Source organism: Monodon monoceros, unplaced genomic scaffold (genome assembly GCF_005190385.1).
Source record: "Monodon monoceros isolate NGI ecotype Baffin Bay Population unplaced genomic scaffold, NGI_Narwhal_1 Super_Scaffold_3, whole genome shotgun sequence".
NCBI classification, from domain to species: domain Eukaryota; kingdom Metazoa; phylum Chordata; class Mammalia; order Artiodactyla; family Monodontidae; genus Monodon; species Monodon monoceros.
The window spans coordinates 81,495,928-81,568,016 of NW_021703780.1; the positions used below are offsets into that span (position 1 = coordinate 81,495,928).

General features: G+C 40.1%; 2 protein-coding genes across 3 annotated transcripts; one reads left to right on the forward strand and one right to left on the reverse strand.

Moving 5' to 3' along the window:
- The first annotated feature begins 1,216 nt into the window (after positions 1 to 1,216).
- Positions 1,217 to 22,927, forward strand: ARL6IP5 (ADP ribosylation factor like GTPase 6 interacting protein 5). 2 transcript variants are annotated; one of them, XM_029243060.1, is made up of 4 exons: positions 1,217 to 1,696; positions 11,800 to 11,877; positions 19,128 to 19,345; positions 21,329 to 22,927. In XM_029243060.1, exons 1-4 carry the CDS (start codon positions 1,521 to 1,523, stop codon positions 21,499 to 21,501), a joined length of 645 nt encoding a protein of 214 aa, XP_029098893.1. In that variant the 5' UTR covers positions 1,217 to 1,520; the 3' UTR covers positions 21,502 to 22,927. The 2 variants fall into 2 exon arrangements, with proteins under 2 accessions (XP_029098893.1, XP_029098894.1); XM_029243061.1 differs by lacking the exon at positions 11,800 to 11,877 and having other exon boundaries at positions 1,295 to 1,696.
- A 2,061-nt stretch (positions 22,928 to 24,988) lies between these two features.
- LMOD3 (leiomodin 3) lies at positions 24,989 to 37,994 on the reverse strand. The gene is made up of 4 exons (XM_029243696.1): positions 37,865 to 37,994; positions 37,086 to 37,403; positions 33,298 to 34,668; positions 24,989 to 25,369 (listed from the first exon to the last, which is right to left on the reverse strand). Exons 2-4 carry the CDS (start codon positions 37,377 to 37,379, stop codon positions 25,343 to 25,345), a joined length of 1,692 nt encoding a protein of 563 aa, XP_029099529.1. The 5' UTR covers positions 37,380 to 37,403; positions 37,865 to 37,994; the 3' UTR covers positions 24,989 to 25,342.
- Between the last annotated feature and the right edge of the window lie 34,095 nt (positions 37,995 to 72,089).

The following is a 72,089-nucleotide window of genomic DNA, read 5'->3' on the forward strand; positions in this document are numbered from 1 at the left end:
GTAGTCTGAGGAAAGTGAATTCAGTTTTTAAAAACAGCACCAGTTGAAGGTTTAGAGACTTCGTTATCTTACATGCTAGCATCTTAGAAATCTGCCTACCACACAATTAACCAAAATACTTTATTCTTATGCATCTTGATAAAAGGAGGTTTACTTTATCAACCAGCCCCTTAACTGAAAAAAAGATGACTCTTCAGAACCCCTAGAAGGAAATTTACAACTAATACATCTCTTGGCAGTTCTTTGGGCTGGGATACAAAGCTATCACGTAGATATTAAAATACTGTGCTCCCTTACAGATGTTCACAGATATTAGGATAAAACTAAGAAAGCAGGACTTCCCTGGTGGTGCAATGGTTAAGAATCTGCCTGCCATTGCAGGGGACACGGGTTCAATCCCTGGTCTGGGAGGATCCCACATGCCGCAGAGCAACTAAGCCCGTGCGCCACAACTACTGAGCCTGCGCTCTAGAGCCAGCTAGCCACAACTACTGAGCCCGCGGGCCACAACTACTGAAGCCCGCCCGACTAGAAACCGTGCTCTGCAACGAGACAAGCCACCACAATGAGAAGCCCGTGCACCGCATGGAAAAGTAGCCCCAGCTTGCTGCAACTGGAGAAAGCCCGTGTGCAGCAATGAAGACGGAATGCAGCCAAAAAAAAAAAGAAAGAAAGAAAAAAACTTAGAAAGCTTTTTCTGGAGTCGAATCCACGTTTCTGCCCAGAAAATACTGGGTGCAGAACAATTAGTTCACTGCAGACCATTGTTTAGTTTCAAACGTAAACAACATGCTCAGCTCAGGGCTGAAGTGACCAGAGTGCTCACTTCATCAGACCAGCACAGTAGTTGTATAATTTTGCCCCCACAGAACAGAGATAGAGAACAAAGAGGAAAAGTGAAAGAACAAACCAGACCTTCCGTTCTACACGTCCTTCTTTCCCATTTTGCCAGTCTCATTTCACTCATAGTGACTCATGGTGAAACAGAGAAATATGTGAATTGCATTCGGATGTGCAAAGGTTAGTAACTACTTAATTTTCAAAACCAGCTCATCCTCCAGAAACACTATAGTTGCCTTCCACTCCATTTCACTTAGATTGTCTTCTGAACAGCTGCAAAAATTGTCCTTAAAGTCCAGACGACATTCGTAGATTAGACCCTCAAAAGGGGAATTTTAAAGCACGCTGTGTTCGGACTGCCCGGGAAGGCATTGCCACTTCTCTTCAGACAGGGGATTTCCGCCGATTTCTTTCTGTTATTTCACCTCTGTTTTGCACTCTGCTCCTTGCTCTGTTGCGGGCCCCCAGTTTTCCTGTAACCAACCACTTAGAACCAATCAAGAAGTAAAGAAGAGAAGAAACGCCCGCCCGCTCCCAATTTCTTTTGTTTCCCTGCCCGCCAACCGCAGAGCCGACCGAGCCAGAGCCGCTGTCATCTTTAACCCGGTTCAGCTGATCGGTTGCCGCCGCCGCCGCCGCCAGATTCCAGAAGCAAAGAACAAGAAGCTGGGAAGCGAGACATGGACGTGAATATCGCTCCGCTCCGCGCCTGGGACGATTTCTTCCCAGGCTCTGACCGCTTCGCCCGGCCGGACTTCAGGGACATTTCCAAATGGAACAACCGCGTGGTGAGCAACCTGCTCTATTATCAGACCAACTACCTGGTGGTGGCTGCCATGATGATTTCCGTCGTGGGGTAAGTGGGGTCCCCCTCCCGGGTACTGATCGGGGTCAGCACCGAGTGGGATCTTGGTGCAAGATCCCGGGATGCGTAAACGCTCTCCAAGACCAGCTCCTGTCCTGACAACTGCAAGCGGCCAAACCAGTGGAAACTTGTTCGCAGGGCGAGGCCGCAGCAATCTGGGGGCCCTTTTTTTTTTTTTCCGCGCCTCGGGCTGAAGAGTGATGGGAGGTCCTGGGGTGAGGAAATGTTGCCAACCTCAGGCAAGAAAAAAATGACTTCTTTCCCGCTGTACCCCAATTACGCTTTTGCTGGGGGTGATATTTGTAGCGCCCCAGTCTCTTAAAAATAAGGAGAAAGAGGAAAGTGGCGTAACCTTATGCTGGGGCTGGCTGGGGCGGACGCCGCCCTGGAAGGCTTGGGGCGCCAGGGTGTGGATCCGGACTCTGCCTTCTGGGGTGTTAGTGTAGAAGGGGCATCAGAGAGGCGACTCTCTTTATAGGTTTCTCTGCCTAATGCCTGCCACATTGTACGGGAAAGCTGAGCTTGGGAGCAAAAGGGTGGGTGTAGCCTGGTGGCGCATCTCCCAGTGTGGGGTGAAGTCTGCCATGACTTTAGAAACGGTGTCCTTTTGCTCTTTTTTCTTCCAGTAGTTGCCAGGCATGGTCACTTTATCTTCACACCCGATCTTAAAATTGTGTCCTCTGTTATATGCGATTTCACACAACACCTGTTCTTCTAGAAACCACTTTTTCTGGTAGTTCACCCTTTAAGAAATGCTTCACTCACTTTTGCAAGATGGGGTGGTGATATTCTAGATCTTGCTGATCCCATGCACCTTTAAAGAAAAAAGCACCCTCAGACTTTATAAAGAAACCCACTTGCCATTAAAGAAGTGTCTGGCATTTCTATTTGAAAGCAAACACAGAGGGAAAAAGCAAGCTGGCCTGGGAGAAAGGAAAAATCTAAACTTGTAAAGTGTGGGAAAGGGCAAATAAGATGGTTTCTGTAGTTGGTTTGCTGTTCTTTGGCATATTTATTGAGTCACTTCTCTGTGCCAAGCTTGGGCACACCAAGATCAATCACACATGAATCCTGACCAAAGGGCACGTGACAGTTGTTGAGAAGATGTAGGACCAAATACCCAGCACAGGGGGGAGAGGGAGAGTTCACAGTTTCTGGGTGTGGTTCAGAATATTTGCCCCCATGCAGAAGTGGACTCTCATTTGTGTGACTGAATAGACAATTACACAGATCCTCATGATGTGTTGCTTAAGGAATTTCCAACTCAGAATGGCTTGGTGTGTGGACAGCATGGGCTCTGAACCGACTCCGAATTATACAGCAGCCAAGTTAAAATTAGTTGGAGTCGGACAGGCCTGGAGCAGCTGCCTTCTGAACCTTCCCCTAGCTTTATGCTTAAGGCTTATTTCTCCGAACAATAAAAAAATTTCTTTAAAACAAAATCTCTGGTAAATAGGATTGCCTCTGTTGTTTTGCTTTTTCTTTTCTCTTTCTTTGTAAAGGCATCTTACCTGGTCGTCTAGCTATGGGGTCTTTTTTTTTTTTTTTGAGGTACACTCCCCCAAATCTAGATATAGGGCAAGATTTGACACAGACCAATCAAATGTACAGAAAAAAAAACACACAAAAAACCTTGCTTTTCAAAAAGATGTACTGCCCAGATCAGACACAAGCTCCAGCAGCCTTGCTACCTTGATGGAATTCATTTTTCACTATGAATGCCCTGACTAAATATAGCTCCTTCATTGTGGTGTCTTAGCCTACTAACTCAGGCAGTTTGGGGTGTTGGCCCTTCCTATTTCCCTTTTCAAATAGGAGATGGGGATTGGCAGTCACATTTTTGAAAGTGAAAGTGAAAAGTAGCCATTTCATTTTTTTAAAATGTCTTTATTGGAGTATAATTGCTTTACAATGGTGTGTTACTTTCTGCTGTATAACAAAGTGAATCAGCTATACGTATACATATATCCCCATATCCCCTCCCTCTTGCGTCTCCCTCTCACCCTCCCTATCCCACCCGCCATTTCATTTTTTAATTAACCTTATCTTTAAAAACTTACAAAAGATACAGGCTAGTAAGTTGTTCTGAAAATTGTGTGCCAAGTGTGGGATTCCCTTTGTACCCCAGTAAAACCTGGTGTGACATCTTCAACTGTTTCCTATGCATCTACAAATGCACAGCCTGTAGTTCTTTCCAGATTGCACTTTTCTTCCTTTATAATTTAATAATAATAAAAGCTAACATTTATTGAGTGCTCTGTGTGCCAGGTACTTTGGTAAGTAATTTAGCAAATTCCCTCATACAGCCCGATGAGATGAGACATTATTATTGCATTATTATTGTTGTTATTATTAGACCTGAGGCTCTGAAAGTTTAAACGACCTGCTCAAAGTCACAACCCCAGACTCTTAACTACTATGCCATCTTCCTATGAGTCATGAGGTTTGGAATTGTAGTATCTTAAAGCTGGAAGAAACTAAATGTCTTCAGGGTCAGGGAGGCTTAGTCGATGCCCGAACGTTTCTCATTCTAAACAGAACTCTCCTCTTTTGGTGATATCAGTAGATGGGAGGGTCAGAGCAGAGCTGGAGGCTGTTTGACTGGATTCTCTACTGGCATCTGATGGTTTCTCATGATATGTTGGTAGAGTGTGTGTGAAAATGTGGCCTGGGTGTTTCCAGGGGAAAGGACTGTGTTGGAAGTGTCTTCTTCAATGGTGCCATCCCCTGCTGGACAGAAGGGACCGCCAGGTCATTGTTGGAGGGCTCTAGCCTCAAGTCCAAAGACTTCTGAGAAGTGGATATTATCTAGCTCCAAAACACCCGGAAGGGCTGCCCAGACCAAGATGGAGATTAAGAGGGATTAGGATAGAGACAGATCTGTGCCTGAAGGCCTGATCAGTCAGGGCCTGGTAATCCATGGTTAGAAGTTTGGTCTTCATCCTAAAAGCATGGTTTCCCAGGCATATGACTTCCACTCAGGAGATCTATTCTACCTCTTAGATTAAGTCTAAGTCTCTTAGCTAATAGTCCTTGTAGGAGACGGTTGCCATATCTTCCGGCTCTTCACAGAGTAGAAAGTAGTGGTTAAGAATTTCAGCACCAGAGCCTGGTTAAGTAAATTTTGAATCCCAACTACCAGTCACTAGCCATGTGACCTTGGGTAGGTCACTTGAACCACCCTTTGCCTCAGGTTCCTCATCTGTAAAATGAGACTAATGATAGTACCTGCATTGTAGGGCTTTTCTGAGGATTATCTGAGTTAATATAGGCAAGTTTCTTAGAACAGTGTCCGGCTCCTACTTTTTGCTTCACGAAATTTATTTTGGAGTTTTCATTATTATTTGTATCATTGTTGGTGTTATCATTGACTTAAGGAGAAACACAGATAGCATCTGTATCCCAGCAGCTCCATCCACCCAAACACCAGTCCCCAACTTATTCAATTCCTCCTGCTTCTACAGGATTTTGCCCCTCACTCCCTACACCTGTGCCCACATCTTGTCTGGTATTTACCCCACAGGCTTTTAATTTGTCTCTTCATTTGTCTTCACTTCATTTGTCTTTCCCAGCACCACTTATTGAAGAGGCTGTCTTTAATCCATTGTATATTCTTGCCTCTTTTATCAAAAATAAGGTGACCATATGTGCGTGGGTTTATCTCTGGGCTTTCTGTCCTGTTCCATTGATCTATATTTCTGTTTTTTTGCCAGTACCATACTGTCTTGATTCCTGAAGTCAGTATAGTCTGAAGTAGTATAGTAATATAGTCTGAGGTCAGGGAGCCTGATTCCTCCAGCTTTTCTTTCTCAAGATTGCTTTGGTTATTTGGGGTCTTTTGTGTTTCCATACAAATTGTGAAATTTTTTGTTCTCATTCTGTGAAAAATGCCATTGGTAGTTTGATAGGGATGCCCTTGAATCTGTAGATTGCTTTGGGTAGTATAGTCATTTTCACGATACTGATTCTTCCAATCCAAGAACATGGTAGATCTCTCCATCTGTTGGTATCATCTTTAATTCCTTTCATCAGTGTCTTACAGTTTTCTGCATACAGGTCTTTTGTCTCCTTAGGTAGGTTTATTCCTAGGTATTTTATTCTTTTTGTTGCAATGGTAAATGGGAGTGTTTCCTTGATTTCTCTTTCAGATTTTTCATCTCTAGTGTATAGGAATGCAAGAGATTTTTGTGCATTCATTTTGTATCCTGCTACTTTACCAAATTCATTGATTAGCTCTAGTAGTTTTCTGGTAGCATCTTTAGGAGTTTCTATGTATAGTATCATGTCATCAGCAAACAGTGACAGCTTTACTTCTTCTTTTCCAATTTGGATTCCTTTTATTTCTTTTTCTTCTGTGATTGTTGTGGCTACAACTCCCAAAACTATGTTGAATAATAGTGGTGAGAGTGGACAACCTTGGAGCTCGTCTCTGGAGCGCCCATACGTTTTGGGTCGTCGTGTTTTCATTGTCATTTGTTTCTAGATATTTTTGGATTTCCTCTTTGATTTCTTCACTGATCTTTGGTTATTTAGTACTGTATTGTTTAGCCTCCATGTGTTTGTATTTTTTACAGATTTTTTTCCTGTAATTGATATCTAGTCTCATAGTGCTGTGGTCGGAAAAGATACTTGATATGATTTCAATTTTCTTAAATTTACCAAGCCTTGATTTGTGACCCAAGATATGATCTATCCTGGAGAATGTTCCATGAACACTTGAGAAGAAAGTGTATTCTGTTGTTTCTGGATGGAATGTCATATAAATATCAATTAAGTCCATCTTGTTTAATGTATCATTTAAAGCTTATGTTTCCTTATTTATTTTCATTTTGGATGATCTGTCCATTGGTGAAAGTGGGGTGTTAAAGTCCCCTACTATGATTGTGTTACTGTCGATTTCTCCTTTTATGGCTGTTAGCATTTGCCTTATATATCGAGGTGCTCCTATGTTGGGTGCATAAATATTTACTATTGTTATATCATCTTCTTGGATTGATCCTGTGATCATTATGTAGTGTCCTTCTTTGTCTCTTGTAATAGTCTTTATTTTAAAGTCTATTGTGTCTGATATGAGAATTGCTACTCCAGCTTTCTTTTGATTTCCATTTGCGTGGAATATATTTTTCCATCCCCTCACTTTCAGTGTATGTGTCCCTAGGTCTGAAGTGGGTCTGTTGTAGACAGCATATATACGGGTCTTGTTTTTGTATCCATTCAGCCAGTCTATGTCTTTTGGTTGGAGCACTTAATCCATTTACATTTAAGGTAATTATCGATATGTATGTTCCTCTTACCATTTTCTTATTTGATTTGGGTTTGTTATTGTAGGTCTTTTCCTTCTCTTGTGTTTCCTGCCTAGAGGAGTTCCTTTAGCATTTGTTGTAAAGCTGGTTTGGTGGTGCTGAATTCTCTTAGCTTTTGCTTGTCTATAAAGGTTTTAATTTCTCCGTCAAATCTAAATGAGATCCTTGCTGGGTAGAGTGATCTTGGTGGTAGGTTTTTCCCTTTCATCACTTTAAATATGTCCTTCCACTCCCTCCTGGCTTGCAGAGTTTCTGCTGAAAGATTAGCTGTTAACCTTATGGGGATTCCGCTGTATATTTGTTGTTTTTCCCTTGCTGCTTTTAATATTTTTTCTTTGTATTTAATTTTTGATAGTTTGATTAATATGTGTCTTGGCATGTTTCTCCTTGGATTTATCCTGTATGGGACTCTCTGTGCTTCCTGGACTTGATTAACTATTTCCTTTCCCATATTAGGGAAGTTTTCAACTATAATCTCTTCAAATATTTTCTCAGTCCCTTTCTTTTTCTCTGCTTCTTCTGGGACCCCTATAATTTGAATGTTGATGTGTTTAATGTTGTCCCAGAGGTCTTTGAGACTCTCCTCAATTCTTTTCATTCTTTTTTCTTTATTCTGCTCTGCAGTAGTTATTTCCACTATTTTATCTTCCAGGTCATTTATCCATTCTTCTGCCTCAGTTATTCTGCTATTCATTCCTTCTAGAGAATTTTTAATTTCATTTATTGTGTTGTTCATCGTTGTTTGTTTGCTCTTTAGTTCTTCTAGGTCCTTGTTAAACGTTTCTTGTATTTTCTCCATTCCATTTCCAAGATTTTGGATCATCTTTACTATCATTACTCTGAATTCTTTTTCAGGTAGACTGCCTATTTCCTCTTCATTTGTTTGGTCTGGTGGGTTTTTACCTTGCTCCTTCATCTGCTGTGTGTTCCTCTGTCTTCTCATTTTGCTTAACTTACTGTGTTTGGGGTCTCCTTTTCACAGGCTGCATGTTCATAGTTCCCATTGTTTTTGGTGTGTGCCTCCACTGGATAATGTTGGTTCAGGGAGTTGTGTAGGCTTCCCGGTGGAGGGCACTGGTGCCTGTGTTCTGGTGGATGAGGCTGGATCTTGTCTTTCTGGTGGGCAGGACCGCATCCAGTGGTGTGTTTGGGTGTCTGTGACCATATTATGATTTTAGGCAGCCTCTCTGCTAATAGGTAGGGTTGTGTTTCTGTCTTGCTAGTTGTTTGGCATAGGGTGTCCAGCACTGTAGCTTGCTGGTCGGTGAGTGGAGCTCGGTCTTAGCGTTGAGATGGAGATCTCTGGGAGAGCTTTCGCTGTTTGATATTATGTGGAGCCGGGAGGTCTCTGGTGGACCAATGTCCTGAACTCGGCTCTCCCACCTCAGAGGAACAGGCCTGACACCCGGCCAGAGCACCAAGAGCCTGTCAGCCACATAGCTCAGAAGAAAAGGGAGAAAAAAAGAAAGAAAGAAAAAAATAAAATAACATTATTAAAATAATAAATTATTAAAAAGTAATTAAGAAAAGAAAAGAAAAAAGAAAGAAGAGAGCAACCAAACCAAAAAACAAATCCACCAGTGATAACAAGCGCTAAAAACTATTCAAAAAACAAAGCAAAAACAAAAACAAAAACGGACAGACAGAACCCCAGGACAAATGGTAAAAACAAAGCTATACAGACAAAAATCACACAAAGAAGCATACATATACACACTCACAAAATGAAAAAAAGGAAAAAAAAACCCAAATATCTATAAATATTTTTTAAAAAAGGAAGAGAGCAACCAAATCAATAAACAAATCTACCAGTGATAATAAACTCTAAATACTAAACTAAGATGAACAAAAAACAGAAACAAATTAGATGCAGAAAGCTAGCCCCAAGTCTACAGTTGCTCCCAAAGTCCACCACCTCACTTTTGGGATGATACGTTGTCTGTTCAGGTATTCCAGAGATGCAGGGTACATCAAGTTGATTGTGGAGATTGAATCCGCTGCTCCTGAGGCTACTGGGAGAGATTTCCCTTTCTCTTCTTTGTTCGCACAGCTCCTGGGGTTCAGCTTTGGATCTGGACCCGCCTCTGCGTGTAGGTCGCCTGAGGGCGTCTGTTCCCGCCCAGACAGGACGGGGTTAAAGGAGCAGCTGATTCGGAGGCTCTGGCTCACTCAGGCCGGGGGGAGGGAGGGGTACAGATGAGGGGCAAGCCTGCGGTGGCAAAGGCCAGCGTGACTTTGCACCAGCCTGAGGCGCGCCGTGCGTTCTCCCGGGGGAGTTGTCCCTGGATTGCGGGACCCTGGTGGTGGCGGGCTGCACAGGCTCCCCGGAAGGGGGGTGTGGATAGTGACCTGTGCTCGCACACAGGCTTCTTGGTGGCGGCAGCAGCAGCCTTAGCGTCTCATGCCCGTCTCTGGGGTCCACGCTAATAGCCGCGGCTCACACACGTCTCTGGAGCTCCTATAAGCAGCGCTCTGAATCCCCTCTCCTCGAGCACCCCAAAACAATGGTGTCTTGCCTCTTAAGCAGGTCCAGACTTTTTCCCAGACTCCCTCCCAGCTAGCTGTGATGCACTAACCCCTTCAGGCTGTGTTCACGCAGCCAACCCCAGTCCTCTCCCTGGGATCTGACCTCCGAAGCCCAAGCCTCAGCTCCCAGCCCCCCCACCCCCACCCCGGCGGGTGAGGAGACAAGCCTCTTGGGCTGGCGAGTGCTGGTCGGCCCTGATCCTCTGTGCGGGAATCTCTCCGCTTTGCCCCCCACACCCCTGTTGCTGTGCTCTCCTCCGTGGCTCCGAAGCTTCCCCCCTCCACCCCCCGCAGTCTCCGCCCCTGAAGGGGCTTCCTAGTGTGTGGAAACCTTTCCTCCTTCACAGCTCCCTCCCACTGGTGCGGGTCCCATCCCTATTCTTTTGTCTCTGTTTTTTCTTTTTTCTTTTACCCTACCCAGGTACGTGGGGAGTTTCTTACCTTTTGGGAGGTCTGAGGCCTTCTGCTGGCGTTCAGTAGGTGTTCTGTAGGAGTTGTTCCACATGTAGATGTATTTCTGATGTATCTGTGGGGAGGAAGGTGATCTCTACATCTTACTCCTCCACCGTCTTAAAGGTCTCTCCTTAGCTAAAGTATTGATACTTCATCTCCATGTGGCCCATGTTGGTGCTACCACTGGGTGGAAACTAAAGTTACCACTTTTTGCTTTTAGTCGCTTGAGATGGTAAGGAGTTTCTTCTATCTGAAAAGAGTATTACTGTAATCTTTTCAAAATGAGTGTGGTCCCGGGACTTCCCTGGTGGTCCAGTGGTTAAGAATCCATCTTGCAATGCGGGGGACGCCGGTTTGATCCCTGGTCGGGAGACTAAGATCCCACATGCCACAGGGCAACTAAGCCCACATGCCACAACTACTGACCCCACGTGCCACAAGGAAAGATGCTGCGTGCAACAACTAAGACCTGACGCAGCCAAAAAATAAAAATAATTGTTTTAAAAACTGAGTGTGGTCCCATAATATGTTCTAGGCTGGTAGCCATCAGCATCTGGTTTTAAGAAATGGGCAGACTGTTTGCCCCTTTTACTGCAAAAAGGAAGAAAAACCAAGTTTCTAGCTGGTAGAGGAAGAAAAGAAAGAGCCCTTGGGTGGATGGGAATGTACTAAAACCTTTGCAGATGAAATCAATTGCATAAACATGCTGAAACCTAGTGGAAATGTTTCTGAGATTCCTCAGCCAATTCTGCAATATTACTCTATTTGTGTTGTTTCATTTGTTCACTCCACAAAGAATATGAGGCACTTACCAATTTCTCAGGCGCCGTGCCGGGAGATACAGTGGAGAATGAGACAGCTGTGGTTGCTGCCTTCACCATGTTTATAGAGGCACCAGGAGGATGCTGAACACATAAGAATTAATTTTTATACAAGTGCACAGAAACATACACGTATATAAACACACATCATTTTCAACCTGACTTACTTGATCTCCCCTATACGTTATGATGCCAAGTCGCAAAACTCTCCGGCGTCAGAAATGGGAGAGGCATTGAGTATATGGACGGGGAAAGGATTATTAAACGGAACCATCCTCACCTGCGGCACAGACGCCTTCTACTCAGTTGGACAAATATTTGCTGAGCACCTGCTACTTGCCAGATACTGTTGGTGCTCTGAGGATACCAGCAGGAGTACAAGTCCACCCAGCCATCCCAAATCCTCCCAGAATTAATCTCTTCCTGCCCTTCCACGCACTTTTATTTGCACTTGAGGCACTGCACATGGCATGCTGGCACATGTCGTTCTGGGGCGGGTCATGTGTTTCTTCTGAGTACAAAACTTTAAGAGGTCTGTCAACACTCAGTGAAATTTTAATCTCAAAATTCTTCCTCAAGTAAGAATTCTTTTGTGAAATCATCTTCTGACACTATGTATATAACCTTGTTCTTCTCAACATCTCCCCATACACACTTTATCTTTTAAAATATTTCCTGCGGTTGGTAGTTTCTATCCCCTTTCCCTATATAAGGATTTACAATGATTCTGGGTAAATGGTCAAGTAAATAGGCGGATTTGGGGCTTCTTTTTTACCCCTTTCTAAGAGGGCAAAAGCTCTTGATCAACTTACTAGGGGCAGAGAGCTCTGTACAGGAAATGCAATTCTAAAAGATGAACTGGACCTATACCAAATTGAACAGCACCCTTGGAGATTTTTTATTTTCCTTTTGGACAAGTGAATCACTCAGCTTCAGAATACTTATAACATCCTCCCCTGGCTCTTGTAATGAGCTTGGCTTCTTGTTTCAGGGAACACTTCCGTGCCCGTGATCTTAAGAAAAAACCTGTAGGCTGCATCTCCGTTCTGCAAGCATTTACCATAAATAGGTAGGATTTCCCGGCCTTTTCTCCCAGGGGGCATTCGTGAAATGAAGACACCTGGAAGACAGAAAGACCATCTGAAGTGGAAAACCGGGGCTTTGGCTTCTGCTTCTTCTAATCTGCTTTGTATCCCATCAGTGAAGTCCTCGTCTGCAGGAAACAAAAAGGAATGCAGAAATTGGGGTTAGTGGGAGGTAAATAGACAGGAACTGCTTGTAGGAAGGGAGTTTATGTGTCACCAGGCTCATTAGCATTTGTCCAAACCCCTGTCCTCTCTCCACAGTGCTGTAAGAACTTGCCATGTGACAAACATTTAATCAACTCCACTAAAAGCATTCAGAAAGAACAGTTTGTAAACAAATATCTTTCCACTTGAGTTCTAAAGCATTATTGTGAGATTAACTGTGGGTTCCTAATTGTTGAAGACAGTGATCAGTGTACGTGAGGGTTCATTATACCATTCTCTCTACCTTTAGAAATTTGCCGTAAAAAAAGTTTAAAAAGGATCTGTTGCAGTCTAATTAGTCCCTTGTATAGTGACTATTTGAAGCTCCATGGCTAGGGGAGGGGTGAGACTCATGGCTTCTAACCCAGGTCCAAGCTGTTGTTAATAAAAAATAAAACCAGCAATGAACTTGATAAATACAAAAGAAAACACGGAGGTTCATGGGTCTTAGAATGGATACTTTTTACATGCCACCTGCTGCCAAGACAGTGGATCATTTGGATGTGTTTAGTTTGATGGGACCAGTACACACGGTGTGATAAGTATTCAGTACACAGCGAGTACGCGATAAATACCATGAGCTGAGCTGATTCAGTTGGTTAGGAAAATCTCAAGGTTAGGTTACTTTAACCTTTCTGTGACAAAGGAGTCTGATCCCTGCCCCACCTTAACTGCCTGTGATCATTAGACCCAGGAGACACTGATCACGTTTACTCAAAACTGATTTGTACATTTACATTTGTCCTTTATAGTCACAGATAGTTCTTGCCAGGAAGGAAGCCGTGTTGGGATACCAAAATAACCACAGAAGAAGGTTGCGATTATCTGAGGAATCCAAGGGCAAGAGGGCCTATATAGACAGGTCTGCAGGTGGATGAATCTCTCTCTGTCCCACCCACTCTCCCTCCTGGCCCCCAGCCAGCACTAGTGACAGAACTTAACCAAGATTCCTCCTTCCAGCGAGCCCAAGGGCCCTGCGATTTCATCTGATTATCTCCTATGTTTGCACAGGAGTTTTTCCTACTTTCGGTTTTTGTTCTGTTCCTTTCATCACAACTCTGTGAAGGTACAAAGACGGGGACCATTTCTACGGTAATACTTAGTGTACAGTGAGAATAATCGCGATTTGTCCAAGATAAATCTCTTGTCACTTAATTCCTGGCCATAGAAAGTTGCTGAGCTTACTTTAAATAACATGAAAATGTGCTAGATTCTTACTTTCCCTTTTTCTTTCTTTCTACAAATATTTACTGAACTCCTGCTCTGTGCCAGCCACTGCGCCAAGTGCTGGGGAGAAAATGTCACGGTCCCTGCCCTCATAGCGCTTGGTCTCTAGTGGGAGACAGAGACGTTCATTCAAACAAATATCAAACTGCCACTGGGTTCAGAGCTATGAAGAAGAGGCAGACGGTGCCAGGATGTGGTCAGAGAGACTGAGAAAAAGCTGATTAAGCTGAGATTCTAAGAAGATAGGAGTGAATCAGGCAGAAAGAACGGCTTGTGCTCTGGCCTGTGATGGCCAGGGGCAGGGTAAGTTCTAGAGACAGATAAGAATGCCAGCAGATGGCTTGCAGAATCAGGAGGCGGCGGTATGAAAAAGCTGACAGGCAGAGATGCTGTACCCCTTAGCCATCCCTCATACTGATGATTCAAATTGTCCCTTCGTCCTGAGAGATGCAGCTTAAGCCAAATTGCAGACTTGGTGGGTGAAGTGTGACCTGAATTTCCGGCCACATTTACGCCCTCAGCTTAGCCCCATTGTCCCAGGTACAAACTACATACCCTGTCTGCAGAGGCAAGCAGGGGCCAGACCCTGAGGGGCCTTGTAGAATGTGGAAAGAATCCTGTTTTTATCCTAAGAGTGATGAGAAGCAAGAAAATGGATGGGTGGATTCATACTGGCAGTGACCCCTCTGGTTGTTTAAGAACCTCAGAAAAACATCGCCAATTTAGAGAAGTGCACTGTGAGTAAATTGTTCCCCACTTTCTTGGTGAGTCAGGCTTCCTCAGGAACCAAACTGCCAAAATAGCTTTTTTGGGTTAGAAAATTGGAACTCAGTGCAAAGCTGCTTCTGCTGCTCAGAAAATATTTCACCACCTCTTTGGCTCTTGTTGGCATCAAAGCATGGCAGGCATTACCAAACGTGCACTTGAGTCGATCTGAAGATCTCTGTTTGGGTAAACTTTTATCACCAGCACTGCAATTGGTGGCCTTGGGACAAATTTATTAACTTATCTATTCCTTACCTTGCTTCTATGTAGAATGAGGTGTGTTTTCAAGATCCATCCTAGCTCTAAAATTCTACTGTTGGCCGAGATTTTTTTTTTTTTTTTTTTTTTAGCAACTTGTGCTGAAACTATAGCTATAGCTAGCTGAGTCATGTTGGCAAGTTTAGGACCTGTGTCCACAGCCACTCATAGCCGCCTTCCTTTAGAGAGAAATGAGAATGCTGAGGGATTTCCCAGAATGATCCTTACTTGCTTACCCCAACTGGAAGGACAGGGTTCTAAAATGGTTGAGGGGGGAAATCTCTGAAGCTGGTTAACAACACAAAATGGGTTATATTATGAATTGCTGTCACAATTACATCAACTGGCACTGTTTTTCTCCCCCTGGATCCCTTTGACTATGTTTCTTTACTGCCCTGGGCCTCAGTTTATGCATCTGTTTAATGGGACTGGGATGACTCCTCTTTGACAAGTCTGCTACAGGATTCTGTGATGGGATTCTAAACTTTTATACAACTGTCAGTGATTCCACCAGAATTTTTAACTATTACTTTTATCTATCAACTTTTTAATTGGATAGGATACATATGTATGTAAATATATATTTTTAACTCACAATAGAAAAACATATTGTTTCTGATTTGTAAAACTAGGTCCTATTTTCAACAAAGATAGAAAATCAGGATCTCGCTCTCTTTTCTCTCCCTCCTCTCTCCCGCTCTCCTTTGCTTCCCTCTATCTTCCTTCCTCCCTTCCCCCCTCTCTCTCATTCACAGACTACCAAAAAATGAAATGGCACCCATCGAGCCCAATGGCAATTGTCCACATGAAAGCTGGGGTGGCACATTTATGGAAGTTTTGTCCTAAAGGTCCCTGGGCTTCACTGTGACTGATGTCACTAAGAACCCAACTGTTGAGTAAAACAGCTTTACTCATCTCAGTCGACAACTGGTTCCCAAACTCCTACACTCACTGGAAAATGAAATTAATCTCTGGAGGGTGGTCTATTTTGTTCCAAGTAGAGGGAGGTGCCAGGGCAGTGGGAGAGGTGTGCATTTTACCCTTTCTTAGAATGGAATTGCCCTTAAGCGGAGTAAGGAAGAAAATCATTTCTGCTCCAAGTAACTTTGTTCATTTTTTTCCAGCTTGGAACTTTGGTTTAATTACAGATCATGGCTGGGCACGTGGTAAGCTAAAACCACTTCTGTAGGACTCTGCGCTGTTCTTTTCCCTTGAACATGAGCAACAGGAACAGGTGAAAAGCAAATCTGGAATTGCTTGAGTCAGGCCTGGATTTTTCATTGTTCTTTGTCCTGGGCTTTATTTAGACATTCAGCCTAGGTATCTACCTCACTTGTCCCGAGAAAAATAGAAACAGCTTGGCATGCATTTTATTATATGCTACACCTCGTGAATTGTTCTTTTAACAGATATTCCAGGAAGAACTGCGCCGGAGACCTTTGACACTTTGCCACCAACCAGCCATCTCCTATTTGCAGCTTATGCAAAGGAGTTTCCTAAACTTGAACCCTCTGCTCTGCTTCTTTGAGTTGATGTTGATTTTGTCAACATCAAGGCTATGTAAAAGGGTTTGTCTCTTTCAGGCACCTTTCCCCCATTTCTTTTATTTTTAAATATCAATTTTTTTTTTATTTTCAAGTAATACATGGCTATTGAAAAAATGTGAAAATAGAGATAAGCAAATGGGAATATATTATCAATGATCCTATTACCCAGTATAACTACTGGAGTCTTTTGGTATCATTTCTCTCAGAATCTTTTTGGTGCTAGAAATGAAATTTATTAATCCGTGAGAGTTTCTGAGCCTCTCTACCCAGACTCCCTACCACTTGCTAAAGAGGATTTTGTTTTGGCTCTGTCCAAGTCTTCCCTTCCCCAGACCTATAAGGAAATTTTTGTCTTTCCCAAACCAATTCCAGGGTCAAAGCTGGAGACACGGTATAAGCCAGATAAAACTGAAAAAGAAAAGAAAAAAGAACAAAGAGACGAAGAGACCTAAATAATAAAAAACTGACGGAGGAGGACAGATAGACTAGCACGTGTGCTGGAAGGTGGGAAAGCTTGCAGGGCAGGTGGTGGATTGGTTACAAGAGGATCTAGAGAGTGGGCAGGAAACCAAGGTTTGGATGGGAGAAGGAAGAGCTTGGCTGTGCGTATGAATTGAAATTGCATTAATGTTATTGGAGAGATGAGGCAAGGTAAGATTGGACTGTTGTAGTTGGCCTGTCCCAAGCCGGTGTTGTGGGGCTGAGGAGCAGTTACTTTTATATCTTTTTTTTTTTTTTTTGAATTAACCATCCCATAGTCTTTTTTCTTTTTCTTTTCTTTTTTTTTAAAGATCAGGTTTTAGTTTTTATCTTTTTTTTTTAATTTATTTTTATTGGCTGTACTGGGTCTTAGCTGTGGCACGCAGGATCTTTTCGTTGCAGCGAGCGGGCTCCAGAGCGTGTGGGCTCTGTAGCTTGCAGCGTGCAGGCTCTCTCGTTGAGGTGCACGAGCTCAGTAGTTGCGGTACGTGGGCTTAGTTGCCCTGCCACATGTGGGATCTTAGTTCTCTGACCAGGGCTCGAACCCGTGTCCCCTGCATTGCAAGACAGATTCTTAACCACTGGACCACCAGGGAGGTCCCCTTTTACATCTTTATATTTCATTTTTTATATGTTCATTTTATTTCTGATTACAAAATAATTTACGAATTGCAAAAATTTCTACTTCTGAGTTATATAACATAGGTGCTAAATCCACCTACCAGAGAGAATTGTTGCTTTTACCCAATCAATATATTATCGTCTTCCCACATTATTAAGTACACTTTGACTTTTTGAAAACAGTTGTATATGCCACCATTTAGTAAATTGTTGGCCACATAGGTTGTTTCTAAAGGTTATAAACCATAAATACCACTTGTGTGAATACTGTTACAGTTCAGTCTTTGCATTTTTATTCACTTCCTTAGACTATTCTAAAGAGGAGATTTTTGCCTTGAAGGGTATAAGTATTTGCAAGAGTTCTGAATGAAATAAGCAACTTATTATTGTAGGGGTTAATTTTAAATTACATGCTACTACTTTTACCACTGTTTAACTCCGTGCATTTTGGTAGAAATTTTTTACTTTTTCAAAGGAGTTTGACATAACTTATGTCCCTGATTTCACCCATTAAGATATGCAATACTTTCACTCCTATTTGAAACTATTTAAAATAGCTTTTGTGTTTCAGGAGGCAGAATCAGAGCTAAAATTTAAAGGGATTTTTAAAAAAAAGAATCTTAATTGTCCTAAATATGCATCCCAATATGAATATGACTCCTTCATCTGTTCTATTTCAGAGAAAGTAAGCTCTGGGCATCACCTTTCATTATCCTGTCTTCCAAATCAGTGATGTTAATATTCAGAGCATGATGATAACACACTGACCCTCTTTGTCCTTCCCAAGCAAAATGCTCATTAGCCTCTTAGAAGAGTAAAAAGTTAGTAATTCATCATACTTGCTGACCACAAATGTCTTGTTAAGGGTTTTGTACACATAGTGGGGTGGGAGGGTTGGACTGAGTGGGGCTACAATGCTCAGTCATTCTCACTTATGAAATACTTGATCTAAATTTCCTCTTTATAATGTGTTTCCCCTATTATCAACAGTAGAGTAACCTTTGCTTGATGTAACAATGAAACTGGAGGTTCTATGCTTGGAAATCTCAGTTGATGACCCATCTCCTAATGATACTCTGGGCCTTTTAAAGAACTATAATGGCCCCTCCATGCCAGGAGTCGTAAACCCAAATGCCTCCATGGGCCAGGCAGCTTACGTGAGAGAGCAGTGCAGGGGAGCTGTTAGAAAAACAATATTAATGGCAGCTCACTGGGGGCCTCTGTGTCAGAGATGCCATAGATACTGGGGGTGGGGGGTGAGGGCTGAGGCTAAATGGAGAGCATTTATTCTATCTAAGTGAGAAGGCACTCCAGCCAGTGGCTGACATGGGAAACTGGGCCCAGTTTTATGAGATTTTCTTGTTTCCAGGAGAAGCAAGAAATCCCAAGATTTATGGATTTTTTTTTTTTTTTAAACACATTGGGGGCTTCCCTGGTGGCGCAGTGGTTGAGAGTCCGCCTGCCGATGCAGGGGACGCGGGTTCGTGCCCCAGTCCGGGAGGATCCCACATGCCGCGGAGCGGCTGGGCCCGTGAGCCATGGCCGCTGAGCCTGCGCATCCGGAGCCTGTGCTCCGCAACGGGAGAGGCCACAACAGTGAGAGGCCCGCGCACCGCAAAAAAAAAAAAAAAAAAAAAATTGGGATTCAAAGTTTTAAAAATTATTGCACAGTCCAATCACAAGTGTGACTGCAGACCGGATCAGGCTCATGGAGCCCACTGTGTGACCTGTACTCCACATTCATCTAGCATGGCAGCTTCTAGGAGGATTTAAATAAGCCCTTGGAGCTCAGAAAATACAATCAACGTGTACTAGAGCCCAGGATGTATAAAAGCTAAAGACAGCCCATCCAAAAGAGGGGCCCTAGTCTTTTAAAATGCTGGGCCTCTATTGAGACGGGCTATTTGATGGGAGTCACACTGCCTCAGTGGGAATCTTTGCTCCACCATTTTCTAACCTCTGTGCCTAAGTTTCTTCCTTTGAGAAGTAAATTGATGGCATCTACCTCATCAAGATATGATTAAATGAGACAACTTATATAAAAGGCTTAAGTAAGTACTTTGTTGTTACTCTTCCTCCCCTTCCTCCTTTTCTTCCTCCTGACCTGGGCTCCCTCTGTTTTCATATCCCAGGTTCCTGAGCCCCTTCAACATGATTCTTGGAGGCATCGTGGTGGTGCTGGTGTTCACGGGCTTTGTGTGGGCAGCCCACAATAAAGACATCCTCCGCCGGATGAAGAAGCAGTACCCCACAACGTTTGTCATGGTGGTCATGCTAGCCAGCTACTTCCTCATATCCATGTTTGGGGGAGTCATGGTGTTTGTGTTTGGCATCACTTTTCCTTTGCTGTGTAAGTGAACCTGGGCCTTCCTTTCCTTATATCATAAAGAAATGTAGGCGCGATCATTCAGTGGGAATAACCTAACCTGTTTCTGAGGTGTGCTGGCAGGTCTACAAAATTATCAGAATTTTCTGAAACAGCAGATCAAGGCCTAATAGTCCATTAATTGCACAAATACAGTAAACAAAACAAATACGGATCGCAAGTCATACAGCAGAAAAGTGGTATAGCCTGCACTGGAATCCAGATTTGTCTGATATCAGAGTCTGTTCTCAGTCGTTCAGTGCCGGGCATCCTTTGGTGACAGAGAAATGGATGTTTACTCTCTACTTACTCAGAAGATCATAATTATTGTTGAAAGTTGTGTAAGTTGGCCCAGAATATAGATACCAAGTACTCCAATTCTGGTGAAGAGAAATAGACATTTTCTAAAGTCTATATGCATTGTTTACCGAGATTCCCAAGCACTTGAAGCCTGAAATAGAGAACAGATAAAATTCCATTCTCATCAAGAGAAATCTGATTAAAATTATAGTGTATTAAGTGACAGGAATATCCCTTTTACTTTTAATAGCATTTCACGTGTGCCACTATACCATTAAATAAAATCAATTGCTTGTTTAAGGTTTGTTAGATTAAGCCCAGAATATTTATATGTGAATCTCATACCTTATTGGATAAGATAATTGAATCAGTAAATTCAGACTTTTTGAAATACTCTTCAGGTTTTCTTTATGTGCTACAGGCTTAGTATTTCAGTGATTCTGCTTAAATGCACAGCTTGTAAGAACACAAGCCAGGGTAATGAAATGTATCAGAAGTCAAGAGTCAAGGGTCCAGGTTTCTATTCCTAGACCTGCTGGACACCAGCCATGGGATCTGGACCAGTTATCCTCTATGGGCTGTAGTTCACTCATCTATAACAGAAGGAAATTAGACAATATCAGTGATTCCCAAACTTTGATGATTGGGAGAATCATCCAGGATGATTTTTAAAAATATAAATTTGCCAGCTACATCCCTTGGAGATATTGATTCTTTGGGTCCACAGTGGTGCCCAAAGACCCTGTAGTTTTAGAAAGCTTCTCAAATGTTTCTAATGGCCACTCTAGATTAGGAGCCTCCAGAGAGAACACACATCAGTGCGTCTCAAAATGAAGGTCCAAAATCGCCTACGTCAGAAGCATCCACAATTAGAAGCATCCACAATGATTACCGAACTGTTACATTCTGGCATCCTACCTCAGTCTTAACAGGCTGAATTTTAGGTGATGAAGACCAGGAATTTGCCTACTTAACCGTCTGTCCAGGTGATTTGTATGTACACAGAAGTTTGAAAACTGCTGGTGCAGATCACCCAGTGTGTCTGTTTAAAATACAGACTCCCAGGACCATCCCTTTAAGATTCTGGTTCAGAAGGTCTAGGGGAGAGGCCAGAGAATCTTTATAAACAAACTCAGGTAATACTTAATAGTCAGGCAAATCTGGGGAACACCAGGTTACATAAGGCCCATAAGACCCTTAGCTTTTTATCTAGACATCTATACCCAACACTATGGAAAACTGCCCCATAGCAGACATTTTCTAAGAGGACTTCACCTGCATGCCTCCTGCAGGGACAAAATACAGGTAATCCCTGAACTGAGCATGAGCTCTTTTCTGAAATGCTTGGTGTTCAGTTGCTTTTTAGTGAAGTTGGAATCACATGGATTCACTCTGAATTTCAGGGCATTTAAGTAGCATCTGAAAGGTAATGATATCAATGTGTGAAGGGAAGAGAGTGGCAGCCAGATTATGGTCCTTGCTGCTGAACACAACATTTTCCTGCACACACAAAGAATACTTTATATAAAGTCCAAGGATCCATGTGGGGACTTGGATCAATGAGAGAACCAGACTGGACTGTAGCTAACAGAGAAAGTTTCTGCTACAAGTGTGAAGGGAAACAGAGAACCGTTGCTTTGATGCTAACCACGTTTCACTTCCCTGTAGTGATGTTTATCCACGCATCGCTGAGACTCCGGAACCTCAAGAACAAACTGGAGAATAAAATGGAGGGGATCGGTCTGAAGAGGACGCCCATGGGCATTGTCCTGGATGCCCTAGAACAGCAGGAAGAAAGCATCAGCAAGTTCACTGACTATATCAGTAAAGTGAAGGAGTAAATAGAGCTGACCTGCTGATAGGGTTGCAGCAGAAATCGAGTTGCAGTTTGTCCTTGTCCAGACCTACTTTCCGTTTGTGTTTTTGAAATACGAGGTGCACAAACCATCCAGCTATCCATGGCAGCACGCACGGAGAGGCCACCCTGTTCTCATCTCTGCTGTTACAGAGAAAAGGCCTCAAACTGAAAGAAACCACCCTCCTATTATGTCTGAAGTTTCAAGTGTGTTTATGAAAGCTGATAGGAAATGGGTCGCACTTATTTCTTAAGGGGAATAAAAGAAAAGAATTACGGATTGTACTACAACAGTATGGTTATCTTGTAGGAAAAACATAATTGTAAAGGATCAAGGCAATATGAGTAAACGAAAAGACTACTAAAGGAGAGGATGTCATGCATTAGCCTGTTTTAATCCCCCTCAGCATCCTTCAAAAATATTCCTTCCTTAGGATTATAATATGTGGGGTATAAAGTAGTTTGTATTATTCTTTAAAATCAAAGGTGATCTCGATCACTTTGCCTCCTGTTTGATGTGCAGTGGATAAACCAGTTGTTTCTATTTTGTTTATAAATATAAAGCTAGCTATTTAGGAGAATATTTTGTCAACCTTTTGTAAATTTTTGAAGTGCTAGTAATATGTTCTCACTAGAAGGCATTTGTTGCAAACTAAATATCCTCTTCTTTAAGGAGGTTACAGCTCTGTAACCTGTATTATTCTTGACGGTCTTGTTAAAAAACAAAAAAATCAGAATAAAACTTGAGTTTCTATTGCACAGTTTTTGTTGTTATAATGACAAAAAGGTGTCCAAGATAATGTTTCCCTTTTTTCTTCACTGTTTGATTTTTAACTGGAACATTTAGAAAGAAGGAAATGAACGTGCGTTTTACTAATTCCTTAGGGGCAGAAAGAGGACAATAATAGCTGATCTTTTGAAATCTGAAAAGCATCTTTAGATGACCAAGCAAAAAGACCTTCAAAAATGGGAGTGATCAACAGCTTCTGCAGTTCATAAAAATATTAGATAGCACTTGGTGCAGTTATATGTTTTCATAGCTAGACATTAGAATTAAGATAGCATGAGTTTATATTTTCTATTACTTTCTTCCTTTCACTTCCCATGTATTTAGAAATAGATGATACAACATGTTTTCCTTGCCAATTGTGTGATTTCATAGATGAATAGAAAATATTTAGCTCTCCCTAGCATGGAATTAGGAAGACATTTGGAGCAGTACTTATTGAAGAGACCCTGTATGTCCTAGAATAAGAAGCAATGCATATGCTGCTCCTGCTTTTTTCTTGCATTTTAATTTCTTAGCCTACCCGCAGCCTTTCTCTCTAGCAAAGCGATATCACCATGACTTCACATACATGGCCTAGAATTTGTACCCATAGCCAAATATGAATAAAATTTATCAAAGATTTTTTTTGGGGGGTGAGACTTTATTTACTGTGCATCTGTGTTAAATGTCTGAGAAACTCAGTGACAGCCCTATAAACACGCAAATATTCTCTCTGCAGCAAAAAACAGCTTGTGTTTCAAATACTGTTAATAAAACTGTAATACTTTATTAATTTCCAGCCAGAATAAAACCGAATACTAATGGAATCCTTTTTTAAACCTGGCATGGGCTTATACATATTTTAGACCCATTTTCTACATGGTGAAATCTGTGGACTAAATGCAATAAATTTGGAGAAAGTGACGATGTGAATGAAAAAAATATACTCATTACAATTACTAATGGTTGGTGGTCAGAATATAATAGAAAACTCTAGCATGGAAATGCTATAAATTATTTCACTTTAAAAACAAGTTAAAATTTTCAGTTAAGATTTTTAAGGTGGGAGTGGGTGAATAGAAAAAAAAAGCATAATATGAATGGCTTCACCTGTTTCTTGACAAAACCTGTGTAATGAGGCAGTAAATTTGAATTTGGATCATCTTTCCTTTTTGCACATCTAAGAGTAACGTCCTCTTTCAGGACTGTTCACACTTTTTGAAATTCCTGGCTTATTTATTAATACTGTTGCTGTATAAGCAAACACATAAGAGCTTCCAGAACTTCAACCACTGATACACATTAAGCTTAAAGATGTTCAGAGTGCTTTGTCCCATCAGAGTTTAGCCTCTTAAATGCAGAATATGCTAGGTACTTTAAGAGTTTTATTTATCGCAGTGTTTTTTAAACCATCTGGCTTTGTATGCAAGGATGCTTTATAGAAATGGTAAAGTAAGAGAAAACAAAACTCTCAGCCTTGGGGCATTCTAAAATTAGTTACTTGATTGAAAACTATATCTATTTAAATTTGGATACTTTTGTACCCACTAAATTATCTTTAAAAACTGGAAACACCATATTTCTTTCCCATGGCTTGTCCTTCAAAATAATGTATTGTTTGTCCCCATTAAGTCCATTCTCTCCTAGCCTGTTTTGCCTGTGATGTACCACCTAGGATTATATAAAAAGAGAAAGAACGCAGGTGCCAATTATTTGCTCAGGTGACGAAGACAGAAAAAGCGTGATTTCCTGATTTCTAAGGTTCATGCCACTTCAGTACAAAATTTCAGATTCTATGCACCTAGAGACTTGAATGGATAATTATGGGCTCTAGGAACTTGGAAAAAGAAAGGACACTGGGGATGGAGCTGTCTGGAAGATTTTTGGGGAGTCTCTCAGGATACTCCATAGAAGGGTCAATGGAAGCAAAAGCATGAGGATGTTTTATCAAGCATAGTATCTATACAACATTGTAAATCAACTATACTTCAATAAAATTAAAAAACAAAACAAAACAAAGGTGAAAGAATAGTATAAAGAATCTGTGGCAGATAAGACTGAATTACTAAATTGAAAACAGGCAATGGAGGGCCTTGAATGATAGGATAAGGAATTCAAGGTTAATCCTAGAGCAAGTTTCCTTAGATTTTTGACAAGAACAATATCAAGATCATTCACAGACTAAACTTAAAAATATATCTATATGTGTATATATATATACATACTTAGCTAAAACCTAAAGCTTCTCAGTAAATATATTATTCATAATTTCTTTCTTTTGCTTTTTTTTTTTTTTAACAAAACTAGCATGCTGTCTCCCATTGTCTCTATATGTGTGGAAACAGGGAAGTTTTTATATATAAGCAGCATTTGTTTTCCCTGGTAGTTTTTCTGGAAACACTGTTTTCTCCACGTCCCATGGCTTAAGCGTTCTGCTCTTCACAGATACCCCTATCAGAAGTATATCCCAACACACAGGAAAATGGCCAAGAGAGAAACCTAGGCAGGGCTGGAAACCGGAAATCGCAACTGATTCTCCAGAGAAGAGGAGGCAATTAACATTTCTTCCATTTCAAAGCATCTGGAGGGCCTGGAGTTCAATTCACCCTTCACATTTCCACAGAGTGAAACATGTTCTGTTCGCTTTAAGATACTGTGTGTTGAATTACAGCAGAGCAGACGGAAGGAGAAAAAAATGGGAATATAATAGTTAACACCGCTACAGTATTTATTGTTATTTACCAGAAGAAAGCAATAATAAAGCAAATGTTTACGAAAAAATTCACTTCTGCTAGAAGACTCAGTTTCACCTAAGTCACTCCAACTGATTGGAAGTAGAAAATCTTGCCCTGACTATTCATATTTTATCTCCTTCCCCCTGCCTTTTCAGCCCCTAGTTTGTCACGGGCCAAAGCCTTTTACAACATACGCATATCAGTTAGCAATGTTCCCAGTTCCACCACCTGGATCCAGAAGTATGCTGCTGAAACAGTCTCCAAACTCTAATCCAAGAGTCATTATGTCAATTCCTTCTTCTCCGAGATTATTCTGTTGCCTCTTATGCCAGCTCTTTTGGCAGCTGCACCTGTGATTTAAGCATTTGAAAAGAGGAGAAAAATTAATCCTAGATATTCAGGTGTTTTACAGCAAAAATGACAAAATGTACATCCCTCAAAGGGTGTAAAGCGGATTAGAAATTCTGGCCAGACAGACCCCTCAGATCATGATAAAACAACAATAATAGCCACAGCCACCATGAAGTGGGCATTTACTGATGACGGGACAGCTCCAGGGGTTCTGAGCACGTGGTGAAGCTTATCACATACACAAGAGGGTGGGTGCTGGACTCCGCCTGTTTCAAATCCTGGAACTAGCACTTACTAGTTGCATGGTATTGGGCATCAATTTTCTCAGCTATAAAATGACAGTAACAGTATCTTGTTCACAAGGCTACCATAAGGATTAAGTAATACAAGTTAGTGATCAACATTAACACTTCTTTTGAAAGCATTGCCTCATTTCATCTTACAACCACCTTGGAAAGAGGGAACAGGCTCAGAGAGATTAAGCAATTTGCTTCAGGTCACAGGGCTAGGAAGTGGCAGAGCTGGATTTGAACCTAGATCTGCCTGATTTCAATGCCTTCCTGAGTACTGAAATACTCACCAAACAAATACCACCATAAGAATATAAAATGTATGTTCTTTTAAGACTTTCCTCTTTAAAGCACATTCCTAATGTGATACTCACCAAATATTACAACAGTATTTGGAGAACGCCCAAGGGCAAAAAAAATTGCAAAAGAGTAGCATAAGTCTAACTGCAAATCAACTTTGAGCTTTGTTTCACAGGAACAACTTAAAGATAAGGTAAGTTCTTAACGGGTTTCAAGTGCTGTTATATTTTAGGAGAATGACTCATCCATCACGGATGTGCCTTTCAGAGAACACTGACAGAGTCCAAAGGACACTCAGAGTTTGTATAATAATGACTTTAAAATGTCTCTCCTTCTATGGCCCGTGTCCACCTGCCAACGTGAGGAACCATTTTGGCCATCTACCATGGACCCTCTTAGCCAGTTCTCTGCCCACAACCTTTGCGTAAAAAGGTTTCCCAACATCCTGCCCATTGGAGAGAACTTGGGATGTGTTGCTGCTACCTGCACAGCCTTCAAACCAAAGGGTCCTCCATGTGCTCTGACTCTCCCCCTCCCTAGTGTCAGACTTTCAGGAGAGGAGGGGTGTGACTACAGATTAGTAAGGGTCATCCACCAGTGAACACCACTAGTGAACACCACCAATAAACAAAATATATAATGCCAGTTATTTAAAATAACTGCAGAGCTGTAACAAATAGTCAAAACTGTGTTCTTTGTATTATTGAATGGAAAAAATATTTTTATAGTATGTTATTCCTGATATATGTTTATATGCATAGAAGGGTTCCAAATTAATAAAAATACTTTGAAAAGTGAAACGTGGCAATGCCCCAACATGGTAAACCCAGAGACATATCAACTAATTTAAAATATGCCCAAACTGGCAGTTCAGATCACTGGAGAAAAGAATGGGTCACTAAATGATCAGTGGTTAGCTACTTGGCAAAGAAATAAAATAGCAGACTTCTTGCTTCCTACTTACTTCTAACATCTAACCCTTTAACTCATCTATAATATGGAATATTTTTTAAAAAACCAAAAGTTCTAAAAGCAGCAAGAAAGATAGGCAAATATTTTAATAAGGTTCAAAAAAGCCATTTCTAAGCAGAACACAAAAGACAGAAACCATAAAGGAAAAGATAGCTAGATCTGATGTTACAAAAATATAAAACTTCCAACAAACAAGAATCAATTCGCATTATTGTTAGGGGACCCTGTTCCCCCTTCACCTCTTGGTTAAAATTAGTTTTTTTAAAAAGTGCGTGTGTATAGCATTACACAGTGCACACACACACGTACATACACCCACAGAGTCTGGGAGCAATTGGGCAGGATGGGAAGACCCATTTCAGCAGGGGTTGTTTAATTCAGCACACGTGACTGCAGTTCCTGCTCTGGACCAACACCTCAATGGGTGTCCAGGACACTGATGAGGAAGACCTACCTTGAGGAACTCAGAATCCACTAGGAGACCTACAATGTGCCTGTAAGAGCTGTCAACTTAAGGCACCATGTGGAAGATGCTGAAAGAGAGGTACAAGTGAGGGGCAGTAGAAAGAGACAGGAAGGGTATTCACCACTGATGTTTGGTTTCATTTCTTTTGTTGTAAGTGTTGAGTTGAGCCTGTTGGATATATTTTGAAAGACAGAGATAGAAAATAAATAACTTGAGCAAAGTGTTGTGGGGAGAGAGGAAAAGAAGGTCCTTCAGGGGAAAAATTCAGGAGGTATGGTTTGCCATAGATGTCATTGAACCGTGGTTGTCCGAGTGTGGTCTCCAAATGACCAGCATCAGCATTGCCAAGGAACTTGTCAGAAATGTAAATTCTCAGGTCCCATCCAAGACCTACTGAATCAGAAACTCTAGAGATGGGCTCAGTAATCTATATTCAGCCTTCCAGGTTCTTTTGATGCATGCTAAATTTTAGGAATCACTATCACAGACTTTAGAAAAGTTGTACATCAAAAACTCTTTTTTTCCACTAGGTATTAGGGAAGGGCAGTTCTTGGTCTGTGTAATTCTAGCCCACTTATGCTCTTTTGAGATAAGTTTGAAACGTTACGTTGCTTTCTCCTGTGGAGACTCCCTCTGTCAAGAGTATAACATTTCTAAAGCTCTGATCCAGATTTGGCCTTGGCTCTTGGAGATTCTGGTAGGTTTGGGTTCTTGGGTTTTGGGGGGTTTTTTTAAGGAAAAAAAGGGACAGAAAAAAAGAAAGGAACTGAAGGGAACTCTGAGGCTTCAGACTTGAATGTGTGAGAGAACGGAGACAGCATGGAAAATTGGGAACCAGAAACAATAACTAGATCTAGAAAGGAAAAGCTTGGTTTGGGGACAGATTGAATGAAGGTACTGAGAAAACCCTGAGTGATCTAAAGGGAAAGGGAAATTTGGGGATTGTCCTAGATTATGTGATAATTGAAACAAAGGGAGAAGCTAAGATGGGAAAAAGGAGAAAACTGCAAAAGGACAGAATCTAGAGATCCTACTTCAAAAGAAACAGGATATTTTATAAATGAGGCAAAGAAAAAATGGCCAGAGATGAAGAGTCAGGAGTCTATGTTCTTACATTTTTGTAATCGTAACAACTGCTAATGTGTCACGGAGTCTTTGGGCTAATAATTAAGGCTGCTCGGGAAATTATTATACTGAAATCTTTCTGAAGGAGAAATTTAATCATGTCTTTAGGCACCTAGGTGAAACCAGTCCAGACACACATAGGTGAGCCCAAAGTAAAATTAACTGAATGTTAAAAGTTACCGTGTTTGACTGGCACCAAAAGTGGCATATGATATAAACGCAACTGACCTCAGTACATTGAACAGTTGCTGCAGATAAGATTTTTATCTCAATGAAAAGTACAGATACTCATCTGGGATGGTAGGCAGTGAGCGGACCACCCAATTTTTAAACAGGAAAGGAAATCATACATTTACCAGGGAGGGATAAGCCCGTACAAGCCTAACGTCTTTGTTTTGGCCTGGCATCACATTGACTCAGAGTTATCAACTCAGAGGGAAATAAATGAGCGATTAGTAAATTCAGTTAGACAAGACAAAGACTTTTAAAACAGCTAAAAACAATAAGAACAACGTGACAAACCAAAAAATTCTGCAACAGTCAAATAAGTAATGTAAATGAGTGAAAAAGGCCAGGGATTAGGCAGTAGGGCATGGTGGAGACTGAGGAAAAACTGGAGAGTCCATTACCTATCTCAAGGGAGAAGTCAATACAGATCCAGCTTATTTGTGCCATGCACATGCAGGCCCCGTGTGGCTGGATCTGATGTTTCAAATGCTCCCAGGTATCTGCATATTATCATGTGATATTTTATAACTCGTACAACAATACCCAAGCCAAACAAAATAGGCCTGTAAATCGGGCTTATAGTCCACTAGTTTTCAATACCTGGCCTCCAGAATACATCTCTCTTAAACTGAATTAAATGGGCAGCTTTTTGGAAGAGGTAGCATTTGAGCCAAGCAAGTGTACAGACTTCCCTTCATTCTCTGCTAGAAACTTCATTTCAGGGATCCCAAGCCAGACGCATGAGATGGGGAGAGAATAAACACTAAAAGGAAAAAATACAAATTTAAAATATAAACTACCTCATAAGCTATGCTCTAGAAAATAGAAAAATAATATTTCCAAGTCCATGAGAGAAAAAATAATCATTTTTCCTTTAAAAATAAATAATTTCTATGTATGTTTATGGACATTCAATGTTTTAGTTAGGAGCATCAGTAAAAACAATTATAAGATTTCCAAATTGGGTTTTAACTTCATATGTGAAAATCCAGGGATTTAGAGAGCATCTCTATCCTCCAACACAAGTGGGAGGGGAAAACCCCATAACCTTTAGTTTCACGTCCTTCAAGTGAGTGCAGATGTGTCTCATTTGACCAGCCAAAAATAGCCCTTTCTGCTGGGATCTTGTGATATCACCACTGATGGCGTTTACAGCGTTTTACTGAGTCTAAGATGCACATTTTTCGATGTTTCCGTATCCCTGACATCAGAAAGCATCTTACAGTCAACGGTGTTTTACAATAGTTGGCTGCAGGTGGGAGCACAAACACAGTATAGGTTTTCATACCATCAGCACTTCCACTGAGCTCTGTGCCCTGTTGGAATTGCACACGTGCAAATGTATTGCCATTTAAACTATCCTTTAAAGAATGACAAAGCAAATATGACAAAATGTGTTGGGCTTGTAAGAATTCTTTCTACTGTTTTGAACTTCCACACGTCTCAAATGATTTCAAATTAAAAGATAAAAAATGTCTTTTAAGAGAGATTACACTATGAGTTGGCATTAAAGCAGACATTTATCATGTATGCAGCAAGGCGCAAAAACACAGCAGTAGGGAGCGAATTGATGTCAGCCAAGTGCATTTTTGTCAGTTGGACAATGCATTTTCACATTTTTCTTGCAGAGCATTTTAAAGGACCACGTTGATGAAGTTGCATGACATTTTGTATCTGAGATACATATCAAGAGATGTCTATTGCAAGCCAAGCCAGGCAAATGAAAGCAGAAGATGCCAGTCCCTTGCATAGATAAAAGACATTGCAAAGCAAAGGCTGATATGCAAGACCACCATTCACAAACCGTGTCAGAGTTCACTTTGCTGCATATTTTTCTTCCTTAGCGGACATTAAAAACAAACAAAACACAACTCAAAACTGATAGCACTTGGGACTTCCCTGGTGGCACAGTGGTTAAGAATCTGCTTGCCAGTGCAGGGGACACGGGTTCAAGCTGTGGTCCGAGAAGATCCCACATGCCAGGGAGCAACTAAGCCCGTGAGCCACAACTACTGAGCCTGAGCTCTAGAGCCCACGAGACACAACTACTGAAGCCCGCGCGCCTAGAGCCCTTGCTGTGCAACAAGAGAAGCCACCGCAGTGAGAAGTCCGCGCACCGCAACAAAGAGTAGCCCCCGCTCGCTGCAACTAGAGAAAGATGGCCCGCATCAACGAAGATGCAATGCAGCCAGAGATAAATAAATAAATACTTTTTTTAAAAACCTGATAGCACTTTAGAATTTATTGAAAATGAAAAACGTACTACTTAGTAGGGTGTGGCATTTTGGTAATGATTATCATGAATTTACCTTAATGCCTTTTGCTCTAGAATCTAGACCCCAAGTTGAAGTGTTCTCACTTGACTAAAAGGCAGTGTCTTGACTGTAAAAATGATAAAACCAACACTGTAAGCTCCATGAAGTTAAGACTATACCTGTCCTATTCCTGCTGATGGTGCCTGATACATGGCAGCGCTATACCAATATTTATTGCAATAATGGGTAAGCAGATGGATGAAATGCAGCCAACTCCAGGGAAAGCCGATTTGCTCAGCAGAACATTCCCTGAGAAGGCAGGGAGTGGGTTCAGATGATCATTTAAACTTCATTCTCTTGTCTACTCTGAACCCACGTGCCACCTTTAATGCAGATTTTAAAAAGATTTCTCTTGGGCTTCCCTGGTGGCGCTGTGGTTGAGAGTCCACCTGCCGATGCAGGGGACACGGGTTCGTGCCCCGGTCCGGGAATATCCCACATGCCGCGGAGCAGCTGGGCCCGTGAGCCATGGCCGCTGAGGCTGTGCATCCGGAGCCTGTGCTCTGCCAACGGGAGAGGCCACAACAGTGAGAGGCTCACGTACCGCAAAAAAAAACAAAAAGATTCCTCTTAATGTCATTTTCTGATTGTCTAGCCACCAAGGCATCTTGGATTTGCCTTGACAACTGGTTACAGAGTGACAGCACTAGCCTCTCTCAAAACAACACCCTGATCCACCCCCTACAGAGGTCTGGCTGCCTGGAGAAGAGCAGGTACAAAAAGTGTTGATGTTGTGCCCAAGGGCAGGCAAAGGCCTCTTGCCTGATCTCATGTGACCTCTAGTGCTGTCACCCTGCCCCCTGCCCCAAGAAGAATCAGAGTCCCTCTAAATCACAGTTGAAAGTCATCTTTGATTCAGAAGAAAAAAATGCTGAAATGTTGTCAATTGTGCATTACTAGGAGATGGGAATAAGGAACATACATGTGTATATATGAATAAGAACCAATTATATTGGGTTGTTTGGGTTTTTTTTCATTTTTTGTGGCCACGCCATGCGGCTTGCAGCATCTTAGTTCCCCGACCAGGGATTGAATCTGGGCCCTCGGCAGTGAAAGTGCTGAGTCCTAACCACTGGACCGCCAGGGAATTCCCTGTATTGTTTGAGAATATAAAGCTCTTTAAAAGCAGAAAAAGAACAAGCTTACATGGAAACCTGTTTAAAACATCTTGACAAAAACTGACCCTCTATGATGAAATAATATATTGACTATTTTGTCAATGTAATATCTTGGCTAAATTACATACTAGATTTTAAAACAATAGTTAATTATCAACCACCTGTGGTCTTTGGACACGCACCTTTCAGCCTCCATAAATGCCGCCATAGTAATGACTATAAAAAAATTTATTTCTATAACTTAAGCTGCAAGGAATAGAACATTTTCGCCTATCAGCATGAGTAATAGTGAATCATAGTAAACATGAAAACTGAAATAATAGTAAAATATTTTAAAGCTCCATTTATTCATAGAGATATTAATCTGAAGTTTATTATTTTCCACCCACCAAAAAAATAAAAAGTATAATTGCAATTGCAGGTAGTCTCCATTCATCTACTAAAAAAGAACTGTTTTTTCAAGCACTATGGAAGCACTCATCTACAAACATTGGCCTAATTAGGCCTCACTCTTATTTATTCCTGCAGCAGGTCCCTGGGGATCTCTGCTTGTGTCAGCTCTGTGTGGCTGGAATGAATAAAAGCTTGACCCTGGACTCAGAACTGGATTTCAAAGTCAACTCTACCACTTCTGAGCTGTTTCTCCTAGACATGTTTTTTAACATCCCTAATCCTCAGTTTCCTTTTTATAAAACAGGGAGAATAATAATACGTGCCTTATAGGGTTGTTAAAGTGACTGTAAAAGTTAATTCATATAATGAATCTGGCCCATAGTAAGTGCTCAATAGATGTTAGCTATTAGTACCATCGTTACAGAAGTTATATAGATGTGTCTTTATATATATATATATAGTTATATATATAACTATATATATATAGTTATATAGATGTGTCTTTGAGGATAACCAATATATATATAACTATATATATATATATATATATATAGTTATATAGATGTGTCTTTGAGGATAACCAATCATTTAGATCTACCAGTAATGCTGACAGATTTCCCTCAGTTAGTGACAATCTCCTGGTGTCCAAATGAGCAGGGAAAAGAGTTGGGAGACATTTATCGTGGTGTGTGTTCACCATTTCTCCCACCTCCTACTTACAGGTTTAAGATAGGCGATGTTACTGTGACGAATGTCGTTCAAGAGCTGATCTCTGGGGGTGATTTCCACCAGCGGGGGTGGCCTATTTCTCGGCACTGGTTTGAGTGTTTTGATCACATCTTTGAGGTTGGTTTTCTCAGCTGATTCTCTGGCTTCCGGCATCCGAGATTTGCGCTGGATCCTCTTTAGCTTTACCATGCGGAAGGTGTCAGTGTCCGGCCTGTACTTTGGAGCATGCGATGGCTTTTTCGTCATTTCATTTTGTCGACTGAAGGGGACTGCGTGGGAGCTGGGAGGTCGAGGAGGAAGAGGAAGAGGAGGCTGGAGGAACTCCTGCGTCCCAGAATCGGGCACTGGTCCCCGCAGCGTCTCCCACATCCCAGGTGGCAGCCCCAACCCGTTCTCCAACATGGCTATTAACTTTCTCTGCTCTTTGAGTTGCTGCTGTTTCTGTTCTTCTTGTCTTTTCTGCCTTTGTCTATCCTGATTCCTGGTGAGCAGGTTGGTTACCACCATTCTGGGACCTGGAAGCTCAAAATGGTAGCCCATCTTCAGGAGAGTGTCGTTTGCCTTCAGAAGCCTGGCTATCTCCATTTCAGCATGGTGGCCCAACATATGCCTCTGATTGTGGAACCGAAGTTCGGTTAGTGTCTCATTAAACTGGAGACACCTCATGATGGCCACGATTCCCTTGCCTGTGATGAAATTGGACTCGACGTTAAGAGTGGTAATGCTCCTGTTTTCACGCAACATGTTGGCCAGGGCGAATGCTAGGTTCTCATCCGCACCCACATTGGCTAAACTGAAGGTTTTGATGTGTTTGTTTTTCTTCATCGCGTTGACAAAGTCCAGCAACATTTCTTTGGGGATGTTTTCAATGTTGTTCAGGTTGAGTTCCTTCATGTCAGGGTCATTTTGTCTCACTCGCCTTAAGCTCCCATCTAGGTCCGTTTGGTTTCCGGAAGGCCTTGTGCTTACCTTCAAAAAACTGGTATCTAGAGCTAGCTTCTTGGGATCTAATTTTGATATTTTTTTCTCACTTTTTTCTTGGGCCTCTGGTCTGTCTTTTTGTTCTTCGGTTACTTTATCAGTTACCTGTTGGCTGTTCTCACCATTTCTGATTTGCTCCTTTACCTCACCTTCCTCTTCTCTTTTTGTTTTCTCTTCGCTCTCTTCACTGTCCTCTTTTCCCTCATCTTCTTCATCTTCCACATCATCTTCGTTATCTTCATTATTTGTTTCTTGAACATTGTCACTGCCCTGTGATTCTGTTTTATGTGCAGTGATTTCATTATTAAGCTTTTCTTTTAAATACTGGGACACATTTTTATTACCTGTGTCTATTTCTTCATGCTGTTCTTGAGTTTTTCCCTAAAAGAGAAGTTTATGAGGGTTAGAACACATAGCAGGGTTTATGAGGGTTAGAATACATGTCATGAGGGTTTCTTCACATAGAAATATGAAGAGCAGCACTATTTACTGGAGAGAATAAGAAGATTTATTACTAAGTGAAAAAAGGAAGCAAATAAGCTGTAGGCATAGTATTCCATTTGTTTACATATTTATGTGTATACATATATACACACAATATATATCAAAGCTTATAAATGTGTAGAAAAAAACAGACTTGTAATGCTTACCAAGTAAGTACTTATCTCTGAGGAAGAGAGGTAACCATTGAGATAACCGAGAAAAGGAAGGATTGAGGGGATTTTCACTTTTTACGTTATATAATTCTAGACTAAGTTTTTTTAAAACCAAGTACACATATTAGTTTTTCAAGCAAATACAACAAAAATAAAGATAAATTTTTATAGGCACACACAGGCACGAACACAGTTTTTGGCTGTGTTTTTCTCATCCCCTGTGTTAAAATTAAGCCTAGTTAATTTTGTTTTCAGACCCTCTATTGTTTTTAAAGATGGGGTTCAGTTCCAGAAGCAGTTAAAAATTATTTGTTTTGAAAACCTTATGGATTTATCCATTCATTGAAATCTTTGTTTTGTATATAGCTGAATAGGCATCTTTGTATTCAATAGCTCTGTGTTACACAATAATTTCCTTATTGCCCTAACCAAAATTTACATAATATGTTTGCCAATCTAATGTAATGTGTACAACAAGTTTCCCTGAAAATAAGATACTGTGGGGAAAATGAAAGCAGTTTGATATTTGGAACGTAACAAAACCCTTAAACTTTGATTTTTGTTTGCTCAGCTCTGGGAAAACTACCCTGGATACTCCAGGGACAGGCTTTATAGTCCAGTTCCTTTGGAAGGAAAGTGTCTAGGAGGCAAAGCCAGCTACAAAAGGGGACAGGATTAGTAGAGATTTAGAAAGAACTGCTTAGTCTGGGAAGGAAAATGACAGTCATATCAATAATGTTTATTAAATGTTTACACATCAGTTAGCACATTTTCCCAAAATGTATGTGTACCTCATAGGTGTCATTTTGAAAGCTGATGTAGCAGTTTGACACACAGGCTCATCTGAGTAAGAACTTGATCTTGGGAGGACGAAATGGGTAAAGGGGATCGACTGTATGGTGATGGATGGAAACTAAATTTTTGGTGGTGAGCATACTGTAGGGTATATAGAAGTAGAAATATAATGTTGTACACATGAAACTTACATCGTGTTATAAACCAATGTTATCTCAATAAAAAATAAACCTGTAATTTAAAAAAAAATAAGAACTTGATTTTACTGCTTATAACATTATAGGCTGGAATTGACAATTGACACCTTAACTCTGAAGCCTTCACCTTTGCATTTCTCATTTGTCTCAGCAGGGGGAGCCAACTATCAAGCTGTTTAAATTATACCAAAGGAAGAAAAAGTGTTAAAAGCACCCAATTTGTTTTTTCCTCTGAAATTGGTGTTCATATAGAACTGGCTTTTACTCTAGTTGTAAAACGTCTGCAAATTGTACCTTACACTCTAACCTGATCAAGCCAGCAACTCATTTTCTTGAGTGCAGTACGTGTTTAAACTCCCCTGGCCATGAAATCAGTTTATAACTTTCCTAAAATTATAGCCAGCGTGATGGTAATGTGACAAGATATATCAATATTAGCAGGCATAACTACAAGAGACTTTACCTGTGGGGATCTCTGTCTTATTTTTGCCAAGTCATTTTTAAGTGAAACATTTAAAACAATGTGCTGATATACAAGTCCAGAGTGGACCACAATTCTACTTTTCATATAAGGAACATGTTTAAAGAATGAACTATCTTTAAAACAGCTTAACATCATCAACTTCTAAATTCACCACTGATATCCAATGTACTGTGGTAATACTGGATTTTTTGGTTATTTGACTTGGTTTAATTGCAGAGCCTGTGGCTGGACTTCAGGGGGACTGTGACACCCTTGAGATTGTACGTGAAACATTGTATGTGTATGCATGTGATGGAAGGAGAGAACGGAGAGCCTTCTTCAGCTTCTTAAAGGGTTCTGTGAGCCAAAAAAAAGCATAAAGGACAAATGCTTCTGGGTTATGAGTTAATTCATTAAGTATCATGCCTACAGAATATAGGCTTTCCTGCACAAGAAACCCCGTGGCAATTTTTTTAAAGAGATATTTACAAGAAATTACCACTTTTTCCTCCCAGTTATACCATGTAAGTGTTAAAGAAAGTTCCCATCTGGCGTAGGATGAAATATTCTGATTTATCTATAAACGTCGACAAAACATAGAGTCTTGAGAAATGACAGTTACAACAGGGACACGTGCCAGCCCAGCCCAGGCAGCCATTTCTCTGTTGTATACAAATCCCCGGTTACCTTGGATGACACAAAGGTAACAGGAACACGTTCGTCTTCCAGCATGCGTCTGGATGCCTTTTGCCAATACATATAATCAACGAGAGATTTGTGGTCGAAGTTCCCTGTTGGTGGCTTGTCAGTCTGATCCTTCTGAATCATTCCCACGGGAAGCCTGGGGTCAGGGGCCATCACCTCCATTTCCAACTGCAGTTCCTCAAGCTCTTCTGGGGACAAGTTGGCCAAGATTTCATCTTCATCAATCTCCCCATCAAAGAGTTCTTCTTGATCTGAATTCCTGCTGTGTTCCGACATGATTCTTTTCTATACTTTTCTATACTTTATTAGAAAAGGAGAAATAATCAAAGAAGATTTAAAAAAAGAAAAAACTCTCAAGAAGTTCCCCCAGTTACCAAGCGTCCCAGGTCAATACCACCTTGAGAGATTTTTTTTTCCCCCAAGAACCCCAGTGGTGTTTGCTGAGCCTCTAGGAGTGACTACCGTTAAGCTCAAGCCGTAACTATATTAAGCAGGGCTTGGCTGGAGAGGGTCAATTTATGGAATTACTATGCTCCTCTCTTTTCGGCAACTTGAGTCAGCTGTGCAAATCCATCTGACATTTCAGTACAGCTGCTTAGGTTTGCCAGCGAGTAACAGGTCTCCAGACTCCCTGTAGGAGTAAAATTAGTTCTCTTCCTATGTGCTCTCACATTGTCCTACACTAAGTCATGCAGCCCATACACACATACCCCAGTACTGCAGGGGAGGCCACTTCTTTTTATTTAAATGATGAAAGCAACTTACAATATTTCAGGAGGAAAATCCAAACAGCGACCTCAGTTCTATTGAAGTGAAAAATTCATATGCAGGTGGAAATCAAGCTCTCAGGGCTTGATTCTTCACTACCATGAGACTCTGGAAGGAAATAAACCTGCACACAGCCGAGCAGAGGTCTGGCTATGTTACCCACTGCGTAAACTGAACCTTTGCAAGATGTCCTTATTTGCATCTAGATCCTGTGATCTAACAGATGGGGACAACGAGCCCTTGAATTTCCACTATGAGTGAGGAGTTTAATGTTTTAAATAATTTGTTTTTCTTATTAAGTATCCATTAAGCCAGGATAAAAATTTAAAGGGATCTAAATTGAAATGTTAAAAAAAAAACCCAAACCATTAAAGTACTGGAAGAAATCATGAAAAGATTTTTTCATAACTTCAGAGGACGATATGGCAATATTTATCCAAATGACAAATGTACATTTTCTTTGACCAGCCATTCCACTTTTAGGAATGTATCCTACAGATACACTCCCACATGCGTGAAATAATAGGTGCTCAAGATTATTCAATGTAGCAAACTACAAAATAGTGTATTGTATGTTCTTTGTGTGAAAAAGGGTAAAAAGAATATATGTATATATACAGATTTTATCAACAGATCCTTGGAAAGATACACAAGAAACCAATAACAGTAGCATCCAATAAAAATGGATGCTACTGGAGAAAGAAATGGGTTGTCTGGGAGACAGGACTAGGAAAAAAGACTTTGTTACTGTATACCCTTTTATAATTGCCAGATTTTGAAACTTATGAACATAATGCTTATTCAAAAATGTATATTTATTGTACAAAACTTAGGATAACACAGGGAAGCATAAAGAAATTTAAAATTTCCTCTTATTGCACCATTAAGAGCTACCATCATTAACATTTTGGTTCATCACTCCAGTCAGTCCCTTCTTACAGTCATATGAGCTCAATAATCTTTTGTCATCTGTTTTCTGACTTACAAAATCGTGTTTTTTTTCTAGGTTATAGTATATTCTACTACTACATAATTTTTTTAAAATTATTTATTTATTTTTGGCTGCATTGGGTCTTCATTGCTGCACGCAGGCTTTTTCTAGTTGTGGCAGGCGGGGGCTACTCTTTGTTGCGGTGCATGGACTTCTCATTCCGGTGGCTTCTCTTGTTGCAGAGTACGGGCTCGAGGCACGCGAGCTTCAGTGGTTGTGGCACACAGGCTCAGTAGTTGTGGCTTGCTGGCTCTAGAGCACAAGCTCAGTAGTTGTGGAGCACGGCTTAGTTGCTCCACAGCATGTGGGATCTTCCCGGACCGGGGATCGAACCTGTGTCCCCTGCATTGGCAGGCAGATTCTTATCCACTGCGCCACCACGGAAGCCCTACTACTACATAATTTTTAATAACTCCCTGTTAAGATTCTTTACATGGAAGTACCATAATTTATGTAACCAATCTCCAATTATTGGATATTTGGACTGCTTTCAATGCTCACAAGCACTTCTTCAATAAATATCCCCTGTAGTTAAATATTAATACACATGCAAAGTTATTTCTTTAGGATAAACTGAATATATTCCAAGAAGTGAAATTGCTGGGTCAAAGAATATGAGGAAATTAAGGGCTTTTTATATGTATGGCTAAGTGATCCCCTCAATATTATTATTACCCATCCCTAATACACATATATTAAGTTATTTGCAAATTATATATATGTTACTATTCCAATATTATACATAATTTATAATTATATTTATACATAAATATAAAATACACATTGTCAACTTATTCTTCAATATATGTCAACTTATTCTTCAATATAAATTTATAACATTTATAAATATAAATGAATTTAAATTTATATATACATCTATATAACAAAACATATGCAAAAAAATTAAATGTGAGAAGTTTTAAGTGGATGTGCTACTATTTTCTTCCTACCCCAGTGGTTTTTTTTTGAACGCCCCAAGATTGAGAGGCTTTTCATATATATGGCTAAACTATTCACCAGAAAGATATTACCAATTTACTTGAATGATCATTTTAAAATAAAGAACACAGATGCATAGTGACAGCTTACTATTGACCTCTCCCCTGTGAGGATTCCTTTCATCCTGGTCCTGTAACAGGGAAATAAAAGCTTGGCCTCAGCAGGCAGCGAGGTAGACCACTTTACACAACTGATTTGCAGACCATCATTTCAGAGACGGAGCTTGCAAAACAGTGGTCTAAAGAGACTGTACCAAAAAGAATTTTGTGTACAAGGAGGTTTGGAAATGTTATATTCTGCAGTTGTCTTTTAGAGATTTGTAAAACACATGAGCTTTTAGAGACTCTGGTAAATCATATGTGAAAGAAATCCATTTATTTAGCTCAATATTTCCCAAACTTATTTACTTAATTCATGGGTTTTTTCTTTTAAAAATCACTAATGGTCTTCCCTGGTGGTGCAGTGGTTGACAGTTCGCCTGCCGATGCAGGGGACACGGGTTCGTGCCCCAGTCCGGGAAGATCCCACATGCCGCGGAGCAGCTGGGCCCGTGAGTCATGGCCGCTGAGCCTGCGCGTCCGGAGCCTGTGCTCCGCAATGCGAGAGGCCACAGCAGTGAGAGACCCGCGTACCGCAAAAAAATCACTAATATCCTGTGTAATTACTTTCCAAAATTCATACTTTGGGAAAGACTGATATAAATATAAAAGCAGGGGCTTCCCTGGTGGCGCAGTGGTTGAGAGTCCGCCTGCCGATGCAGGGGATGCGGGTTCGTGCCCCGGTCCGGGAAGATCCCACATGCTGCGGAGCGGCTGGGCCCGTGAGCCATGGCCACTGAGCCTGCGCGTCCGGAATGGGAGAGGCCACAACAGTGAGAGGACCGCGTACCACAAAAAAAATAAAACATAAAAAATAAATAAATATAAAAGCAGAAGATCTGGAATTAGTCTGCCAGATTCAAACCCCAGTTCCACTCTTTAGTAACTATGTGATACTGGGCAACTTAACCCAAATTCCTCATCATATAAAAGAGATCTGACTGTAATATTTATCATATTCAATTAATGAGGGAACTAAATGAGGATACAGATAGATACTGAACTAGATATAGATATGGAAATTAAGTAGGATGGTGCATGGCACAGAGTAAAACCCTCAATCGATGTTATATATTACTAGTCTCATATTTCATGGGTAACCACAGAAACATTTAAAGAAAAACAAAGGCAATTGTAAAATGTAATACATTTAATAAACCACTTCCATGATAGAAACCATTATATTAACAGCAATAAACAAAAGCGCTTTAAAAAATCTTGCTGTTCTTATAGAGAGCAACTCAGAGGCTTTTAGATGGAAATGTGTATAAATAGAAAACCCACCATTTGCATGTAAGTGTGAAGCTATCCTCAGAAAGTGATTGGAATTGTTGCTTGTAAGCTTTCAGATTCAAATTCTATTCTGGTGACCAAATGTTTTTGATGATCACACACATTTAGAAATTTCTGTAAGGGGTGTCGCTTCAGCTAACTTCCATCTTGCTGAATGAGTTGGGACAGTGGGTACATCTCTCCCAGCTGCTTCCACTATGCATTTCATCCATATGCTGACAGGGCAGGTTTTGCTGGTGTAATTAGCCTCATTTGACACACAGATGATTTAGTTGTGCTTTCTCTTAATGATGTTCCCCTGCCACCTCAGCAGCTTCTCACATCAGAATCCAGCTATGATGTCAAGAGAAAGTAACAAGCTGTAGGATAATCAACTGACTTTTTTACAGCCAGATAGGGCATCATAGATCAGAATCTCTTGCAGAGGTTTTTAAGTGCATGGATGCCCTGGGACCCCCACCCCCCAGAAGCTACTAAATCAGAATTCTCAAGTTTGGATCCAGGAATCTGTATTTTTGGAAAACTCTCTAGGTGATTTTGATTTATAAATGAGTATGAGAATCACAGCACTATTGCAAGCCACTCATTCTACAGATCAGGCTCAGAGACCTTAGGAAGCTGCATTTGATGACGTTCAGAACATGCTACCCCAAATATGGCACCTTGACATACTGAATATTTTAAGCTGAAGGAATTTGAGAACGAGCATGTGCAGGAAGGACTCCTGACCTTCCTCTTCACCCCTGAAGCATGTCATAAGACCCTCCTGTGATAGGAGCATCCTCACCTCTGAAAACAGAGGGACCAAGATGAATCCAAAGAAACAGGCCTTGCTCAGCTTCCCCTAGTTTACTGTCTTTGTTTATACCCTTCTGTCCTGTCACATTTCCCCATGACTTTCCACTTCTCTTCAAACCTAGTATAAGAACACTTGAGCAAAAAAAAAAAAAAAACACTTGAGCAGAAGCAAGAAGAACTACAATCCTGCAGCCTGTGGAACAAAAACCACATTCACAGAAAGATAGACAAGATGAAAAGGCAGAGGGCTATGTACCAGATGAAGGAACAAGATAAAACCCCAGAAAAACAACTAAATGAAGTGGAGATAGGCAACCTTCCAGAAAAAGAATTCAGAATAATGATAGTGAAGATGATCCAGCACCTCAGAAAAAGAATGGAGGCAAAGATCGAGAAGATGCAAGAAATGTTTAACAAAAACCTAGAAGAATTAAAGAACCATCAAACAGAGATGAACAATACAATAACTGAAATGAAAACTACACTAGAAGGAATCAATAGCAGAATAACTGAGGCAGAAGAATGGATAAGTGACCTGGAAGATAGAATGGTGGAATTCACTGCTGCAGAAAAGAATAAAGAAAAAAGAATGAAAAGAAATGAGGACAGCCTAAGAGACCTCTGGGACAACATTAAACGCAACACCATTCGCATTATATGGGACCCAGAAGGAAAAGAGAGAGAGAAAGGATGCAATAAAATATTTGAAGAGATTATAGTTGGAAACTTCCCTAACATGGGAAAGGAAATAGCCACCCAAATCCAGGAAGCGCAGAGAGTCCCATACAGGAGAAACCCAAGGAGAAACACACCGAGACACATAGTAATCAAATTAGCAAAAACTAAAGACGAAGAAAAATTATTAAAAGCAGCAAGGGAAAAATGACAAATAACATACAAGGGAACTCACATAAGGTTAACAGCTGATTTCTCAGTAGAAACTCTACAAGCCAGAAGGGAGTGGCATGGTATACTTAAAGTGATGAAAGGGAAGAACGTACAACCAAGATTACTCTACCTGGCAAGGATCTCATTTAGATTCAATGGAGAAATCAAAACCTTTACAGAGAAGCAAAAGCTAAGAGAATTCAGCACCACCAAACCAGCTCTACAACAAATGCTAAAGGAACCTCTCTAAGTGGGAAACACAAGAGAAGGAAAGAACCTACAAAAACAAACCCAAAACAATTAAGAAAATGGTAATAGGAACATACGTATCGATAATTACCTTAAATGTGAATGGATTAAATGCTCCAACCAAGACACAGGCTTGCTGAATGGATACAAAAACAAGACCCATATATATGCTGTCTACAAGAGACCCATTTCAGACCTAGGGACACATTCAGACTTAAACTGAGGGGATGGAAAAAGATATTCCATGCAAATGGAAACCAAAAGAAAGCTGGAGTAGCAATACTCATATCAGATAAAATAGACTTTAAAATAAAGAATGTTACAAGAGACAAGGAAGGACACTACAGAATGATCAAGGGATCAATCCAAGAAGAAGATATAACAATTATAAATATATATGCACCCGACATAGGAGCACCTCAATACATAAGGCAACTGCTAACAGCTATAAAAGAGGAAATCGACAGTAACACAATAAGAGTGGGGGACTTTAACACCTCACTTACACCAATGGACAGATCATCCAAAATGAAAATAAATAAGGAAACAGAAGCTTTAAATGACACAATAGACCAGATGGATTTAATTGATCTTTATAGGACATTCCATCCAAAAACAGCAGATTACACTTTCTTCTCAAGTGCACATGGAACATTCTCCAGGATAGATCACATCTTGGGTCACAAATCAAGCCTCAGTAAATTTAAGAAAATTGAAATCATATCAAGCATCTTTTCTGACCACAGTGCTATGAGATTAGAAATGAATCACAGGGAAAAAACATAAAATACACAAACACATGGAGGCTAAACAATACGTTACTAAATAACCAAGAGATCACTGAATAAATCAAAGAGGAAATCAAAAAATACCTAGAGACAAATGACAATGAAAACACGATGATCCAAAACCTATGGGATGCAGCAAAAGCAGTTCTAAGAGGGAAGTTTATAGCAATACAAGCGTACCTCAAGAAACAAGAAGACTCTCCAATAAACAATCTAACCTTACACCTGAAGGAACTAGAGAAAGAAGAAAAAACAAAATCCAAAGTTAGCAGAAGAAATCATAAAGATCAGAGCAGAAATAAATGAAATAGAAACAAACAAAACAATAGCAAAGATCAATAAAACTAAAAGCTGGTTCTTTGGGCTTCCCTGGTGGCACACTGGTTGAGAATCTGTCTGCTAATGCAGGGGACACGGGTTCAAGCCCTGGTCTGGGAAGATCCCACATGCCGCGGAGCAACTAGGCCCGTGAGCCACAACTACTGAGCCTGCACGTCTGCAGCCTGTGCTCCGCAACGAGAGGCTGCGATAGTGAGAGGCCCACACACCGCGATGAAGAGTGGCCCCGCTTGCCACAACTAGAGCAAGCCCTCGCACAGAAACGAAGACCCAACAGCCAAAAGTAAATAAATAAATTGAAAAGTAACTGTACCATTAATAAATAAATAAATAAAAGCTGGTTCTTTGAGAAGATAAACAAAATTGACAAACCATTAGCCAGACTCATCAAGAGGGAGAGGACTCAAATCAATAAAATTAGAAATGAAAAAGGAGAAGTTACAACAGACACTGCAGAAATACAAAGCATCCTAAGAGACTACAACAAGCAACTCTATGCCAATAAAATGGACAACCTGGAAGACATGGACAAATTCTTAGAAAGGTATAACCTTCCAAGACTGAACCAGGAAGAAATAGAAAATATGAACAGACCAATCACAAGAACTGAAATTGAAACTGTGATTAAACATCTTCCAACAAACAAAAGTCCAGGACCAGATGGCTTCACAGGTGAATTCTATGAAACATTTAGAGAAGAGCTAACACCTATCGTTCTCAAACTCTTCCAAAAAATTGCAGAGGAAGGAACACTCCCAAACTCATTCTAAGAGGCCACCATCACCCCGATACCAAAACCAGACAAAGATACTACAAAAAAAGAAAATTACCGATCAATATCACTGATGAATATAGATGCAAAAATCCTCAACAAAATACTAGCAAACAGAGTCCAACACATTAAAAGCCTCATACACCATGATCAAGTGGGATTTATCCCAGGGATGCAAGGATTCTTCAATATACACAAATGAATCAATGTGATACACCATATTAACAAACTGAAGAATAAAAGCCATATGATAACCTCAATAGATGCAGAAAAAGCTTTTGACAAAATTCAACACCAATTTTTGATAAAAACTCTCCAGAAAGTGGGCATAGAGGGAAACTACCTCAACGTAATAAAGGCCATATATGACAAACCCACAGCAAACATCATTCTCAATGGTGAAAAACTGAAAGCATTTCCTCTAAGATCAGGAACAAGACAAGGATGTCCACTCTTACCACTATTATTCAACATACCTTTGGAAGTCCTAGCCATGGCAATCAGAGAAGAAAAAGAAATAAAAGGAATACAAATTGGAAAAGAAGAAGTAAAACTGTCACTGTTTGCAGATGACATGACACTATACATAGAGAATCCTAAAAATGCCACCAGAAAACTACTAGAGCTGATCAATGAATTTGGTAAAGTTGCAGGATACAAAATTAATGCACAGAAATCTCTTGCATTCCTATACACTAATATGAAAAATCTGAAAGAGAAATTAAGGAAACACTCCCATTTACCATTGCAACAAAAAGAATAAAATACCTAGGAATAAACCTACCTAGGGAGACAAAAGACCTGTATGCAGAAAACTGTAAGACACTGATGAAAGAAATTAAAGATGATACCAACAGATGGAGAGATATACCATGTTCTTGGATTGGAAGAATCAGTAGTGTGAAAATGACTATAATACCCAAAGCCATCTACAGATTCAGTGCAATCCCTATCAAATTACCAATGGCATTTTTTACAGAACTAGAACAAATCATCTTAAAATTTGTATGGAGATACAAAAGACCCCAAATAGCTAAAGCAGTCTTGAGGGAAAAAAACGGAGCTGGAGGAATCAGACTCCCTGACTTCAGACTATACTACAAAGCTACAGTAATCAAGACAATATGGTACTGGCACAATAACAGAAACATAGACCAATGCAACAAGATAGAAAGCCCAGAGACAAACCCACGCACCTATGGTCAACTAATCTGTGACAAAGGAGGCAAGGATATACAATGGAGAAAAGACAGTCTCTTCAATAAGTGGTGCTGGGAATACTGGACAGTTACATGTAAAAGAATGAAATTAGAACACTCCCTAAGACCATACACAAAAATAAACTCAAAATGGATTAGAGACCTAAATATAATACTGGACACTATAAAACTCTTAGAGGAAAATATAGGAAGAAAACTCTCTGATATAAATCACAGCAAGATCTCTTTTGATCCACCTCCTAGAATAATGGAAATAAAAACAAAAATAAACAAATGGGACCTAATGAAACTTCAAAGCTTTTGCACAGCAAAGGAAACCATAAACAAGACAAAAAGACAACCCTCAGAATGGGAGAAAATATTTGCAAATGAATCAATGGACAAAGGATTAATCTCCAAAATATATAAACAGCTCACGCAGCTCAATATTAAAAAAAAAACAACCCAATCCAAAAATGGGCAGAAGATCTAAATAGATATTTCTCCAAAGAAGACATACAGATGGCCAAGAAGCACATGGAAAGCTGCTCAACATCACTAATTATTAGAGAAATGCAGATCAAAACTACAATGAGGTATCACCTCACACCAGTCAGAATGGGCATCATCAGAAAATCTACAAACAACAAATGCTGGAGAGGGTGTGGAGAAAAGGGAACCCTCTTGAACTGTTGGTGAGAATGTAGATTGGTACAGCCACTATGGAGAACAGTATGGAGGTTCCTTAAAAAACTAAAAATAGAATTACTATATGATCCAGCAATCCCACTACTGGGCATATACCCAGAGAAAACCATAATTCAAAAAGACACATGCACCCCCAATGTTCACTGCAGTACTATTTACAATAGCCAGGTCATGGAAGCAACCTAAATGCCCATCGACAGATGAATGGATAAAGAAGATGTGGTACATATTTACAATGGAATATTACTCAGCCATAAAAAGGAACAAACTTGGGTCATTTGTTGAGAGGTGGATGGATCTAGAGACTGTCATACAGAGTGAAGTAAGTCAGAAAGAGAAAAACAAATATCGTATATTAACGCATATATGTGGAACCTAGAAAATGGTATAGATGAACCGGTTTGCAGGGCAGAAATGAGACACAGATGTAGAGAACAAACGTATGGACACCAAGGGGGGAAAGAGTTGGGCGGGGGTAGGGGTGGGGGTGTGCTGAATTGGGCGATTGGGATTGACATGTATACACTGATGTGTACAAAATGGATGACTAATAAGAAACTGCTGTATAAAAAAAAAAAAAAAGCTCAAGTTTACCATTTCTTGGGGTCTTCATTTCCTTATGAAGATGTCTGTGTCATGCAAAACTTAAGTAAATTTGTATGTGTTTCTCTTGTGAATCTGTCTTCTGTCAGTCCAATTTCCAGGGGCAGAGTTGGAGAATCTAGGAAGGTAGCAGGAAAAAGAAATTTTCCTCCCTTGCCCTGGGCAAGTCAACCTCTGGGCCTCATTACTTCATCTGTAAAAGTGGGACGGTAAATGTAAATACGTACTTTACAGGATTTTTGAAAAAAAAAAAAAAAAAAAACCTAAATGACATAATCCATGTTAAATGCTGATTAAATATTAATCTTATATTTTCACAAAGAAATTGTGTGACTCTTTTCTGCCTGATACCTGGCAAATACTGTTCAAGACAAAAATAAATCGCTCTTCAACTTATTCTTTCCAAAACAGCATGTAAGATACATGTAGAAGAAATGTTTAAATCTTGATACACTTAGGAAAATCCTAATGGTAAGAAGAAGCACTTTTTTCTTGGATCTATTCATTTTTCCATCCTACCTTCATTCAGGAGAGGGAAGATAGTGGATAAGCCATCTCTTTTATCAGCCCCAAACACTAGCTATAAGTGGACACAACTTCTATAAATGGTTCCCAAATGTTACTCGATAAATCAGTTCTGTCCTGTTTGTGGCATGTTATTCTCTTATGCAATTCCATTTGGGTCACCACAACTCTGCTCACTGGCTGCAGACTGCCTGAAGATTTTGTGAGTGTGAAATAAATGCCTCTCTCTCTCCTCAAATTTCCCTGACCCACGGCTACATTGCGTCAGGATGGGCTCTTACATTTACAAGGCAAGTGCTTCCCTAGAGGCAAAACACCCAGCCTGCCTTGCTCTTACCATACCCCAGAGTAGCATGAGTTACAAGTGGATATTTACTATTTTGTTCTCATTGTTTTAACAAGCCATCTCAAAATTCTTCAGTTAAATTGATTTGATTTTGACTTAATTTCAAAGGTAAATTAATTCTATAACTTCTGAAGGTGTGAGGATGTTATTACACTATTACTAATACTGCTACTACACTATTACTGCTACTACCCTTACTGCTATTACCATTAGAACAACTACTACTGTGGTTACTACTATTACTACTGCTGCTACTACAACTACTAGTGCTGTTGTTACTATTATTACTATTAATATTGACAGTCTACTGCTATTACTGCTGCTATTAATTTTACAGCCACAGTGCTAACATATTTGAGTACTTAATGTCCCTAAGCATGTGTTAAGTGTTATATGTATGATACGACAGTTTCTTCATAATCTTGGAGAGTCGGTACTTTTATTAACCTCCTCTGACAGATATTAAAATGAAACATAGGCATTTGAGTTAAGGACTGCCTCTAAATTTGGGGCTCTTAATCCATGTCCTGTATTAGCTTTCTATCATCCAGCAGAAATGGCTTCTCACATACCTACAAGACTGGCATCACATAGCATAGAAAGCAACTGCTCTGAGACCTGAGCCTCCCTGTTTCCACGATAAACTTTCCCACTTCCCTGCCTGCCTTTGAGTGTCTGCCAAATGCCAGTGATGGTGACTGACTCCCTTGCCAAAGCAAGCTCTGTATAAAGAGCCTCTGTTTGCTCTTATTTGGGTGATCTTCACTTATTTCCACAATTTCAGTGCATTCTCCTCTGGCCATAGAGTATAACATAAGAAATAATAGTCATGGGCTTCCCTGGTGGCACAGCGGTTAAGAATCCGCCTGCCAACGCAGGGAACACGGGTTCGAGCCCTGGTCCCGGAAGATCCTACATGCTGCGGAGCAACTAAGCCCGTGCACCACAACTACTGAGCCTGCGCTCTAGAGCCCACAAGCCACAACTACTGAGCCCGCGTGCCACAACTACTGAAGCTCACGCTCGTAGAGCCCCGTGCTCTGCAACCAGAGAAGCCACCACAAAAAGAATCCTGCACACTGCACTGAAGAGTAGCCCCCGCTCGCCACGACTAGAGAAAGCCCATGCGCAGCAACGAAGACGCAACGCAGCCAAAAAATAAATTAATTAATCAATTTAAACAAAAAGAAAGAAAGAAATAGTAGTCATATCTAGGAAGGCATGAAGATAAGAAGCTCTAGATCCTGACCCAGAAAAGCTCAATAGGTAAAGATCAGTCCTGACCTAAATAAGCAGAACAGGCCAAAATAGTGTTTTTATTTTTATTTATTTATTTATTTTAAAAAGAAAGGACCTTGACTAGTCCAATCCCTTGGCTTTTTTTTTTAAATAAATCTATTTATTTATTTACTTATTTATTTATTTTGGCTGCCTTGGGTCTTCGTTGCTGCACGTGGGCTTTCTCTAGTTGCGGCGAGCAGGGTCTACTCTTCAGTGTGGTGTGTGGGCTTCTCATTGCAGTGGCTTCTCTTGTTCCGTAGCATGGGCTCTAGGCACCCTGTGGGCTTCAGTAGTTGTGGCACGTGGGTTAAGCAGTTGTGGCTCTGGGTTCTAGAGCGCAGGCTCAGTAGCTGTGGTGCATGGGCTTAGCTGCTTTGTGGCATGTGGGATCTTCCCAGACCAGGGCTCAAACCTGTGCTCCCTGAATTGGCAAGCAGATTCTTAACCACTGTGCCACCAGGGTAGCCCCCCAAAATAGTGTTTCTAGAAGGGAGTTCTCAGCCGGTAGTTGCCAAGCAGGAGGGAAGGTGGGGAAGGGATGGACTGGGAGTTTGGGATTAACAAATGCAAACTATTATGTGAAGAATGGATAAACAACAAAGTCCTACTGTATAGCACAAAGAACTATACTCAATATCCTGTGATAAACCATAACAGAAAAGAATATGAAAAAGAAAGTATATATATGTATAACTGAATCACTTTGCTGTACAGTAGAAATTAATACATTGTAAATCAACTATACTTCAATAAAATAAATTTTAAAGAGAAAAGAAAGAAAGCAACTGCTCTGCTTGTTGGTACAAATAAGAAATGATGAAAATCGGCAGATTGCAAGTAACATAATCATCAACAGCTGTGCTAATATCACCAAACAGCTACTGATAATGTTGAGACACTGTGAGAAAGATTCTTGGATCAAATTGGTCTGGAGAATGCTGCGTTAAAGAAATTTAGAGGTGTTTCTTAAACAAAAAGCTTTGAACATGCCAACGAGAATTGTGAATTTGTAAATCAAGAAAACAGTCTTCTGAACTGATAAGCACAAAAAGCTTTTTACCACAGAGCATGTGTTTCTCAGAACACATTTGGTGAAATGACGATCTAAGCGAGTCAAAGAAAGAAAATAATCTATTTTATGGGTTTACATGGGGAAAAGACTGGAAGGAAATACTCTAAAATGTTACAACTCCAAGGCTCCCCTGGCGGTGCAGTGGTTAAGAATCCGCCTGCCAATGCATGGGACACGGGGTCAAGCCCTGGTCCAGGAAGATCCCATATGCCGCGGAGCAACTAAGCCCGTGTGCCACAACTACTGAGCCTGCGCTCCAGAGCCCGTGAGCCACAACTCCTGAAGCCCAGGCACCTAGAGTCCGTGCTCCGCAACAAGAGAAGCCACCGCAATGAGAAGCCCACGCACCACAAGGAAGAGTAGCTCCTGCTCGCCGCAACTAGAGAAAGCCTGCATGCAGCAACGAAGACCCAACGTAGCCAAAAATAAATAAAATAAATAATAATTAAAAACTTTTAAAGCAACCCATTTGTAGTTTTTTATGACATTTGTAAACACAGCAGGCAAGTCTTAAGTCTTTCTTTTTGGATACCTCATGGATATGATATTTCCCTATTACTTTGATGAAAATCCACATTATCAAAGACAGAGATATCAAAACACTTAAAAACTGAAAGCAAGCCTAGTATATCTTGAGGGTTGTCTGCAACATATTTTGTCATAAAGAGATTTCTTCAACTGAGCTGTGAATTCAACTCACAGCTTCATGAAAGAAAGAAGGCTTGCACAACCACTGAACTACACACTTAAAAATAGTTCATCTGGTAAATTTTATGTAATGCATTACCATAATAACAAAAAGCAAGGGTAATGAAATATATTTAGGTGCCATATTTTATTCTGAAAGGTCCTCACAACTTCAGATATTTAAAAGTGTGTTCATGGCATTGTTTATTACAGTGACCTAGAAACAACCTAAACGCCCAACAATGGGGGACTGATCAAATAAACCATACCCTATTTCTACCTCTACTACCACAAAACCTGTTTTAAAAAACTGATGAAGCTTTATATTTATTATTATGGAATGATATCTACAATTCATTAAGTGAAAAATGCCTGTTATTAAATGGCCTATTTTGTTAAAAAATTTTAAAACATTTAAATACATTCTCTTTATATTTATTTTGTTTGAGAGAATCTTTATCAATATGAAACAATCTTTGTTTTCTGCTTTAAACATTTCCAAACATTGAATATTTTACAAATGCTTATATGATTTTAATATCAGAAAAACCTGACATCATGTTTTAAGTGTGTCAATATTTAGATAATATCCTGTAGGGGTCATTTTACATCAATAAAATATAGGCCACTGTGTACTGGCAGTATCACGGAGAGGCTAGCATGGCCTTCTGTTTTGTTATCTTGAAATGAAGACTTAAGAATGAAGACAATTTTTTTAAGTAGAACACAGTAAGTAAATGTGTCATTGGCCAAATCATGTGGGAGCGGGGGAAACATAACAAGCAAAATCAGAATTTCAACATTTGTTCCCTCCAGATTAACCCAGTTTATATATTTTGACAGACTTTAAAACAATCATACTTAAAATGTTCACAGAAATAAAGTAAAACTTCTGTTTCAGAAACAATTATAGATTATTATATACTAGGTGAATGTGAAAAATTAATTTAAAATCTTGGAAATAAACAATATAGTTATTGAAATAAACCATTCGATGAATGGGATAAACTCCAGCTGAATACAGGGTGCGTTTTCTTAACTGCAACATAGAACTGAGATGTTCAAAACGTGATGGCGGGGGCCAAAAGGATGAAAACTTAATCGTAGTATGGAGAATGTTTCTAAGGCTCCCACATTTGTTTAACAGGAATTCTAAAATAAGAGAGTAGAGAGAATAGTGAAGAAGCAATATCTGAAGATAAATTAAGGCTAATTTTCCAGAACGGAAGAAAGACCTAGGTCCTCAGAGTAAAAGCACTGTCTGAATAGCAAGCAAAACAAATTCTAAAACATTTTCGACCCTCAGCAATTTAAAAAATCCTGCTCCTGGCCATACTCAGACAACTTGCAATAAAACTGCAGAACTTCAAAAGGAATTACCAGAGAGAATAAGAAATTATCTACGAATAACAAAAATCAGAGTGACAGCAGGTATCTTATCCACAGTAATAGAGGCCCAAAGTCAATTGAGCAACATAAAAACATGCATTGGCAACAGAAGTACCAAATTCAGGACAGTGACTCTCTCTGGGGAGAGAAGGAAGAGCGTGAAAGGAAAAGGAAGCCTAGGACCTCGGTTCTAACTACAATATTTGAAGCACTGTTGGTGGGAACGTAAAATGGTGCACCCCCCCCCCCCCCCCCAAAAAAAAAGGTGCAGCCACTATGGAAAACAGGATGGCAGTTTTCCACAACATTAAAAATAGAACTACCATATATATCCAAAAGAATCGAAAGCAGGGTCTCAAAGAGTTATTTCTCTTAAGAAAGAGACATATTCATCTCAGCATTATTCACAATAGCCAAGAGGTAGAAACAACCCAAATGTCCATCAACGGATGAATGGATAAGCAAGATGTGGTATATACACTCAATGCAACATTTTTTTTTTTAGAGATTAACAAAAACTAAAATTTAATTATTTAAAAAGCTTATAAATTTGACATTCCACTCCCAAATCTGTTTAAGAATGTCAAAAGTGAGGGAAGACACAAACCAAAGGAGAAATAACTCTAGATACAAAATATCATAAATGCCAATAAACTTGAAAACTCAGATGAAGTGTAAAATTTCTGGGAAACCATCAAATACCAAAATTAGCCCGAGGAAAAAAATAGAAAACTTGAATAAGCTAATAAACATTCAAAAAATTGAAATGTCAATTTCCCATATATACAAAAAAAGAGAGTCTAGATGATTTTAGAGGTAACATTTTACCAAATCCTTAAAGAAAAGATTAATATTATCTCATACAGGTTTTTGCAGAGCATAGAGAAAGAGGAAAACACTCCAACTCACTTATAAGACTAGAATAACCTTGATTGATACCACACTGGATAGGAGGTGTAAGTAAAGAAAATCACATGTATGAATAAGGCAAACATCCTATGTGAAATATTAGGTAACTGAATCCGACATTGTATTAGAAAAAAAAATTTTTGTACAGGTAGGGTTTTCCTAAAAATACAAAGATAATTCAACATTAGAAAATCAACCAATGGAATTCATATTCGCGGACTTAAAGGAGAAAACCCACATGTTTATCTCAATAGCTATAAAAAATGTCATTGCTAATGTTTAATACCTACTTACAATAAAAAGTCTTAAAAAACTAAGAAAAGTGCTAAAGGCTACTTATCAAAACCTACAGAAAATATACTTAATGGGGGAAACTTCAGGAGTCTTACATCTAAGGCTAGGAACAAAAAAAAGAATGCCTGCTAAAGCTATTTCTACTCCTTATAGCAGTGGAAGTGCTGACAAATTCGATGATAAGAAAAAAGAGCCATTTGGACTCGCAGATGGGAAGTAAAGAGACAAATATATAATTTATGGCAGATTATATGGTTATTTACATTAAAAATTAAGCAAAGACAGCTATTAGAACTAAAAAGATTAAAACCCAAATAACATTATTTCTGTATACAAAATCCATGTTTCAAAACTCAGAAGTTTTCCTATACATGCAGTAGCCAATTAGAAAATAAGATAGCATGTCAAAGCAACCAAAACTGTAAAGAATCTAGGAATTGACTTAACAAAAGCTGCACACAACCTTTATGGAAAAAAATTAAAAGAACATTAAAAGAGACCTAAGTAACTGGAGAAATATATCATGTTTACAAAAGAGAAGATTTAACATTGTAAAGATGTTGATTCCCTCAAAAATTATCATAACTATAATGCAATTCCAACAAGACTTAAATGGAATTGGAACTAATTCTAAATTTACATGGAAGAAGAAAAAGTCTACCAATAACTAAAACAGTTCTCAAAAGAAGAGCAGAGGACTTCCCTGGTGGCTCAGTGATTAAGAATCCGCCTGCCAATTCAGGGGAAGAGGGTTCGAGGCCTGGTCCAGGAAGATCCCACATGCTGTGGAGCAACTAAGCCCATGAGCCACAACTACTAAGGCTGTGTGCCACAACTACTGAAGCTCACGCACCTAGAGCCCGTGCTCCGCAACAAGAGAAGCTACCACAATGAGAAGCCCACGCTGCAATGAAGAGTAGTCCCTGCTCGCAGCAACTATAGAAAGCCCATGCACAGCAACAAAGACCCAACGCAGCCATAAATGAATGAATGAATGAATGAAGAGCAGAGAGAATAAATTCACACTACCTGATATTAAGACATACTGGAAAGCTATAATGTTTAAAGCAACTGTTAAAACATGTGATTCTATTGCAGGAACAAACAGGAATATAATGAGTACAGACACAGATCCATATGCCAATTATGCCCATGGGGAGTGGATATATGATCAAATTGGTATCATGAATCACTCGGGGAAGCTGCATTATTTAACTAATAGTATTGACGAAATCGACTCTCTTGAATGAACAAAAATAAAACTTGAATCATTCTTACACACAAAGAAACTCAGACCTAAGCACAAAAGGTACAACCAGAATATTACTAGGAGAAAACGTAGGAAAATAGTTTGTTAACAAGATGCAGAAAGCACAACCTGTGAGGTAAAATGTGACGGATCTATCTACATTAGATCTTTCCCCCCTCCCTTCCTCCCTCCCTCCTCTCTCTCTCTCTCTCTCTCTCCTCTTTCTTTCTCTCTTTCTTTCCTTCCTTCCTTCCTTCCTCACCATGCAGCATGTGGGATCTTAGTTCCCCGACCAGGGATTGAACCTGTGCCCCCTGCATTGAGAGCATGGAGTCCTAACCATTGGACTGCCACAGAAGTCTCAATGTAAAGATTTCTGTTCAACAAAAGACATAAGTAACAGACGGATGGCAATCGGGGAATCTATTTTTTGCTGTGTATATAAGGACCAATATTTAAAATTTTTAAAGAACTTCTGAAAATTAACCAGAAAACCCAATAGAAAAGTGAACAAAGGGGAATTCCTTGGCGGTCCAGCAGTTAGGACTCAGCACTCTCACTGCCGTGACCCGGGTCCAATCCCTATTTGGCAAACCAAGATCCCGCAAGCTATGCAGAGGCACTTCACAAAATGAGAAACCAAAATGTCTCATAAGCATATTAAGATATTTTCAATCTTGTTAGTAATCAAATAATGCAAATTCAAACAATTGTAACATACTACTTTATGCCCCTCACATTTACCAAAATTTAAAAGTTGTATAAATCTGTCAATAAGGATGTAGGGAAACATGATCAGCTGATGGGTGTGTGAACTTGAGCCATTCTGGATAATATTTTGGAGGTATTCAATCGCAAACATACAAAAAATTATATACACAAAGTCCACCCCTCCCTCAGAAAAAAGAGAATAAAACCCCAGAACACCTTAATACATACAAGAATGTTTATGGTAGCGTTATCTACAAAGTGAATACTTAGAAACACAGAAGGCACTCAGCTTGATATTTAACTGAATTCGAGTTCAGAAAGGTGACAGACAAGAGTTTCCTGCCCTACATGGTAAATTTCTTTGAGGACAAGAACCATAGTTTATCTTTCTTTCCCTGTGCATACGGCTTGATAGGAGATATTCCATAGCTGTTTGTTAAACTGACTAGTAGTGAAATAGAAGTTTTTAAGGAGCTGCAAGAAAAATCTGGTAACATTACATCCATGGTCCTCGGTTAGTCACACAATTTATGGTTAGCAAACAGGGACTAGAAAACAAAGTCACATGCCATGGTCCAGTACTCTCTATTACATTATTTTCTCTCTTCAATTGTCTGGTATGACATTCCATGGAAAAAACAGGGCACATTTTCACTTTTTCTAAAGAAAATTCTTTGAAGAGTGGTAGAGAGTTATAACTCCTGTTTATTCTAGCTTAAAAAGCATTTGTCTAATGATGTTAGAGAACCATTTTTCGAAGCTATGAATAAGAAATTTAGGTCAGAATTTTGTATTATCAAACTTCAGTCATTCATGTTTCACCTGCCCAATTTTTTCCATGTCCATGTATCATTATTTACTTCATGCTTTTTCTTAACTGTTTGCTTTAAAAAAAAAAAAAAGTTCTGTCATAAGTAAAAATATTCATGAATCCGATTTGATGTTACGTTTTACAACATATAATTTACAACCCTGAAAATAAAACTATGTACTATATATAATTATTTTTATATGTTGTGCTCTTTATGAGTCTGGATTAGATGATTTCTGAGGTTCCTCCTAAACTAACATTCTGTCATTTTGTGTTAGTTTCTCTACTTCAGCAATTTAGTTGCTCACTAAAGAACACTGGATAAGTGTCACAAGGCACTTATCTTGTAACCATAAAGAAAGAAGTGCCATGAGGGAATTCCCTGGTGGTCCAGTGGTTAGAACTCGGAGCTTTTACTCCATGGCATGGGTTCAACCCCTGGTTGGGGAACCAAGACTCCTCAAGAGCTGTGCAGCTTCCTTCCTTCCCCACAAAAAGTGCCACGATATTCTGCTTCTTAAAAATCCAAAATAGACACATTAAAATTTCTAAATTCAGCACTGCTGTTAGACAGGAATTTATAAAATATTTACAGGGTATAGAAGTGAGTGATGTGGTAGGTATATGGTATCAAAGGATTAAGTTATTTTAACACAGTTTGGAGAATACAGAGAAGGAAGAATTAAAGAAAACAAATCCACTCTCACCTTGCTAATTGGGAAAATTTTAATCTTTTGAGACTATCTGAAAATCCAAATGAGGTGAGGAAGAGTTGCACAGAGGAAGGTAAGCAGTCATAGAGCATAGTTTGAGCAATATGTTTTTTAAAAAAACATAATGCTATAGCAGAGAAGTGGTAACCCTAAATAAAATGTGCAGGGTAGGCAAGAAAAGAGAAAAGGTTATGCTTCTGCAGTTGAATTCTCTTTTCAGTGCAATATTATTCAGCCTTAACAAAGAAGAAAATCCTGACACACGCTAGAACATGGACGGACCTAGAGGACGTTATGCTAAATGAAATAAGCCAGTTCACAAAATGACAAAAACTGTGTGATTCCAGTTATGTAAGATATTTACAGTAGTTAAATTCATACAGTTAGAAAATAGAACAGTGGTTGCCAGGGGTTGGAAAGAGGGGCAGTGAGGAGTTGTATAAACGGGTATAGAGTTTCAGTTTTGTAAGATGAAAAGGTTCTGAAGATCTATTGCACAACAATGTTAATATAGTAATACTACTGAACTGTGCACTGAAAATGGTTAGGGTGATAAATTTTATGTTATATGCTTTTTTACCACAATTTTAAAAAATACTTGAAAAATTATTGAATAAAAATATTTCAAGCAAATAGATGATAAAGCTGAATGTGTCCACTAGTATTTATTATATAAGATCCTATTCATTTTTTCTGAATTATTTCACAATATAAAAAGCCATTTTAAAAAATTAGTTGATAGTATTAAGTCCATCAACAAAAGAATGGGTAGACAAATTGTGGTACAGGAATACAGGAAACACTACTCAATAAAAATGAGCTATTGGGCTTCCCTGGTGGCGCAGTGGTTGAGAGTCCGCCTGCCGATGCAGGGGACACGGGTTCGTGCCCCGGTCCAGGAAGATCCCACATGCCGCGTATTGGCTAAGCCTGTGAGCCATGGCCGCTGAGCCTGTGCGTCCGGAGCCTGTGCTCCGCAACGGGAGAGGCCACAACAGTGAGAGGCCCACGTACCGCAAAAAAAAAAAAAAAAAAAAAAAAATGAGCTATTGATGTACACAGTAACATGGTTGAATTTCAGGAGCATTTGGTTGAGTGAAAGAAGCCAGACACCAAAGAATACATGCAGTAAAATTCCATTTATATGAAGATCAAGAACAGGCAAAGCAAAACTATGGAGATAGAAATCAAAAGAGCAGTTGCTTATGGAGGGTGGGGATTGACTGGAAAGTTGGCACTAGGGAATTTTCTGGGGTGACGGCTATATCTTGATTGGGGTGTTGGTTACATAGGTAAATACATTTGTTTCAACTCATCTATTTGTGCCCCTAAGATCTAGGCATTTTACTCGGTGCACATTTTACCTCAATGCAGAAATAAAATTTTAAACAAAAGGTGAAATTTTAAAAAAAGTATAGGCCATTCACAAGTGGAGACAAGAACCACGACACTGGTGGCACCACACACTTGAGGAGACAAGGCAAAGGGCACTTCAGCTGACTGAAATGCAAGGAGAAATTTAGATATCACAATTCTGTTACTCAAGAAGCATTCAGGACATTGGAGAAAAGGCCAGAGCTTCAAGAAACTGGAGAAGCATAACCTGAAACCATGTTCACTGTCTCAAGAAATTTATCAAATCTTACTAAGGTACAAACAAGCCTCTTCTTTGGTCCCTTTCCAAAGAAAGAGCTGGAAAATTTGGTCATTGGAAATAACTTAATGCCTTCTCTTTGTTTCAAATAACTTGATTTAAATTATGTACATACGTAGAAATGTATGTTTCTATGTTCATTATAGAAAAATGAATACATGTTCATTATAGAAAAAAATAGAAGCTATAGGTAAGCAGAAAGAAAAAAATCGAAATCACCAGTTAACATATAACTACTCTTAACAAGTGGTTTGTTTTCTTCCAGGCTCTTTTTTTCAAAAAATGCTGTACCTTTTTAAAAAATCGTTTCTAATCTTTTCAGTTGTGTAAGTGAGAGTCTGCACATATCACCACAGAAACCTGTGGCTGTCTTTGTTAGGGAAGAGCCAACAGATACATAATGTAATTAATCATATTTGTCTCTCAACTCCTGATGTGATCTTAAAATGCTTTCTTCGGTTACTCTTTTTCTAAAGGTGGGTCTATTGTCGTCTAAGACAAAACCAATTTGTCTTTCAAATGTTACCATTTATGACTTGGAATGTGTTCTATAATATCAAGTTAGTAATATTTCTTCACGAATGATTTCTTCGCACAAATATAAAAGCACCATTACTTATGCTTGTGCACGAAACATGACTACAGATGGCTGTAAAACATGATTTTTTTAAAATGAATACACTAGAGTTTACCAATCTAAATGAGTTCCTTTTTGTAGTCTTTTTGGTAGGATGTGCACTTATATGGCAAATATTTCTGCCATCCATGAAAACATCTTTGCGATGTCTCTGAGAGCTGCCTTTAGCCTATGCAGGATTCTGTTAAATATTCTCAATTTGACTATTCTCCATTAGAGTAGAAGCAGTGTAAGATCAGAGACTTTGTCTTGTCTTGTTTGCTTTGTTATCCTCAGTGCCCAGAAGAGATAAAGAGAGACTCAAAACTAATATGTTGGGACTTCTCTGGTGGCACAGTGGTTAAGAATCCGTCTGCCAATGCAGGGGACACAGGTTCGAGCCCTGGTCCGGGAAGATCCCACATGCTGCGGAGCAACTAAGCCCGTGCGCCACAACAGCTACTGAGCCTGTGCTCTAGAGCCCACGTGCCACAACTACTGAACCCCGCGCGCCTAGAGCCCGTGCTCTGCAACAAGAGAAGCCACTGCAATGAGAAGCCCGCGCACCGCAACAAAGAGCCCTGCTCGCCGCAACTAGAGAAAGCCTGCATGAAGGAACGAAGACCCAACGCAGCCAAAAATAAATAAATAAAATAAATTTATTAAAAAAAAACACCTAATATGTTGAATGAATGGTAATAAATTTTCATGTATTGAGGGTCAATTGATTGCTGAAATAATTTACAGTGTTCAAGATGACTATTCCTCTCCCTTCCACCTCCTTTCTTTCTAGTGTGGCTGGGGGTTAATGAGTGAAGGATGAGAGAGCAGGCTGACTACAGTGATTATGAAGAAGAGCTGGGCATGCTGCTGGACAGGATATGCCAGTAGTTTGTCCTCCAAATGGTAATGTTTTCAATTAACATATTTTCCCCCTTTCTTCACAGTGTAAAAAGGGAGGAGAGATGACATTCTAAGACACAAAAATATAAAAGATAACTATCAGTAAGCTGATTGAAAGTTGACTTGGTTATTCCTTGGCAAATCTTTTGTTGTAAAGAATGCAATGTCTCCAGTATTGGAAAGCTTTATAAGGACAAGGGCTGTAGCGCCTGTTCTTTGTGTCTTCGCCTGGTTCAATGCACACAGTGGGTTATCAAGTATTTGGGCTGAGCGAATGAATGAGCCACTTAAGGTGACTGGGGGGAAAAGGAGGGTATGTGGGGGACTTATCAAAAGCATCCAAAGTTCTTATCAAAAATAATCTGATAAACGTATGAGGACAACAGGAACATAAAGAAAGCCCAGGCTCAGGTGTCCCCACCTCTGCCCTGACATGTGGAACCAGGCCTTTGCATCGGTCTCTACTGTGCAACAGAGCTCACACTAGGGGATTTCACCTCCCACTCCATCAGGACACAGATATTACCACCTTGTAATTGTATGCAGCCTGGAGACTAACCAGAGTGTCAGCTTACACAGCGAGGCTGTCGGAGGTTGTGTGACAACCATTTAAAACAACTTGAACCCAAAATAACCAGTTGTAGTCCAGTATAGCCAACCATACTGTAGCTGGTATTTGAGTTGCAACGGAAAGTCACAATCAGTTCACCTTGTGAGCTTTTGATGTTCTAGATAAAACTGTGGAGTTAGAGGTGAAAAAATGCCACAGATCACCAGCAGCGAGTCAGAGTCATTGTTTCTCAAGTTTTTAAGGCACAGTGCCTTAAATGGATTCAACCCATTCAGAAGCGAGAAACCACGACAAAACTATTAGGGGAATTACAACTGGAAATTGATTTGTGGCCACCCTATCACCACCATTTTGTTTTTATTTTTTTAGTCACAGTGAGGTTGTCTCCCTAATCCTTTGACCAGCGTCATTCTTCACATACTTCACATATTTCTTGGGTCCTATTTTTAAATTAATGACAGTGTCATATGCTAAATGTTTCAAAACAAATTTCACACTATTTGGCTTCAAATTTTCCCCCCTGATATCACAAAGTGATTGATTTAAGTATTGCTCACTGTCTTTGGTTGCCAGACCTTCCCTGACTTTGCTCAGCAAACGTTTCCATGTAACACAAACTAGCATCACTTTAAAAAATACTTGTAGGTATGATGGGAGCTTCTAAAATTGAAAAAAAAATTTATCTGTCTGCCCAACTGCAATCCACTGAAATGCAATCTGGGGATTATAGAGGGTCAGATGGTGCCTTTACAATAACAACCACTCAGCAACAGGGGGAATACAAGTGCAAGGCTCTGGGTAAGATGCAGGACTATGAGAGCACGGTATTTGCATGTTTAACAGTTAGTGTAGGCACTAATTTGGGGGGAGAAATTAGTCCGCTGTGGTTTTTAATAAAATTATTTGGAGGATTTTTATATGTCACAGCACTTATAATTTCTTTTAACATGGTCGTCCCCATTTTTTCAAAATATTTGTTTCAAGAACAAAGAGAAATAACATTCCAAAGTTTCATGAAAAAATAAAAACAAGGTATTCACTAGCATATTTTGATCTAAAGTAAATTTATTTCTTGCATTCATCCTAATAGATTTTCCATCTTTCTTGGCATCCGAACCGTATTTTAAAAGCTTAAACATTTCTTGAGAGCTCAAACATTTATGCATACTATGTTGTCAGTCAGTTATTAAAATTAAAATACAATTTTAATGAGCGCAAAAGTAAATTCTTACTTTAGGCAAGATAAGTAAACAGCAAATTACCCAGTTGCTACCAAGGCATCTGAATACCTTTCCAAGGCCAAGTCAGGGCATGACCCAGCAGAAAATTACAACTACCACCACTGGCTGAGGTTCATATTACAGATCAGGAATGACAAATACATGGCACTTGTATCGGCACTCCCCTAAGGCATGTCCATGGCAGACATTACTAACTGATGATGGCACTCTCTAAGCCCAGGAGCAACCTCAGAATCTTTCACAGAGCCCCACACCAGGCAGCTACTATCCACCAAGTCAGTGTCTGAGATGAAACCTAGATTCAGTCCCTAATTAAAACCATTTATCAAATGATATGGCTGAATAAGATGTTCCTCACTTGTGTCCCCCTTCAACAATAATTTGGTATCTATTCACAGACAAAAGTGTCTTTGTGGGAGCTCTGGGATCAAAGTAGAAAATTGTAAAACCCCCTTTCAGTCAAAGACGGAGGAGAGATGTTGTGAGAAGGCAGGCTTAAACCCAGGTGGCTGATTCATGGACCACGGTCTTGGTTACAGACCCAGAAACAGCTCCATACCCCTGAGAACTTAGCTATGACCCCATTTGGCTTTTGTTCCATCATCAGCACCAAATGCCAAGGTTACCCAAGAGGAGTAATACACACTTGTATGTTGAGCAGTAGCCATACAGATCTCAGTACTGACTGTGGATCGTGAACCAGCTCCAGCCCTTCTTGGCCATGGTCTGGGAGCTTCTGGAGTTAAGCCTGTCCAGCTCAGTTTGTAGATTCTGAAAGGGCCCTGAAATGGGGTTCCAACTTGTTCCAGCCACAGTCCACGAGCACGCCTGCTGGCACAGGGGCCCAGCAGGAGACACTCTTATCTGTGCTACTAGCAGTCCTGAAAGACCCCTATATTCAGCTCCAGCCCCCTCACAGCTACACTCTGCAAGCAGTCAACATTGGTCACAAGAAATAAAGAAGGTCACTATATAGTGAAAAACGGGTTAATTTATCAAGAGGATATAACAATTATAAATATAAATGCACCAAACATTGGAGCAGCTAAATATTTAGAGCAAATTTTAAGATACCCAAAGGGAGAAAGAGATGGCAATACGGTAATAGCAGGGACTTCAATACCACACTTCCAATGCTTAATAGATCATCCAGAGAGAAAATTAATAAGGAAACAGCAGACCTGAAAAACACTATAGACCAACCGGGCCTAAAAGACACATATAACATTCTGCCCAACAGCACCAGAATACACACTTTTCTCAAGTAAACATAGAACATTCTTCAGGAAAGATGATATGTCGGGCCACAAAGTAATTCTTAACACATTTAAGAAGACTGAAATTTTATCAAACATCTTTTCCGACCACATGGTATAAAATTAGAAATCAATAACAGGAGGAAAACTGAAAAATTCACAAATACCTGCAAATTAAACAACACACACCTGAACAACCAATGGGTTAAAGAAATCAAAAGGGAAATCAAAGTATCATGAGACAAATGAAAATGAAATCACAATATATTAAAATTTATGGGATGCAGCAAAAACAGTTCTAAGAGGGAAGTTGACTGCAACAAATACCTTTATTAAGAAAGAAGAAGAGGGGCTTCCCTGGTGGCGCAGTGGTTGAGAGTCCGCCTGCCGATGCAGGGGACACGGGTTCGTGCCCCGGTCCGGGAAGATCCCACATGCCACAGAGCGGCTGGGCCCCGTGAGCCATGGCCGCTGAGCCTGCGCATCCGGAGCCTGTGCTTCGCAACAGGAGAGGCTACAACAGTGAGAGGCCGGCGTACTGCAAAGAAAAAAAGAAGAAGAATCTCAGATAAACACCTAACTTTATACCTCAAGGAATTAGAAAAATAAGAACAAGCTAATCCCAAAGTTATGAGAGGGAAGGAAATAATAAAGATTAGAGCAGAAATCAATGAAATAAAGACTAGAAAGACAATGTAAAAAAAATCAATGAAACTAAAGGTTGGTGTTTTGAGAAAGTAAAAAATTGACAAACCTTTAGCTAGACTCACTAAGAAAAAAGAAGACTCACACTAAATTATAAATGAAAGAGGAGACATTATAACTGATACCACAGACATACAAGGAATCATAGAATCTACTATGAGTAATTATATACCAAAAAACTGCCTAACCTAGAAGAAATGGATACATTCCTAGAAACATACAACCTACTAAGAATGAGTCATGAAGAAATAGAAAATCTGAACACAAACTTACAGTTACCAAAGGGGAAGGAGGGGTGGGGGGAGAGATAAATTAGGAATTTGGGATTAACATACACACACTATTATATATAAAATAGATAACCAACAAGTACATATTATATAGCACACAGAACTGTTCTCAGTATCTTGTAATAATCTATGATGGAAAAGAATCTGAAAAGGAATATATATATACATATATCTTTATATACAAACACACACACACCATGTATAACTGAATCACTTTGCTGTATACCTGAAACTAACACAACATTGTAAATCAACTATACGTCAATAAATAAATAAATAAAATTTCAAAAAAAGGTAAGAAAATCTGAACAGACCAATAATGACTAACAAGTATGAAGTAGTAATCAGAAACCTCCTAACAAAGAAAAGTCCAGGATCACACGACTTCACTGGTGAATTCCACGAAACATTTAAAGAACTAATAACAATCCTTCTCAAACTCTTCAAAAAACTGAAGAGGAGGGAATCCTCCCCAACTCATTTTATGAAGCTTGCATTACCCTGTTACCAGGATAAGGATCCCTAATGAATATAGATGGAAAAATTCTCAACAAAATATTAGCAAACTGAATTTAACAGCACATTAAAAGGATCATACACCATGATCAAGTGGGGTTTACCCCTGGGATGCAAAGATGGTTCAGCATACACAAATCAATAAACGTGATACACCACATTAATAGAATGAAGGATTAAAATCATATGATCCTCTCAGTCAATGCAGAAAAAGCATTTGACAAAATTCAACACACTTTCACGACAAAAGCTCTCGGCAAAGTGGAGATTTTATATATATATATATGCATATTGAACACACACAACTCAACAGCAAAAAAATCCCCCAAATAATCCAATAAAAAAATTGGCAGGCAATCTGAATACACACCTTCCCAAAGAAGACATACAAATGGCCAACACGTACTTTAAAAGATTCTCAGCATCACTAATCATCAGAGAAATGCAAATTAAAACCACAGTGAAATATCACCTCAGACCTCTTAGGACAGCTATTATCAAAAGGACACACAATAATAACTCTCTTTGTGAGGATTTGGAGAAAAGGGAACACTTGTGCACTGTTGGTGGGAATGCAAATTGGTACAGCCACGATGAAAAACAGTACAGAGGTTCCTCAAAAAAATTAAAAATAGAACTACTGTATGATCCAGCAATCTCACTTCTGGGCATATATTCAAAAGAATTTAAATCAGATCTCAAAGAGATCGGTCACGTTCATTTCAGCATATTCACCATAGCCAAGACATGGAAACAACCTAAGTGACCATTCACAGATGAATGAATAAAGAAAATGTGTTCTATCTATCTATCTATAGACACAAATACAATGGAATATTAATATTATTTGGCCATAAAAAAGAAGGAAATCCTGCCTTTTTTGACAACATAAATGGACCTTAAGGACATTATGCTAAGTGAAGTAAGTCAGATGGTGAAAGACAAATACTATATGATCTCACTTATATCTAGAATCTAAGGCCAAACTCATAGAAACAAATAGAATGGTGGTTCCAGGGACTTGGGGGTGTTGGTCAAAGGGTACCAACTTCCAGTGATAAGATGCATAAATTCTGGGGATTTAATGTACAGCATGATGACTATAGTTAACAATACTGTATTATATACTTGAAAGTTGGTAAGAGAGGAGCTCTGAAGTGTTCTCACAAAAAATTATGTGAGGTGACAGATGTGTTAATCAAGCTTATTGTGCTAATCATTTCACAATATGTATGTGTATCAATCAACATGTTGTACACCTTAAACTTATGCAATGTTATATGTCAACTATAACTCAATAAACCTGAAGAAATTCTATTTAACAAGTAGTCAGGCTTTGTTCCTTGCAACTGTTGTTAGGGATTGGGGGTACTATTCAGTTCTTTTCCCTTTTAAGGCTCTGATCCATGGAATATATATACAAGGATCAACTGCAGAAAGAAAGGCAAAATAGAAAATTGTTCGATGCTTGGTAAGAGCACTGTATCCTAAGGCAAGGCTTTGGACCTGGCTCAGGTTCAAGGACAAAGGGAGACTCCCTCTTATTCTCTTTGCAGTATCTCAATCTTGGGACTTGCACACTTGGGACCTGTCTAGACTGGGGGTGGGGGAGGAGAGAGAGAGGGAGGGGCGGGGGTAAAGGTCTGTCGGAGAAGAAGTAAAGAATGAATAAGGGAGGTCAAGCTCTAAGAGGATTTCTGATTTGGCTTACCGACTTTACCATGTTTCCTTACAAACACTAGTACAGTCCTCCCTCGGTATCCACAGGCAGTTGGCTCCAGGAGCCCCCACATATATCAACATCTGAAGATGCTCAAGTCCCTTAAATAAAATGCCATAGTACAGTCGGTCCTCCCATTCCGCAGGTTTCCCTTCCACAGATTTAACTAACTGCACATGGAAATTCTGATCCACAGTTGATTGGATCCAGGTTGCCAAACCAGTGAAAACAGAGAACCAACTGTGTATTTGTTGAAAAAGATCTGCGTATAAGTGGACTCTTGCATGTCCAACGTCTGTTGTTCAAAGGTCAACTGTGGGCTTCCCTGGTAGCACAGTGGTTAGGAGCCAGCCTGCCAGTGCAGGGGACATGGGTTCGAGCCCTGGTCCGGGAAGATCCCACATGCCGCAGAGCAACTAAGCCCGCGAGCCACAGCTACTGAGCCCACGCGGCACAACTACTGAAGCCCGCTCGCTTAGAGCCCGTGCTCTGCAACAAGAGAAGTCACCGCAATGAGAAGCCCGCGCACCACAACGAAGAGTAGCCCCCGCTCGCCGCAACGAGAGAAAGCCCGCACTCAGCAACGAAGACCCAACGAAGCCAAAGGTAAATAAAATAAATAAATAAATTTATTTTTTAAAAAAGGTCAACTGTACATTTCCTGAGCACTTGCTGTGACAGGCACCTGCTAAGTTTGACATCATCACCTCAGTTGAAAATCCCAATACCCCTCAGAAGTTTATCTGTTAGAAATTGTGTGGGTGACACTGTACTCACCTGAGTACCCCTGGGAAATGGGTGGTACCCTCAAGCCAGAGGTGGGGTCAGAAATAGGGGAAACTGCCAGGAGATACAGCGGGCGGGCATGGACAGGTTCTTCCACCTCTAGACCTGAAGCGTGGGAAGGCCAAGGTCAATGGGATCTCAAGACGGAGCTGTAGCCACCAGGCAGGAGGTGTGGCCTTTCAGGGAGGAATGCAGTCACTGCCCCAAAGCTGCCGGGGTGGGGGAAGAGCTTGGGGAATAAATACTCCAACCTCTCTCTTTCCCTCTTTCTCTCCGATTTCCTGCTACTGCCTCCCATTGACTGAACCCCTTTGGAAGCTGGAGGTCACTGGTGCTTTGAGACAGTCCATTGATGTCAGCCTCCTCTGGGAACAGAGCACAGGGTAGAGCTAGATCTGGAGGGGCAAACAGAATATGCAGCCCAGGCATGTGTCTAACAAATATATTTCTAGGAAATGGGACACATTATTACACAAAAAATCCATCCTTTATCTAAAATTAAAATTCAGCTGAACATCCTATATTTTTATTTGCTAAAGCTGACAATCCTACCCTGGGCACAATGTTGCCCAAACAAAATTGAGGATTTTCGTATCAAAGAAAGGTGGTATAAATAAATATTGAATACAGGATGAGCTGCAGCTGCCAGAGATGAGCATTACTATTGTTCCCATTTTACAGATTTGGAAGTTAAGACTTAGAGAAAGGGGGAATAAGGCTAAATAGCTAATAAGTGATAAAGCTGCATTAAATTCCATTTAGGCTGAACCCAGGGTCTTTCAGCTGTTATGCTATGGGCCCTCATGACTTAAGAAGCTTCAGAAAGCAAAACAGAGGTCAGGTTAAGGGCTCTTTAACACACAGCCACCTCACCAGTGAACTGTGGCCTAAAGGAGGTCAGATTGTCACCAAACAGATTAGCAAATCCTCCTTTTAGGGCGGAGGTTCTTTATTGGGATGAGAGGTTGTCCCCTTGAGGGATATTCTGCACTGTTTAGAGACATTTTCAGTTGTCACAGCTGGGGAGAGGGTGCTCCTGGCATCTAGAGGGTAGAGGCTAGGGATGCTGCCAAACATCCTACATTGCACAAGACAGTGCTCTACAACGGAGGAATCTGGCCCAAAAGGTCCACAGTGCAGAGGTTGGGAAATCCTGTCCTAGAGGAAAGAATAAGTAGAGAAATATAGAATGAATCCCCCCAGTACATAACTGCCATATACAAAGAGGGAACTTGGACCAAGAGCCATGTATGAGATATCCCCTAGCACCTATGTCTTAGAGCACAACTGATCACATGCCACCTTCCTTCTTAGATTTGTACATTTAACTTTGCCTACAACACAGGAGTGAATGTGAATATGCCAGGAGATGTTCTATAGCCAGAGAGACCGGAACCCTACCAAGAGATTTTTAGAATTTACAGTTTGAGAACAGTTATGAGCACCATTATGAAACTATTTGTTTAAAGCAAATTGCAGTATGTACACAAGGAACTTAGCATCAATTAATTCTTTGTAAAGCCAAGCATAAGTAGAAGTAAATATGCTATTTAAAATCCTATTTATAGAACCAAATTGAGATTCTATTTAGGTTATTTGGGATCAGCTGTCCTCTATATCAGGAGGGAATTTAGAAGATAAGAGTGGACACAAATTTGATCTTCCCAGATTGGCTCTGTTTTTGATTTAAGGACAGCCTGTGACAAAGAATGGTTACTGATGTGATGGTTCATAAATCAGTCACTTTAAATTGACATAAATCTCCCTTCTCACATATTATCTTCACAGAAGGGATAACACTTGCTTTATTAATGTCACTAATCGATTGAAAGGAGAACCCTAGATTTGGGCCACTGTTCTACTTGTTAAAAATATATTGTTGATCAGAATCTAGGGACTTTGAGTTTGGAACTATTTTCTTTCTCCCGCAGGGTTTATCTGATTACCTTGCTAGTCTTATGGCATGGTAACTTCTGACAATGCCCCAACATAGACACTGGGCTCAAGATGTCTATATCCCTTGAGATCCTTGGTAGATCTCCAGACCAAACCTTCTGCTCTGTTGAGACTGTGCCAGACCTACAGTGTATGTCAACCCAACAGCTTCTGAAGGGTAGATTGGACCTGCATTGCTAGTCTAGTATTATTTATGCATCAAATCTATGCATCACTATTTAATTATCAAGATGCTTGTGTTAACTGGAACCAGAATTTGAAACTTATTAAAGACATGAATTCCATGAGACTTTTCCAAATGGAACTCTAGCCAGAAGGTATTGGTTACTTAAGTAACCAAAGGGGATCGTTACAGTGAGGGCTCATTTCTAAAGTGGTCCAGTGGCATTAATCCCAGGTAGAGGAACCAGAGTGCGTAGATCTTCTCCTGTGTTAGATACTATACGTGGGTATTTCCTATCCACTTCTAATAACAACAAATCCTCTTCATTCCCATCTGAGGGATGAGGAAAATGACCTTGGGCATGTGCCCTAATAAAGCATCAGGTTGTTTATCTATAAAATGGGAGTGAGTCCCCGGGTGGTCTAGTGGTTAGGATTTGGCGCTTTCACTCCCATGACCTGGGTTCAGTCCCTGAGATGAACTGAGATCCTGCAACTGAGCTCCCGTAAGCCACGCAGTGCAGTCAAAATTAGAACAAGCAAAACTGTAGCTTCTTCAGAGAACTTTAAAAAATAATAATAAAAATAAAGAAAATGGGAGTAATGATAGTACTTGCTTCGTGGGTATACTATGAGGATTAAATGGGACAACACATGCAGAACCTAACTATATGACGAGATGATTAGGTCTTCTCATTATTTCTACCACTAAGACAACCGTGTGAGAAAGTGACCCCACAATACCACTTGACATCCAAATAGCAGGAGGCACAATTTTTTGTTATTTACATGTGATCTCAGCGATGGCTCAGACGCGTCCTACACATTGACGTTTTTCTTTCTTTCTTTCCTTTTCGGTCGCGCCACCCTGCTTGCAGGATCTTAGTTCCCCGACCAGGATTGAATCCCTGATCCCTGCAGTGGAAGCCCGGTGTCCTAACCATTGGACCACCAGGAAATTCCCCACATTGACCTTTTTCGATCTCCCAAGTTTAACATGTTATTTAATTTCCAGAACCCATCCCCTTAACCCCCAAAAAAGGAGGAGGGGGAAAAAAAATCTATAGACCCAGCATTTTATATATGCTGTTCCCTGGTCTGAAGGTATCCTTTCCTTCAGATTTTAAGAAAATCATGGTTATTTTAGTCTGGTGTGCTTGGATTACAGCAAGATAAAGGATCCATTAGAGTCAGGATGGTTCTGTAGCTATAGTTCCTGGACAGGAACCCATTAATTGACTGGTACCCTGCAATGTTAATACCACAAACTGCTTGCTGCTGACTCTGCTCCTGGATGGCGACTATCCAATACTGCCTGATACTTGATGATTATGAAAAAAAGTCTGTTCTTTTTTATTTAACAAGATAACAGCAATCTTGTATATAAATGCACTCACATACACACAGAATCAGAGGTTACTTCCCTCAGGAAGCCTTCCTTGACTGCACCCTGCCCCCAGCTGGGTTGGTTGCCTACTCTCTCCATTCTCTGTGTCCCTGATCATATCACTTTGCAATATATTCCAATGACCTATTAACTTGACTGACTCCCTGATTAGACTGCAAACTTCTAAGGGGTGGAGCCCATGTATGAGACTGCAGTATAAATCATTATTTATTGTTTATAAATAACTCTAGAGCATGTGAAAAACCAAGGAAATAAGAGTACATCCAGGGACTTCCCTGGTGTTAAGAATCCGCCTGCCAATGCACGGGACATGGGTTCGAGTCCTCGTCTGGGAAGAACCCACATGTTGCAGAACAACTAAGCCTGTGCACCACAACTACTGAGCCTGAGCGCCTAGAGCCTGTGCTCTGCAACAAGAGAAGCCACCACAATGAGAAGCCTGCACACTGCAACAAAGAGTAGCCCTGCTCACTGCAACTAGAGAAAACCCATGCACAGCAAGAAGACCCAATGCAGCCATAAATAAACAAATAAACAAACAAACAAACAAATAAATAAAATGAATACATCCAGAGTGTGTCTGCACACACTTGCATGGTGGCATTTCAGAGAATGAGCAGAGAATGAGGAGAGAATGAGGAAAGTTTTGAATGGTGTGGATGGTGGTCCCTGGAGATGAATTAAAGCAATAGGTGAACTAGAATATGGGGATCTTAAGTGTT

Bases quoted from the DNA above. Each gene is read 5' to 3' on its own strand.
- LMOD3 (XM_029243696.1), bottom strand. From the start codon at position 37,379: ATGTCGGAACACAGCAGGAATTCAGATCAAGAAGAACTCTTTGATGGG. The intron at 34,669-37,085 runs GTAACCGGGGAT...CTTCTCTTTTAG, and splicing joins TTACCTTTGTGTCATCCAAG to GGAAAAACTCAAGAACAGCA. The intron at 25,370-33,297 runs GTAAGTAGGAGG...CTTAAATCACAG, and splicing joins ACATCGCCTATCTTAAACCT to GTGCAGCTGCCAAAAGAGCT.
- ARL6IP5 (XM_029243060.1), top strand. From the start codon at position 1,521: ATGGACGTGAATATCGCTCCGCTCCGCGCCTGGGACGATTTCTTCCCA. The intron at 1,697-11,799 runs GTAAGTGGGGTC...TTCTTGTTTCAG, and splicing joins ATGATGATTTCCGTCGTGGG to GGAACACTTCCGTGCCCGTG. The intron at 11,878-19,127 runs GTAGGATTTCCC...TTCATATCCCAG, and splicing joins CAAGCATTTACCATAAATAG to GTTCCTGAGCCCCTTCAACA.